General features: G+C 44.5%; 2 protein-coding genes across 5 annotated transcripts in view; both read left to right on the forward strand.

Moving 5' to 3' along the window:
* Window positions 1-5,402, forward strand: part of efna1b (ephrin-A1b) — a 15,465-nt gene extending 10,063 nt beyond the window's left edge. The window contains exons 2-4 of the mRNA XM_084336935.1: window positions 3,275-3,570; window positions 3,797-3,985; window positions 4,560-5,402. Of these exons, the coding sequence (XP_084193061.1) occupies window positions 3,275-3,570; window positions 3,797-3,985; window positions 4,560-4,681 (607 nt within the window). The 3' untranslated portion in view covers window positions 4,682-5,402. The remainder of the gene's footprint in view (window positions 1-3,274; window positions 3,571-3,796; window positions 3,986-4,559) is intronic.
* Window positions 5,403-24,700: 19,298 nt separating this feature from the next.
* Window positions 24,701-58,901, forward strand: slc50a1 (solute carrier family 50 member 1). 4 transcript variants are annotated; one of them, XM_084335983.1, is made up of 6 exons: window positions 24,701-24,916; window positions 26,079-26,156; window positions 26,527-26,650; window positions 32,320-32,481; window positions 45,126-45,245; window positions 56,469-58,901. In XM_084335983.1, the coding sequence occupies exons 1-6, from the start codon at window positions 24,849-24,851 to the stop codon at window positions 56,574-56,576; spliced, it is 660 nt and encodes a 219-aa protein (XP_084192109.1). In that variant the 5' UTR covers window positions 24,701-24,848; the 3' UTR covers window positions 56,577-58,901. The 4 variants fall into 4 exon arrangements, with proteins under 4 accessions (XP_084192109.1, XP_084192111.1, XP_084192110.1 ...); XM_084335985.1 differs by having other exon boundaries at window positions 24,708-24,778; XM_084335984.1 differs by having other exon boundaries at window positions 24,756-24,778; window positions 26,084-26,156.
* The last annotated feature ends 6,495 nt before the right edge of the window (window positions 58,902-65,396 follow it).

Consider the following 65,396-nt stretch of genomic DNA (forward strand, 5'->3'; position numbering starts at 1 on the left):
ACAGACAGACAGACAGACAGACAGACAGACAGACAGACAGACAGACAGACAGACAGACAGACAGACAGACAGACAGACAGACAGACAGACAGACAGACAGACAGACAGACAGACAGACAGACAGACAGACAGACAGACAGACAGACAGACAGACAGACAGACAGACAGACAGACAGACAGACAGACAGACAGACAGACAGACAGACAGACAGACAGACAGACAGACAGACAGACAGACAGACAGACAGACAGACAGACAGACAGACAGACAGACAGACAGACAGACAGACAGACAGACAGACAGACAGACAGACAGACAGACAGACAGACAGACAGACAGACAGACAGACAGACAGACAGACAGACAGACAGACAGACAGACACACACACACACACACACACACACACACACACACACGCACGCACGCCCATTCTCACTGACACTCGTTCTTACCCTGGAATACAGCGCAGTGCTTGTGGGGCTAAGCTGGGATGTTGTTTGTGAGGCCATTGATTGGTGAGGTGAGAGTCAAATATCCTAACCCAATCATTCCAACCCCCTCCAATGTACAGTCATTACCTAGTATGGTTTTGTCAATAGTTCAATGTACAATTGTGTTTGTTTGTACAGTGTCTCCTCCCCCCCCCCTCAATGTACAGTGTTACTTGTTTATACAGTATGCCCCCCGCCCCCCCCCCCCCCCCAACCACCTCCAATGTAAATTACCCAGTATGGTTGTCAATATCCCAATGTACCCAACCCCCCCCACCCAACCTCCAATGTACAGTTTCTACGTCAAATGTATATACTCCCTTTTCTTGACTCCTTCTGTATCACAAACAGTACTGTATTTGCAAATCTGGTATGTCATAAATGTATAGATGTAGCAGTACTGACTATCTGTATGTCATGTATGTCATATATGTCTATATGAATTGAAAATGGGGGACCCTGATGGAAACAAGACAAACGTCTTTCTCAGGTCTGCATCCCCTTAACAATTGTATGTATTGAGCCGTACTGTATTGTACCCATTCTGCAATCTGTTAAATAAAGTTTTTCATTCATTCATTCAGGTGGAGGATCATCTGGCTATTAGCTCTGGCCAACAAGTGCAGAGCTGCGCTCAGCTAACAATGCATGTTTTGACAGGCAGGCAGGTTAACGCTAACCAATACACACACACACACACACACACACACACACACACACACACACACACACACACACACACACACACACACAAAGGCAGGGAGGAGGGGCCAGAGGCCCACGTTTGGAGCCAGTGTGTCTGTGACTTAACTAGGGGGCTCTGACAGGAGTCACAACAACAGGCGGGGGGTGGGGGTGGGGGGGGGGGGGGGGTCACAGACGAGACGCCTTGTCCCACGCTTTGATGCTGGGGCACACTCTCACAACCCACATAAACAATAATAACACACATACTTAACACAACACAGTCTGTGTTTTTCTCACTTGCACTTTAAGCCCTCTTCTCTCTGTTACACACACACACACACACACACACACACACACACACACACACACACACACACACACACACACACACACACACACACACACGCGCACACGCTGTGGTTGAGTGCAGATAGAATTTATGGATAAGAGCCTATTATCCCTGAGGATGTAATCACAGTCATATGCAAATATCAGTCAGTCTCATCAATTCTAGGCCCTGGGCTCCACACATTGAGCAGCAGTAGTGAAACCCTGCCAGCCACGCACAGGCACACACACACACACACACACACACACACACACACACACACACACACACACGCACGCACACACACACACACACACACACACACACACACACACACACGCACGCACACGCACGCACACACACACGCACGCACACACGCACGCACGCACACGCACACACACGCACACACACGCACGCACACACACGCGCACACACGGCGCACACACACACACAGCACACAGACACACACACACACACAACCACACACCATTGGTCAGTGGCCTCAGTTACATTCTAATTACACCAAAAGACAGCGGCCTCAGAGAAAGGTGACTTGATTCACACAGAGACCTCTTTTGTAGTGTCTGTTTTGTGTCTGTGTCTCACTTGGATAACAAGATGCACACAAGAGAGCAAAGTAGGTGAGAGAGAGAGAAGGGAAGGAAAGACTTAAAAAGAACCATAAAACTAAATGGAGGGTGAAGATGAAGACAGAGTGAGAGAGAGAGAGACAGACAGTCTGACTGTCTCCACCTCCGTCTGTCTCTCACTTTGATGGAGCGAGGGTGAGAGAGAGAGAGAGAGAGAGAGAGAGAGAGAGAGTCACATGTAGCAGCAACGATACGATCCCTATTGGCGCACCAACAGACCGCTGCCGCCGACACACTGGGAAGAGACGTGAAAGAGAGGAAAAGCCAAATGACTTGTGCAGACGGGAGGAGGGAGAGAGAAACTGTGAAAGGCAGACTCGTGGAGAAAGAGAGAGGGGAGGAGGAGGAGGAGGAGGAGGAGGAGGAGGAGGAGGAGGGGAGTGAGCTGTCACTCAAGTCAGGATCTCATCTGCCAGTGGGCAGGTGGCCAGTGAAACTCAACTCTTAACACAACATGGCAGCACCGCGGCTGAGAGGGTAAACAAGAGGAGGCAGGGTTGGGGAGGGGGGGGGGGGGGGGGGGCTGTGAGGGAGGGAGATGGAACAGGAGAGATCATTGTAGGTGTGTGTTGTTAACCGGCCGTTCTTGTTTGTAGGTGTGTTGTTGTTAATCACCCGTTCTTGTCCAAATAAATATAGTGAACGAGTGTGGCCTGATTGGTCGGTTCTCTAATCCCTAGACAGGTCTGCGCGGGGCCCGACGTCACGGTGGAGGAGTACACAAACAAACACAAACACATTCACACACTATTGGACATGACTCACTGACGGCTTAAGCTGTTTGTGAAACGTGTGTGTGTGAGTGTTATCCGCGCGAGTCTGCTTGGCAGCTGCCCTGCGTGTGTATACATGTGTGTACACACGCAGGGGGCGACCAGCCCACGCTGACGCGCACGCGGGATCGCTGTAACCCCCAAACAGGTGTAGGGGCCACGCCCGCACATTATGCTTACGCCGTGGTCACATGTACACACAAGCTTAACGGTCATAATGATCACCGGTTGTTTATCAGGTCACCAAAGAAGAACAAAACAACGCAATCGACCTGTGGATTTAATGAAACGCCCCAAAGACCTCGCCGCCGCTGACCGCGCCTCTCTTTCTCTCCCCCTGTAGCTTCCTGTGGGACGAGCATGCGGTGGAGGTGCGCATCAACGACTACCTGGACATCATCTGCCCCCACTACGCCCGCGGCGAGCTGCCGTCGCAGGAGGCGGAGCGCTACGTCCTGTACATGGTGGAGAGGGAGGACTACGACGTGTGCAAGCCCCACTCCTTCGACCAGCTCCGCTGGGAGTGCTCCCGGCCCTTCGCCCTGCACGCCCCCGAGAGGTTCTCGGAGAAGTTCCAGCGCTTCACGCCTTTCACCCTGGGCAAGGAGTTCCGCCAGGGGGAGAGCTACTACTATATCTGTGAGTATTTAAACACGTTTTCTGATACTGCTGTGGTTTTTATGCTTTGATTTTGATATGATTTTCAGTTCCAGTATGTTGATTGTATTAAAACATCTCTCTCTCTCTCTCTCTCTCTCTCTCTCTCTCTCTCTCTCTCTCTCTCTCTCTCTCTCTCTCTCTCTCTCTCTCTCTCTCTCTCTCTCTCTCTCTCTCTCTCTCTCTCTCTCTCTCTCTCTCTCTCCAGCCAAACCACTCCATCATCACGGTCAAGAGTGCCTGAGGCTGAAGGTGGACGTTGTCGGCCATAAAAGCCCTGTAAAGACCAAGGCCGACAAAGTCAAGGACGAGGAGATAGAGAAGGAGATGGTCGGAGGGAAAGGAAAGTTAGTCCCCAATGGAGGAGCGCACAACCCCTCCAACCGGCTCCCAGCAGGTGAGCATCCTTCTCATCTCATGAAGAGACCACATGGCCATAGATGGAGAATAGAACACATGACTATAGATGGAGAATAGAACACATGACTATAGATGGAGAATAGAACACATGACTATAGATGGAGAATAGAACACATGACTATAGATGGAGAATAGAACACATGACTATAGATGGAGAATAGAACACATGACTATAGATGGAGAATAGAACACATGACTATAGATGGAGAATAGAACACATGACTATAGATGGAGAATAGAACACATGACTATAGATGGAGAATAGAACACATGACTATAGATGGAGAATAGAACACATGACTATAGATGGAGAATAGAACACATGACTATAGATGGAGAATAGAACACATGGCCATAGATGGAGAATAGAACACATGACTATAGATGGAGAATAGAACACATGGCCATAGATGGAGAATAGAACACATGACCATAGATGGAGAATAGAAACGACATCCCAAAGACTTCGGTTGTTATCTCTGTTTTATAAATGTAGAAGTGGCAAAGTGAAATACTGACACTCTTCCTCTTCCTCTCTCCTCGCCCCTCAGACGACCCTTCTGTAATGGAGCCCAATGTCCAGAGGAGTGTTGCCAGCTCAGGAGTCCAGCTGGTTTCTGTCTCTCTCTTCTTCACCATGATCCCAGTTTTATTAGCCCTGGCACTACACTGAGGCTGACACCAGGCCTACAGCCATAACAGAGACACTATGAAATCCAATGCTGGTCATTGGCACACTGAACACTTGAGCCTTTTTTTATAGATTTTTTTTTATACAGTATATATGAGCATGGACAGAGCTGCCAGTTTGTGTTTGTGTGTGTGGTTGACGTGTTTGCGTTTATGTGTGCGAGTGCGAACGCAATTGGAACGTAGAGCGTTCCAGAGAAGAAGACCTCAAAGATTTTTTCCATTTTTCTTTATTTAATGATGATGGCAATTTCCTAATTTTGACCTTCGGCTTTTTTTTTTTTTTTTTTTTTTCTTTTTTTTTTTTTCAACAAAACTGGAGCCGCAAATGATAATTAACACGGAAAATGAATGATTAATGCATTCGGAAGTAGTTTTTTGTGTTTTTTTTACTGACAAGAGGATAACAGCTATCCTGATGTTCCTCTCAACGTATCATAACATGGGTACTGTGACTAGTAGTCTTTGACATTAATATTCATCTCATATTGCTGATGTCATGCTTTCTCCTCTACATGTAGAGATTTATTCTGTTTATTGGAAATGTTATGTACTGTAACGATGTACACTTTTCTTACGGGGGGTGTTTGTCATGTTGTTGTGTAGCACTCAGTCCTGGGTTATTTCTCATTATGTCACTGGATATACAATTTAAAAAAAAAAACACTGGGCAAACCAATGCTCTCTTTCACTCACAGTGTGAAGACGCCTGGTCTACCACACAAAATCATCTTCAATACGTTACAATACGATATTTTGAGTGAACAAATTGTCCTCGTTTGCGTGTTTCCTTTGGTATTTTGTGTATAAAACTCATGTGTATGGTTTGCATTGAGCTGGGGAGAGTAATATGAAACAAGAGCAGGGTAGGACACATGATAATATAAGAAGAGAGTAAATAGACAGAGCTGTTGAGAGGTGTTCTGGACTGTTGCTTTCATGTGGCCATTCACTCATTTCCACTGTCATGGCTATATCATGGTACACTGTTTAATATGGTAATGTGTTTGCAGACAGGGATCTCAAACACACTTGCACATTATATTATATACTATATTATATTATAGGTGTCAGATGGAAAAGTCTCTCCCAGTATACTCCGATTACAGTCATACTGTATTAAAATTGTTTTGTTGTTCAAAACATCTCTCATTTTGTACATATTTGTATGTAAATTTGTATATAGAGAAAATTATATGAAAATGCATTTGTTATACATGTGAAAAATCTTAAGTGAAATAAAAAAAATATGGTGATATAATAAAATAAATGGTGTTTTCTTTCTTCATTAAAAAATAAATATGCAGTGAATAATCGTTACTTTGACCACCGACGACAATAACTTTTCTGGGGCTGCAAATTATAAATGTAGAAGTGGAGGAAATTCATCATGTCATCATGGGAAAGAGCTGATTTAGATATGGTTAAATGGGCACTTCACCAAAAAAACATTTATTTTCATTTATTACACAACACAAGGATTCAATCCCCCAATGACATCACCGGTGGCCATATTTAAACTCCATCCATCTGCCGCCCTACAAAATCTCACTTTCTCTCTAACCCCCCCCCCACCCCCCCCTCAGGGTCTTTCCCCTTTCCTCTGTTTTCTCAGCCCCTCATTCCTGCCCCCTCTGTCTTTCATCCTGGGCGACATGGTTTACCCTGGCCCAGACTTCACAGCCTAAAAGGCCAAATGCAAGGAGGAGCGATGGGGGGGGGGGGGGGGGGGGGTGTAGGAGGGAGAGAGAACCCTGCAAGCAAACTGACACATGGGTGTTAAGGTGTCACTTGCGCCTTTTCTCTCGCCCCTTACACGCACCCTGTGTTCTCTTTGCCCTTTTTTCTTACTACTCGGTACATCTTCTCTCCTAGCCCTCTCCCACCCACCCACCCCCACCTTGGCTTCTCTTGAGGAAAGCTGGGTATCCGTCCACACCATGGTGTTTTGGAATGAAGAGAGGCACATTGCCCATAAACCCCTATACTGTATACCTGACCCAGCTTGCAGACCACAGAGCTGACTGATTACTGTCAAAAGTCGCCACGCCGTGCTACTATGCATTCCAAACTGGAACATAAAACCGAGTTATCTGGATGAAGGAAACGCAGAGGTGTTATTATTAGGAGTGGGAGTCACCCGGGACCTCACGGTTCCATGACAAGCGCAAGGGCTACGGTTTGATTACTAAGAGATTCTCCTTCAATGATGTTTCCCCCCCCCCGCCACCAGATCACTGAATAATATCAGAGTCAGAGTCAGATATTTTATTTGCCATGTATGGACGAATCCACATTGGAATACAGGTACAGAGCAATACTGTGTGTCTACAACTAAACCAATACAGGAACAGAGCAGAAACAGTGTACAAGGACAAATGCTAAGGTTAAGATCAACATCCCCAGCATAGTAAAGTGCATAAGGCATAGAGGCACGATTTACAGTAAAAGTGCATATAATCAAAGTGTGTAATGCACAGACACACAAAACAGCACTTCCACAACGTAACACTAGTCAGGTAACACACGAAATTTGAGTAACACACCAAATAAAAAAATTAAATAACATACAAATCTAGCCTTGGTCTTTGAGTTATTCAGGCTGCGCACAGCACTGGGGAAGAAACTCTTAGTAAACCGAGAGGTAGAGCATGTGACAGAGCGGTAATATCCCTGAGGTCATAATTGTTCCACTAGATGATTAAAAACTCAATCGATGGAAACAATGCTAGTGCTTCCATCTGGTAACAACTCCTTTTTTTCTTTATTTCTTTCAATATGGCACTGCACTGCATTGCGCCGCCACCTAACTGGGTCTAAATTACCAGATGCCCGTGAAAATATTTGCCAGAAAACTGGAGTGAGGACATCAATGCAGAATTCTAGAAAACATATAATTGAATATAAATTATTTATCCCACCCCTAGTTATTATCCACTTGCCATTAATCACATCACAGCTTTCTGTGCAAGGTTGATGATCCCACAGTGTAAGTCTTGATGTTGACAGCCATATAGGCTTGTACTTTCTCTCTCGGAATTTCTGGGCCATGGAACAGGCCATAATACTGGAGCATTCGCTATGAATCTCTGTGCTCCAGATGACCTATATCAACAGCAGTCATGCCTGTAAGGTGAGAACATTGCAAAAGGATTTCCCACCACAGATTTCTCAAAGGTGCTCAGACTATGTCCTGAGGCAGGCATATTTTCAGATTGTTTGTCGGCTACCTTTATGTTACCACAAGTAGCCTAGACCTATTTAAGAGGATAAAGATATTCCTTCATTGATCCCCTTGGGGAAATGCAGGTGTCAGAGCAGCATGGGGCAGTGGAGGTACAGGTATAGACAGGAATGGAAGACAATAAATATAGGTAATACAAATGTAAATTACAGGAAAATATTAGTAAAAATAAAGAAAATGTTAATGAGAGAAGCATTCAAACAAACAATAAGGTCTATCACAATAATAAAAGTTTGCAGATGACACTACGGTGACGGGCGCCAAGGACACCTCAAGGACACCTCTCATCCTGGACTGCCGCCCTTCTCTCTTGGAGGCGATATAGGAATCTCTGTTCCAAGTCAAGCAGGCTCAGGAACAGCTTCTTCCTCTCAGCTGTCATCTCTCTGAACTCTGTACCACGATGACAGCCGCACCCCCACACCATATAAACTCTGAACTCTGTTGTCTATACTCAAGTTATACCTGCCTACCGTCTACAACTGCCTTACACTGTGTATCATCATAACTACCTACCTTATATTGTTTACACTGCCTATTTTTATTTGTACTTTTCTACTGTACTATAATTTTATGACCTGTATCATGTCTTCTACTATTACCATGTACCTGTACCTCACCTCCACCCTCCCCCATGTTGCTATGATGCCTGAATGTCCCCAAGGGGACCAATAAAGGAATATCTTATCTTATATAGTCTACCCAAGTTCAAGTTTTGTTTTATTTGTCGAACCGTCGAACCGTCCGACTACATGCCAGCTGGATCAGCTACCCTCCCCACTCCTCCAGACCATAGCACCAGACATCCTCCCATTCCTAACTGCAACCATCAACTCCTCCCTCAACTCGGGGGTGGTCCCCACCTCCCTAAAACAAGCCAGAGTCATACCGCTCATCAAAAAACCAACCCTGAACCCCACTGTCATAGGCAACTATCGTCCTGTCTCTCTTCTCTCCTTCCTTTCTAAAACACTTGAACGTGCTGTATCCAACTTACTGCTTATCTCTTACAGAATGACCTCCTAGACCCTAATCAGTCAGGCTTCCGGACTGGTCACTCCACAGACACGGCCCTCATTGCAGTCACTTCACTTAGCAAAAGCGAAAGGCCTCTCCTCTGTCCTGATTCTCCTAGATCTATGTGCAGCCTTCGACACAGTCAACCATCAGATCCTCCTTGCAGGTCCTTGCAGGAATGTGAGTGGCTGGCTCTGCGCTGACATGGCTGACATCATACCTCAATGACCGCTCGTCATCGTCATCAAAAAAGTGCCCTTTTTGAAAAAAAATATTATTTTTATTTTTTTACCGTTACGCATATAGACTGCCCTTCCAACTGAAAAATTTCAGGATAGAATCAAAATATTAGGTAAAGAGAGAGAGATGCCCCATATTCCATTGCAGTTTGGACGGCCTCCTCAGCGTGCCTCTCCGCGGACCTATATATTTTATGCATAGCGTGGGTGGTGATGATGATGATAGAAACCGCTGTTGAATGCTGGTATTACACTCATTGAGGGACACGAAGAAGTCAAGTCCGATGGGATTTGGGAATCTCAAATACAAATCGGGATTGGAATAAAAAATGCATTTATATTAAACAATACAGAATATACAGCACTTCTTGGGGTCTGTAGGGTAAGCACTTATTCCCTCCCCCCTGAACATTTATGGAGATGTATGGGCCTTTTAAGTCAGTGATAAAAGTGTCTTTCAAGTGAGCTCCTGCACTGATTATTATAGTTCAATATTCAATATTTGATCACCAAAACCCCCCAAAAAGCATAAAAAGGGGGCCCCCCGTCCGAAAAGGGCCCTTAAAAATCGCACTTGCGCGCTACGCACGCTCGGTTAATATATACACACAAGTGTAGTGCCCTTTTCAGCCTTTGAGCACCTGCCCCTCTAAAGTCCTGTGCACGTCCCTGCCAGTTAGACAGCCGAAACCCGTCCAATCTTTCGCCGTCGACTAAAGACGCACTTCTTCAACCATTATCTGAAATACATTTTAAATAATTAAAAAAAAAAAATCTAACCCCAACTAACCTTACTGTCATGCACTTGTCCTAATAAACTAACCAACACTGTAGCACTCAACACTTTGATGAACATTGTTACTCAGCTGATAGAGTTGTGCCCTTCCTGATGACTTGTCGTACAGAACTTTGGATAAAAGTGTTACAGGTACCAGGATATGGCACCTGATAGCAGATATATGTTTAACCTATGAAACAGGTTGTAGTTAATCATTTGACAAAGGAAGGTGCAGACACGATGTTATTGACTCTGTTTCCTCCCGGTTGTCTATTTCAACAACATTTATTCATTCAACAGAATAATCAATCAATCATCATCATCATTGTATCATCATTGTATCATCATTGTATAATCATCCAGTTCAATTAGTTACATTACTTTAATACATTCAATTATAATCCCATACTTGTTATTAATTCAAAAGCATATTCATCATTGCAACACACATTCTACCCTTTTAGGATACCCTGGTTCACTTCAATAGCATTTTCCTTTTAAATGTAGTTATCCAGTATTATATACTGTACATTGTGATTACTTATGTCTTTATACATATTTGGCGTCTTAAATATAAGCACGTGAGAAGAGAAACATTATCCGGTTAACCTCTGTCTAGACATGTCTAGGCATGTTGGAAGGGACCATCGTATGTCTTTTAACCAACACTGTCATTCTCATTGTCTGTCAAACAATTCCTTAAATCACCAATAAGTGTTACCTTTATCATCAGTCACTTATCATCAGTCATATCCACTATTCTCTAGTATACCGAAATACCTCCACACCTCAGTGTTATCCATAGTTGTGTTCCGGTCTCAAGTTCTATTGAAACTCAAATGTGCACTGAAAGTACATTTATATATATATATGTATCGGGCCGTTCTCAACCCTACTAGGAATTTGCTAAACCGTGACCATGGTATAACTCAAGGGAATAGATTTATATTTACATTTAACGGAGGGCGCAATAGAGAGAGAGAGAGAGAGAGAGAGAGAGAGAGAGAGAGAGAGAGAGAGAGAGAGGAGAGAGAGAGAGAGAGAGAGAGAGAGAGAGAGAGAGAGAGCATGTGGTACAGCTCCGGTGTTTAGCTACCTTCTAGGTAGGGTAAGCTAAAGTAATTTCCCTCTAACCATCTTGTACACAATATACACATTTACCACACAGCAATTCAACCCAACACAGTATGCATTTCAAAACATAAACCCCTATAATCCCCTTGGAGATACTTAACTTCGACACGTTAGTGCCCAAATGGACAATTGTGTTCCAACACCACTTAAATGTACCAACGAAACGTGGCGCCATCAATAGGCGGTCTGCTTCTCAACCACGTTACTTGTCGTCCTAAACTTCTTAAACCCGACTCAAACATCGACAATAGTTACCCAATTTGAACCCTCGACATTGCATGTATCCTTGTTAACCTTTATGTGTGTTTTGTAGTATATTACCCACCTATGAAACAGGTTGTAGTTAATCATTTGACAAAGGAAGGTGCAGACACGATGTTATTGACGCCTCGTGCGTTCCTAAGCACACAGTACGGTTCCCTGGAAGGCGAAGCCACTAAACACCAGTCCTATACCGCCACCTATTGACCAGATTATGTTAATGTCTCCCATTACATATAAATGACTGTTCTAACTTGTTTCTGATGGAGGTAATCCTGTACCAATATGTTCACACTGTTTTGACACATAATCTAAAGATATTAACATGATACCACTTCTAGTGGGCATCACACACTCCCTGACCTTAAAAAAATGGCTTGACATTTCCGAAAATCACTAAATACACCCATCCAATATCACCCTCAGGCGTGAACCCCTAACAAACTCCCCATGGGTGGACCGTGGGTGACGGCTGGACGGTAAGCATACTGGCCATGTTGTGGAAGGCTGTAAAAGATTTAATGCAACCATGGCATTACGAAGGGTATCAATTGATGTGGTAGTGGACCGTGGTGTGGTGCGGGCACCATCGGTGGCCACTGTACTACTGAATTCACGGTCACCTTGTTCTGCACTGACGGTTCACCTAGCATATCATACGTGAGACATTGTTTAGGCCTTCTGTCACGGGCAGACCTCCTAACCTCTGACTGGACTTGTTCTACCGGCGAGAGTGGAGGGGTTCGGAGATTGAGCTGGGCTACGGGGGAGTGAGCTTGGGGTTGGGGTTGGGCTATTGGAGAGTGAGCTTGGGAGTGGGGTTGGGGTATTGGAGAGTGAGCTCGGGGATGGGGTTGGGGTATTGGAGAGTGAGCTCGGGGGGGTCTCCCTTTCTTCTTCTTCCCCTGATTCACTAACATCTCCCTCCGGTCTGGCCAAGACAGGCAAATTTCCATCCGTGTTTCCTCCCCTGTCGTCTTCACTCTCAGGGCGCAGGCCTGGCATGACTTCAGGTCGTCGTTCACGGTGTCCAAGTGATCTTTCCTCTGTCCTTTCAACAGGTATCCTTAGCCAGTATCCTCTGTCACTGTCATCATCCGAATCACTGTCATTGCTGTCCCTTGTCTCTACTTGTCTTTGTGTGTCTGACATTCTTCCTTGTCTTGGTCTGTCATTCGTTTTCTTCGCAGGGACAGTTCTGGCTGGTGGTGGAGTCATTTCCACGGGCAAATCATTTACCAGCAGTAAGAGATTTCGGTGTAGTGTTCTGGTCTTTTTCTGGTCTCCATGTTCAGGGCAGACAATGTATACTGGACTCTCAGCGAGCTGGCTTTTGACCACGTAGATCGCCTTCTCCCAGTACGATCTCAACTTGCCTGGTCCTCCACGCTGATTGAGGTTTCTCACCAGAACTCTGTCTCCTGACTGCAGTACTACTCCTTTTGTTTTCTTGTCATAAGTTACTTTTCCTCTTGCACTGGACTTTTTGCTATGTTCACAAGCAATCCGATAGGCTTCAGACATTTTCTCAGCCCATTGCTCCGCGTATCCTCTGGGTGAGTACGGTTCCTCTTTCTTCGTTAACCCAAACAACAGGTCAACGGGGAGGTGTGGATGACGACCGTAGAGGAGGAAAAAGGGTGAGTAACCAGTTGATTCATGTTTGGTACAGTTGTACGCGTGTAACACATGCGGGAGGTGGTCCTTCCACCGCAATTTCTCATTTTCAGTCAATGTCCTCAACATCTGTAGTATGGTCCGATTGAGCCGCTCCGCTGGGTTGCTCTGTGGATGGTAGGGTGATGTTCTAGAGTGGCCGACCCCAGACAGCCGTTGCAGTGCTTGGAACAGTTTATTCTCAAATTCTCGACCCTGGTCGTGATGTAATTTCGAGGGATAACCGAATTTGGGTATAAAGTCATTAAAGATACGCTCTGCAGCTGTTTTCCCACTCTTGTTCTTGGTGGGGTATGCCTGGGCGAACCTAGTGAAATGGTCGATCACCACTAGGATATATTCATACCCTCCACGACTGGTTTCCAGATGTAGATAGTCGATACACACAAGTTCTAATGGGAAGTTGGAGGTAATGCTGCCCATGGGAGCTCGGACATGGGTGACCGTCTTCTTAGACTTGATACAAGGACATCTTCGGGTCACATATTCTTCAATCTCTCTGGACATGAAAGGCCAGTAGAATCTTTCTCTTGCGAGGTGGATCACTCTTTCTGTTCCAACATGACCCATCTCATTATGTAGATGTTTCAGGGCAAGTGTTCTATACTTTACAGGGAGGACCAACTGTTGGTATTGATTGGTCTTTCTGTAAAGGAGATCATTTTCAATATGTAATCTGCTCCATTCATGAAGTAGCTTTCGGGTTGCTGCGCTTACGGTTCTTCGTACGTCGTCTGACAATTTCGTGTTCGACTCTTTCAACTCCCTGATTGTGTTGATGGCTTGGTCCTCTTTTTGGGCCTTCACCAGTTCATCGTGACTGATTGTTTGTAGGTGTGGGTGAGACTGCTGGTTTGAGTCTGGGGACGCGATGTTGAGCGCCGCAACCCATGCCACGTCTTTCCTTTCAGCTGCTTGGCTTCCTTCCCACGTTGCTCGTACTGCTTCATTAGAGAGCTCTTCTGTGCAGGTCCTTTCATATCTCTCCATATCCAGGGGAAGGCGGGAAAGAGTGTCTGCATCTATGTTGGACTTTCCGGGTCTGTATTTGATGTCAAACCGGAAGTCTGCCAGTTCTCCAACCCACCGATGACCGACTGCATTGAGCTTGGCAGTACTCATTACATAGGTCAACGGGTTGTTGTCGGTGTAGATAGTAAAGTGTGGGGCATAATACAGGTAGTCACGGAATTTCACACACACAGCCCATTTCAATGCAAGGAACTCCAGTTTCCCACTGTGCATATAGTAATTTCGTTCGGCTGGTGACAATGTTCTTGACCCGTACCCGATGACTCTCAGTTTTCCATCTTGATGTTGATACAGAACAGCTCCCAGGCCTTGGTCGGAGGCATCCGTGTGCAACCTGAAGGGTAGGTTGAAATCAGGATATGCCAAGACAGGGGGGTTTGTGAGAAGGTCAATCAGTTGTTCAAGTGCTCTCTGCTGTTCCGTGGTCCACTCTATGGGCTCTCTGGAGGGCAACTGGGGGCGTTTGATGTTCTTACTCCGCGCTGGGGCTGGGGTCTTTCCTGGCTTGATTTGGAGTAGCTCGTAGATGGGTCTGGCAATTCGGGAAAAATCCTGAATGTATGAACGGAAATATCCCAGGAATCCTGTTATTTTCCTCACTTCGCCGACAGTTCTGGGTGTCTTACTTGACAGGGCTTTCACGGCTTCAATGTCTCGTGGGTCTATCTTGACCCCTTCTGCTGACACAAGGCGACCCACGTATCTGACTTCTTGCTTGAAGAGGTCACACTTCTCAGGTCTTAATTTCACTCCGTGACGTTGAAGGGCTTGGAGAACCTTGCGGAGGGTCTCTACATGTTCTTCAAATGTCTTTGCGTAACAGAGTACGTCGTCAAGATACGGGATACAGCATTCGTCCCTGAGGGGACCTAGCATCTCCTCCATGCTCCGTTGGAACGTTGCAGGGGCATTCGAGAGTCCAAATGGGATGCGCACCCACTCGTAAAGACCCCATGGAGTGATGAAGGCGGTGAAGGGTCGTGAACCCTCGGCGACGAAGCCCTGGTGGTAGGCTTTCCCTTGGTCTAGGATACTAAACCAGGTATAGCCTCCAAGCGTGTCAGTCAGGTCTTGTATTCTAGGTAGTGGATGACGATCGGGCACAGTCTTTTTGTTCAGGAGGCGGTAGTCGATGCATAGCCGTAGGCTGCCGTCCTTCTTTCTGACGCAGACTACTGGGGCAGAATATGGAGACTTTGACTTGACTATCCAACCTTTCATTAACAGTTCCTGTATGTACTCTTTTACTTCTTTAAACAGTGGCTTTGGTACTGATGAGTACGTCTTCTGGACCGGGACAGTATCATGGAGAGCGATTGTCATCTGCAGGCTCGGGATGCACCCAATGTCACCACTGTCTTGTGCAAAGGACCCAGCCTCTTCACAAAGCATCCGGTTGACTATTGTCTGTTGTTCGTCGTCGAGGTGACTGAGATCGACGGGGGGTTTGAACAGGATGGAGCTGGGCACAGCCGACGTTGTAGCAGCACGGTTGGGGGGTACCGTAGGCTGGGAGATTTCAGGTGAGTAGGTTGGGGTGGGGATTTGCCGTGGGGAGTCTGTCGTGATGACTTTCCCAACACAATGGATGCTGCCCAGAGCTGTCTTCCTGGAGAGAGTGACGTTATGCCTTGTGTTGTTTCCCACAGGCACGGTGACATACGGCTTCCTGGGGTTTTGCGCTTGCAGCAGGCCTTCTCCAACATCCAGTTCTGCCAGCGCTAAACTGCTGTCATCTGGTTCGAACAGGAAGGTGGGGTCAGACAGGTCCACGTGGGGGGGGATTTGGCACTTGACCCAGGCCACTTGACCGGCGGGGATGACAGTGGCTTGTTTACCTGTTCGTAGGCGACCAACCTGGACAGGGGGTCTGTCAGTCTGGATATAACTCACCAGGAGTTCTGCCTTCTCGGCTGGTATCACCATGGCGTTACAGAGCAGGCTGGTGAGAGTTGGGATCAGTCTTCCAGGTTGTTCCTGTATCATCACTTCCAGCACATTAAAACCCAGTAGGGGTCTCTCAAGGACAAGGCTGCTTACAAGGAAAGGCACAGTGATTGACAGGTTAGGATCTTCATTCCCCTTTAAGTTCACTGTAAGGGCCACCCAACCATCAAATGTTTACCGCGTAGACTTTCAACTCCTCTTCTTCTTCGATGATTTCGCTAAGGGGTCTGACTGGCATGTCAGGTAAGTATCTATTCTTCCAAGTTCTGTCAATCATGCTTACTTGGGCCCCTGTATCAAGCAGGGCTTGGACCGCTAAACCATTTGGGTTACAATGGGTGAGAGCTCTTCTCCCTACGAGCTTGGCGAGGCATTCACTCCTAGTGTTTGGTAAATTAGGGGGGTCTGTGTGCTTCTGTATCTGGTTTACCGTCTTGGTTCCTGTTCTAGGTGCAGTCTTCTCCTCTCTTACTCTTTCCTTCTCAGGCTCACTAGTACGACGGTTGTCAGTTTGGGACAGTAAAGGGGAACCGGTCAATGGTTGTCCTCTTGCAGTGACCGGCCTCAGTTTCCCTGACGTGGTGGTCTCTTTTGGCAGCCTAACGCTCTATGGCCTTCTTCGCCACAATGGAAACAGTGAGGGCAATTAGGTAAATTCTGTGCTACACATTTGCTACAGGCATATGGCCTGTCCCTCTGCCTATTTATCCTCCCTGTTCTGACCTGGGGCTGTTGTTGCAGGAGATCCACTAGATTGGTAAGTTTCTCTACTTTCTCTGTTAACTGCTGGATCGGGTCTAGTTTAAGTTTCTTTCCTGTATTTTCTTCCCTAGTGGGGGGGGGGACACTGTGCTCCCTTCACCTCAGCACCTGCATTATGTACATGGGGGGGGTCTATTGCGATTGGTAGGCCCTAACCGTCGCTGTCTTTCACTCTCATCGCTCATGACCTTTTTCATCTGTCTGAGAATGGCCTCATCAGGTACTCTGTCTTCAAGTAAGGGTTTGAGTTCCCTACGAATGTCATCATGTTTGTGTCCTAAACCTTGATATACAGTGTGGAGAAAGACATCCTGAACGGTTCATTCGTTGTACTTAACGTCAGTAGCAGCATATTTTGATGCTAGTAAAATCTTCTGCTTGAGTCCTATGACTCTATACAAAAACTGCTGTGGTGTTTCACTATCCTTTTGCTTTGTACACATGAGTTCTTGAAACAACTCTGTATTACTTTGTTCACCGAGGTGAGAATGGAGAAAACCCTTCAGCTCATCGATAGTCAAATCGTCTTTTACCATTAACATATCCTTAAAGCTGCCAGCTTTGATCACTCTCAAGACTGCTCTAACAACCTCTGCATCGCTGAATTGCTCCTTCAGACCTTCGTCGATCTGTTTGCAGACACTGTTGTAACTAATGTCTGACCCCTGGTCTCCTATCTGACCTCCCTGGAGCTTATACTCCCTGCGGTGAAGGTACGACAGTTCTCTTAAAGATATTAGTTTATCTGGCGACACACCAGGGGTTTCCTGTTTACTTTCGGTGTCTGGTACACTCTTATTCAATGGCACAGCCTGAGCTGTGGGTGGTAGTACACTGGGCAGGCACTGTAAAACCTGGTTGCTTACTTTTGGAGTGGGCACACCCTCAATGGTTTCACTTACATCATAAAAGACGCTAACGGGGTCGACAGGTACTGCATCACTTTGACTGGTGGACCGTAGGCCCTCGGTTTTACCCTCTTCTAGACCCACCACCTCACTCTGCATAAGTCCATCAGTCACATCTTTTATCTGTAATAAATAAGACAACCCTGTATCCTCTAACTCCAGTAAAACCTTACTGTACAGGTAGTCGTTGATAAAGTTGAAGCACCCCTCCACGTCGTCTACGGTAAGGTGGGTTCGGTCAGACGTCTCCAGTCCTGGTATCAGTTCCAATGCCTCGGCAATGCGAAACAGTTCATCCGCAGGTAGAGTGAGCAGGCTCTTCTTGATGTCCCACACCAAGCTTTTCCTCTCGCTGTCTCCCATGGCTGCTTCCCGATTCCTCGCACTTGGCTCTCAGTTCAGGATCACTGTGACGACTTTCCGTGGTGGGTGGATCTCCTCTACACGACACCGGTCTTCCTTCTCGTCAGGTAGAGTAGTGGACGCAGCTCTCGTTGTCGTCTGGCATCAGATGAGGCACTTCACTGCTGTCGATACTGCGCAGATCAATCCCTCATTCGACGACCTTTACACCGGGCGTTGCTTCCTGGTTCATCGGGTCGCGGTTGGTCCAGGTGTCAAGATCTCTGGATCAGCTCCCATCCAGCAGGTGGCGCTGATCCCGGACGAGCCCCCAATAAACTGTTACAGGTACCAGGATATGGCACCTGATAGCAGATATATGTTTAACCTATGAAACAGGTTGTAGTTAATCATTTGACAAAGGAAGGTGCAGACACGATGTTATTGACTCTGGTTCCTCCCGGTTGTCTATTTCAACAACATTTATTCATTCAACAGAATAATCAATCAATCATCATCATCATTGTATCATCATTGTATCAACATTGTATAATCATCCATTTCAATTAGTTACATTACTTTAATACATTCAATTATAATCCCATACTTGTTATTAATTCAAAAGCATATTCATCATTGCAACACACATTCTACCCTTTTAGGATACCCTGGTTCACTTCAATAGCATTTTCCTTTTAAATGTAGTTATCCAGTATTATATACTGTACATTGTGATTACTTATGTCTTTATACATATTTGGCGTCTTAAATATAAGCACGTGAGAAGAGAAACATTATCCGGTTAACCTCTGTCTAGACATGTCTAGGCATGTTGGAAGGGACCATCGTATGTCTTTTAACCAACACTGTCATTCTCATTGTCTGTCAAACAATTCCTTAAATCACCAATAAGTGTTACCTTTATCATCAGTCACTTATCATCAGTCATATCCACTATTCTCTAGTATACCGAAATACCTCCACACCTCAGTGTTATCCATAGTTGTGTTCCGGTCTCAAGTTCTATTGAAACTCAAATGTGCACTGAAAGTACATTTATATATATATTTGTATCGGGCCGTTCTCAACCCTACTAGGAATTTGCTAAACCGTGACCATGGTATAACTCAAGGGAATAGATTTATATTTACATTTAACGGAGGGCGCAATAGAGAGAGAGAGAGAGAGAGAGAGAGAGAGAGAGAGAGAGAGAGAGAGAGAGAGAGAGAGAGAGAGAGAGAGAGAGAGAGAGAGAGAGAGAGAGCATGTGGTACAGCTCCGGTGTTTAGCTACCTTCTAGGTAGGGTAAGCTAAAGTAATTTCCCTCTAACCATCTTGTACACAATATACACATTTACCACACAGCAATTCAACCCAACACAGTATGCATTTCAAAACATAAACCCCTATAATCCCCTTGGAGATACTTAACTTCGACACGTTAGTGCCCAAATGGACAATTGTGTTCCAACACCACTTAAATGTACCAACGAAACGTGGCGCCATCAATAGACGGTCTGCTTCTCAACCACGTTACTTGTCGTCCTAAACTTCTTAAACCCGACTCAAACATCGACAATAGTTACCCAATTTGAACCCTCGACATTGCATGTATCCTTGTTAACCTTTATGTCTGTTTTGTAGTATATTACCCACCTATGAAACAGGTTGTAGTTAATCATTTGACAAAGGAAGGTGCAGACACGATGTTATTGACTCTGGTTCCTCCCGGTTGTGAGGCTGAGATCGCCTCGTGCGTTCCTAAGCACACAGTACGGTTCCCTGGAAGGCGAAGCCACTAAACACCAGTCCTATACCGCCACCTATTGACCAGATTATGTTAATGTCTCCCATTACATATAAATGACTGTTCTAACTTGTTTCTGATGGAGGTAATCCTGTACCAATATGTTCACACTGTTTTGACACATAATCTAAAGATATTAACATGATACCACTTCTAGTGGGCATCACAAAAGCGTCAGCTAAATGACTAAATGTAAATCGCCATCTCTATTTGTCTATGGAGAAGTTCCCCTTCTTTGCAGGGCTATAACTTTTTAAATTGTATTGCTAAATTGACATTATTATGGCCCATTCAATGTCCTATATCTATTGTTCAGGGTGTAGCAACGTTATACTTTTTCATTCACATATTCATACTAAAATACGGTCTAAAGTATAAGTATGTTTTTATCGTTTTCTGCAGCTTTCTGCAGAACTTGATTTATAGCCCTAAATGCATTATATTGATGATCAAATACAGTTTGGTAGGAATCTGTGCGAGATAAAAAATTTCAACTGGATGTGCTTCTAGGAGTTACTACGTATGATCTGATGTTGACCGGATGGGCGGGGGGTCGTTTATAATTCCGTGGGCAACGTTATATCATTCATCTAGTGTGGGTGATATGATCATCAGAGCAGTTAGTAAAGAACACGTTGGAAAATAACGCTGGATCTTACCGTATCTTCCTCGCGCCGTTGAGCGATGAGCGTGGAGCAGAGATATTCCTATTATGGGATGTATAAATACCCGATCCATTTCCAGGTTGTATAATAGTATATACGTCCAAATCATGTTGTTTGTCGAGTTATTTGCACCGATCGGTGTTCACTGTGTCAAGATGGAGTCCTGCTAATGATAGCGAGTGCCCGGACGAAATATGGGTGAGCACCACTTCATCCACATGACTTCCTGTTGGGCGATCTGCCGATCGGCCACCAGATGGCGCTCTTGAACCGTTAGAGAGTTGAGTGGAGCTCAGCAGTATATCTCAGGTCCCCGGGGGAGAAATATGATTTCGATCACAGATTTTTGAAATATTGATATCAAAGACGTGTTACGGCGTCTTCGGCAGAATGAACATGGCGGGGAATGACGAGTTTCGGCGTTTCCGGCGATTAAAGTGTTAATAATAATAAGAACGTTTATTTCACCGTGGCCACAAATGAAAGGACAGTTTATAGTCAGAGACAATATGTTAACACATTAGCGTCTGGCCATAGACTGACCCAGAGCGCTGTTTCAGACATATGTTAAATACACAGTTGTCAGTCATAACATAATATCAGATATGATGATGAAGGTAAACAAAAATGGTTCTCAGTCACTGGGAACAACAACAAAGAAGTTATGGCTGGGGGGGATGTCGGAGTCTTCTTAAAGAGACATACACACATTAACCAGTCAAGCTGGTCACACTGAAAGTCACGCTGTATAACATGATGTCTCAACACAGATCTATAAGAACATGATAATATATTCCACGACAATACCTATTTATATACCAGGATATAACCCATATAACTATGTGATAGCATGTACAATAATGCAGTATATATCATATATATATATAGTTATTTATATGTACTGTATATATATATATATATACATCTGTCTGTAATATCTACATCTGTCTGTAATATCTGCATATAATAATTTTTACATACATAGATACTATATCTATATATACACATTCCTATTCCCTTACCTATACTCTTACTAGTTAAGATGCTGGCCAGTATGACTCACTACCATAGTCATCATAGTGTCTTTATACCTGTATCACTGTACACATTAATACTATAACACATACATCTGATTAGCATTATTACTCAGTAGTACTCATTTATATATACTCCAGTTGAATCACCTGTACATAGACATATTACTACTGCACTTTACTCTTACATTTACTGTTGCACTCTGGTTAGATTGGTCACGTGGTTGAACTAAAAATCCAAAGAAACAGACTAAGAAATGACGTAAACACCATGATCAGAACCGCAAAAAGAAATTTCATCAACGACAAAACTGAGGAAAACAAAAACAAACCCTGCGAACTTTGGAAATTACTCAATAATCAACTAGGCTGCAGTAAAAAACTTAAAACCAGATTCTCAAACATAAACATAAAGACGGACAACACGCTCATCACAGACAAGCTGGATGTAGCCAATTACTTAAACATCTTCTTCACAAACATAGCCACAACACTGGTAAACAAACTACCCTCCCACTCAGGGCATTATGGGGTAGAACACATAGTAGCATACTACAAAAACCTAGGGGTCCACAAAGACGACTTCAAACTTGAAATGGTAACAACCGATGAGGTACTAAAAAAATTGAGCGCCCTCCAACCTAACAAGGCCACTGGCCATGACAACATCCCCTCCAAATTCCTCAGAGACGCAGCAGCCGCCATCACCCCAGTCATCACACACATAATAAACCTCTCTATAAAACAGGGGCACGTCCCCAAGGACTTCAAAATTGCGAGAGTGACCCCTCTACACAAAAAGGGCAGCAAATTAGACCCAGGCAACTACCGCCCTGTTTCTATTCTTACCTCCATCTCGAAAGTCATGGAGAAAATAGTCTATGAACAGGTCGAAAAGTACTTGGCGGAAAAAAATCTAATCTACGAATTGCAATCTGGCTTCAGAACGTCCCACTCCACTGACACATGCCTCCTCTATTTGAACGACCACATCAAACAAGAGGTGGATGCGGGCAAATACTGCGGCATGGTCATGCTGGACCTACAAAAGGCCTTCGACACTGTCAATCACTCCATTCTAATGGACAAGCTAAAAGCAATTGGTTTTGATAGCTTATCAGTGAGCTGGATGCAATCCTACCTGGAGGGGAGAGAACAGATGGTAGAGGTAAACGGTACTCTATCCCCCCCCCCCTCACAGTGAGCTGTGGTGTTCCACAAGGAAGCATACTAGGACCGCTACTCTTCCTAATTTATGCAAATGACATGTCGTCAGCCTGTGACTGCAACTTGTTCCTGTTTGCGGACGACTCAGCCCTGCTGGTCTCTGACAAGAACAAATTGCAGGTTGAAAAAACCCTCAGCACGGAACTAGGCAAAATCTGCATATGGCTCGCTGATAACAAACTATCATTACACATGGGCAAAACAGAGTCCATTCTCTTCGGTTCAAATAACAAACTCAGCAAGACCGACGGATTCTCAGTTACAGTGGGTGACAATATTGTCACAAGGAAAGACGAAATTACCTACCTGGGTTCCATCCTAGAGGAAAATCTTTCCTGTGACAAAATGGCATCCAATGTAATAAAAAAAGTCAACCAACGAACTAGATTCTTGTACCGGATCTCCTCTCTGGTAAACAAGAATACCCTGAAGACTCTGGCAGGAGCACTCATTCAAGGGTACTATGACTATGCGTGCACCTCATGGTACCAAAGCACCTCAAAGGCGCTTAAAACAAAATTACAAACATCACAAAACAAACTGGTCAGACTACTACTTGACCTGAACCCCAGAACCCACCTCACCCCTGCCCACTTTGCCAACCTAGGATGGCTTAGAGTAGACGACAGAGTACAGCAACTTGCAATGGGCCTGGTCTACAAGATACACTATACGACCGGGGTGCCCATGTACATGTCAAAATACTTCCCAAAGGTCAGTGAATACCACAACCACTACACCAGAGGAAGCTCAACAAATCATGTTAAACCCAGATTCGGCTCAAACAAGGGACTAAACACGTTTCGCAATTATGCCACAACAATGTGGAACACCCTACCCAAAGCTGTAAAGGAATGTGAATCCCTGCCCACATTCAAAACCGCTCTTAAAGAGCACCTACGGGAGGCTGCAATTCGAAACTGGCCACCGTAAATGCCCAAAACCCCCACCACCTCCTAATAGACAGTCTCCTCACCACCGCGTATATATTCCCTCCCCGCCGTATGTATATTTCCCTCCCACCCACCCACCCCCTCCTAATGTACAGTCCCCTCCCCATCATATGTATATACTCTGTCAGGATCTAGGGGTAACAGTACTGTATATTTGAATACCGTTATGTCACAAATGTATCAGTACTAAATACCTATATGTCCCTATGCCATAAATGTCATGTATGTTGTGTATGTCATAAATGTCTATATGAATTGAAAATGGGGGACCCTGATGGAAACAAGACAAACGTCTTTCTCAGGTCTGCATCCCCTTAACAATTGTATGTATTGAGCCGTACTGTATTGTACCCATTCTGCAATCTGTTAAATAAAGTTTTCATTCATTCATTCATTCAGATGTCAAACCTCTCTTCGTTGTACTGTACTTAGTACTTGTTGTGCTGTATAATGACAACACATTTTAATCTAATCTAATCTGACTAACTCCCTAATGAATGAATTCATTCATTCATTCATTCATCCATTCACTCCAAATGTATCAAAAAGTGACAGAGTGAGTGCGTTTATTGGGTCTTCCAATATCCGCCAATCTAACTACGTGGTTCAAATCAACTTCCTGTCTTTTTAACTTTCTGTCGTGCTTCATGTCTATGGCTTGTGGGAAACATGCAATTAGAATCACCAGAAAGGCTTTCGAAATAGTGAAATGCCATGTTGGCCTCAATATTTTCAAAACAAATGATATGAAAAGGTTATAAAATGAACAAGAATGTGATCAAATCTGTAATAAAAATGGAGCTCAACGCATACATTTGATCGTATAAATCCGTTTGTTTCCCCAATACCAAGATGGCGGTGTTCTCGTGACGTCAGAGTGTCTTCGAGAATTGGTGCACATCTGAGCCCGCCCGTGCTTCTATTTGTCCAATTACATTGCAGGAATCTCGAGAATCCTGGTTACAAACACGGAAATGCTGGCTTTGGGACGTCAGCGTAGATAGTTCTCTGTTGTCAACTCAGGGTTTCATATTATGCTATACTTTGATATTTGTGAGTAAAAAAACACACATTAGCAGCAAATACCTAACCAGATAGTACCACATATTTCGGTTTCCGTTCTATGGAGTTTTTGCAGCTTCTGTCATGGGCGTGCATCGTATTTACAGTCGGGATGTTCTCGACTGGACTGTAAGTGATCTGCATAACTAACGTTATATGGAGGTATTATTATTATCATGTTCGACTCAATCATCAAATCCCCAGTAACTTAAACTCTGCTTCAATGATAGAAAAATAAAGAGAGCCGGACATATTCGATTCATTCCATTGATCTGTTTTTGGAGCCTATACAACGTTTTAGTTTGTTTTTGCTAATCTACTTCATTGTCCCTCTTGACAGGAGTCTTGTCAGCCAGATAATGATTGATTTGTGTGTACAGTTTATGTATGCCGACTACTATGCTACTACTACCGGTCTAGACAGACTGCTGTCTAGAGTCAAACTCTAGTTAATCTTCTGCATTAGGTTTGATTGATTGATTGATTGAAAAGTTTATTAACAGATTGCAGAATGGGTACAGTACAGTACAGCTCAATACATACAATTGTTAAGAGGATGCAGACCTGAGAAAGACTTTCGTCTTGTTTCCATCAGGGTCCCCCATTTTCAATTCATCATATGACACACATGACATACAGATAGACAGTACTGCTACATCTATACATTTATGACATACCAGATTTTCAAATACAGTACTGTTTGTGATACTAAAAAAATCCAGAAGAAGAGTATATACATTTGACATAGAAACTGTGCATTGGGGGAGGTTGGGTAGGTGGGGGGGGGGGGGGGGGGGGGGGGAGGGGGTTGGGGGGGGGACACTGGGGGGGACACACTGTACATTGGAATACTGACATACATTTGACATGGAAACTGTACACTGGAGGAGGTTGGGTGGGTTGGGTGGGGTTGGGTGGGGCTGTACATTGGAATACTGACAAAGCCATGCTTGGTCTTTATTGTACAACTGGGTTAGGACATTTGTAGGGGCCAGTTTTGAATTGCAGTCTCCCGTAGGTGTTCTTTGAGAGTGTTTTTGAAGGTGGGTAGTGATTTACATTCCTTTACAGCTTTGGGTAGGGCGTTCCACATTGTTGTGGCATAATTGCGAAACGTGTTTAGTCCCTTGTTTGAGCCGAATCTGGGTTTTACATGATTTGTGGAGCTCCCTCTGGTGTTGTGATCGTGGTATTCACTGTGGTGTGTAACATCTTCATTATTCCTGCCTGAGAACGTCTTGATCTAAAATAATTTCGATTCTCTCTCTCTATCTGTGTATTTGTTTATCAGGACAGACTTGAAGAAGATGCGAGCATCCAAGAGTGCTGCCAATGTCCAGTTCCTTCCTTTCCTCACCACCTGCCTCAAGTGCGTGTGTGTGTGTGTGTTTTTCAAGTTCAAGTTTCTTTATTAGTTGTTATACAAAAATAGTAGAATACTTTTATATGAAATGCTTTTTCCTGTTCTGCTCATGAGAGTGTGCTAGATACAAATAGATAAGTATAAAATAGAAAGTCAAAAGTAACTAAACAAGTGTAAACAAAAGTGTTCAATATATACAATATTGCAGAGTAGAAAAATGAGGTATGAGTTGTAGTGCAAATCTCTTTACCAATAAATATAAGTGTGTGTGTGTGTGTCGTGCACACTCAACAGTTGACCGCCAATTAACAATGTACATCTGCTCTACTTCTCTGGCCAACATTTAATTATAATGGCACTATTTCTGTCTCCATAGTAACCTGGGCTGGTGGTATTATGGGGTTCTGAAGAGGGATGGGACAATAATCCTGGTCAACACCATTGGAGCCATGTTGCAGATCCTGTACATTGGCTCCTACTGTCACTACACCAAAGACAAGGTCAGCACACATGCAAGCCTACAACTTTTACCTTACTGTGAAAAACAACACTAACATTTTAGCCTAATGTAAACTATGGATTAGTCGGTCGCAGTCAACCAGCACCTGCTAACGGGTCGGACCCTTTAGCTCAGCTGGTTAGTGCGGCTGCCTGTGGATCCTATGGTCACAGGTTCAAATCTCTCAGGTACATTGGTGTCAGCGGTGGGATCTCACTTCCCTGTGAACCAGGTTCACGTAGCAATGGGGGTGGGATCTCTGTGCCTTAACCCCTGGGATAGTGCGAGGATGCACTTTCTCGGGGGCGGGGGGGCATATGTAAACTATGGATTAGTCGTCGCAGTCAACCAGCACCTGCTAACGGGTCGGACCCTTTAGCTCAGCTGGTTAGTGCAGCTGTCACGGTCACAGGTTCAAATCTCTCGGTTACACTAACAACAGTTTACTTCTGGTTCAGTCGGGGCAGGAAATTAATGTTATTTTTTTCCACTGGCAATACTGACCGGTCAAATCAAACTGATATCTACATGATCTCACCTGCCATTGTAGCAGGTAGAGTAGGAGAGACGTACTGGCCACAGACTAAATGTACCAGCAGGTAGAGTAGGAGAGACGTACTGGCCACAGACTAAATGTACCAGCAGGTAGAGTAGGAGAGACGTACTGGCCACAGACTAAATGTACTGGCAGGTAGAGTAGGAGAGACGTACTGGCCACAGACTAAATGTACCGGCAGGTAGAGTAGGAGAGACGTGCTGGCCACAGACTAAATGTACCGGCAGGTAGAGTAGGAGAGGCGTACTGGCCACAGACTGAATGTACCAGCAGGTAGAGTAGGAGAGACGTACTGGCCACAGACTAAATGTACTGGCAGGTAGAGTAGGAGAGGCGTACTGGCCACAGACTAAATGTACCAGCAGGTAGAGTAGGAGAGACGTACTGGCCACAGACTAAATGTACTGGCAGGTAGAGTAGGAGAGACGTACTGGCCACAGACTAAATGTACCGGCAGGTAGAGTAGGAGAGACGTACTGGCCACAGACTAAATGTACTGGCAGGTAGAGTAGGAGAGGCGTACTGGCCACAGACTAAATGTACTGGCAGGTAGAGTAGGAGAGACGTACTGGCCACAGACTAAATGTACCAGCAGGTAGAGTAGGAGAGACGTACTGGCCACAGACTGAATGTACCAGCAGGTAGAGTAGGAGAGACGTACTGGCCACAGACTAAATGTACTGGCAGGTAGAGTAGGAGAGACGTACTGGCCACAGACTGAATGTACCAGCAGGTAGAGTAGGAGAGGCGTACTGGCCACAGACTAAATGTACTGGCAGGTAGAGTAGGAGAGGCGTACTGGCCACAGACTGAATGTACCGGCAGGTAGAGCAGGAGAGACGTACTGGCCACAGACTAAATGTACCAGCAGGTAGAGTAGGAGAGACGTACTGGCCACAGACTAAATGTACTGGCAGGTAGAGTAGGAGAGGCGTACTGGCCACAGACTAAATGTACTGGCAGGTAGAGTAGGAGAGGCGTACTGGCCACAGACTAAATGTACCGGCAGGTAGAGTAGGAGAGGCGTACTGGCCACAGACTAAATGTACCAGCAGGTAGAGTAGGAGAGACGTACTGGCCACAGACTAAATGTACTGGCAGGTAGAGTAGGAGAGGCGTACTGGCCACAGACTAAATGTACTGGCAGGTAGAGCAGGAGAGACGTACTGGCCACAGACTAAATGTACTGGCAGGTAGAGCAGGAGAGACGTGCTGGCCACAGACTAAATGTACCGGCAGGTAGAGTAGGAGAGACGTACTGGCCACAGACTAAATGTACTGGCAGGTAGAGTAGGAGAGACGTGCTGGCCACAGACTAAATGTACCAGCAGGTAGAGTAGGAGAGGCGTACTGGCCACAGACTAAATGTACTAGCAGGTAGAGTAGGAGAGGCGTACTGGCCACAGACTAAATGTACCAGCAGGTAGAGTAGGAGAGGCGTACTGGCCACAGACTAAATGTACTAGCAGGTAGAGTAGGAGAGGCGTACTGGCCACAGACTAAATGTACCAGCAGGTAGAGTAGGAGAGGCGTACTGGCCACAGACTAAATGTACTAGCAGGTAGAGTAGGAGAGGCGTACTGGCCACAGACTAAATGTATCAGCAGGTAGAGTAGGAGAGGCGTACTGGCCACAGACTAAATGTACCAGCAGGTAGAGCAGGAGAGGCGTACTGGCCACAGACTAAATGTAGCAGCAGGTAGAGTAGGAGAGACGTGCTGGCCACAGACTAAATGTACCAGCAGGTAGAGTAGGAGAGGCGTACTGGCCACAGACTAAATGTACTGGCAGGTAGAGTAGGAGAGGCGTACTGGCCACAGACTAAATGTACTGGCAGGTAGAGCAGGAGAGACGTACTGGCCACAGACTAAATGTACTAGCAGGTAGAGTAGGAGAGGCGTACTGGCCACAGACTAAATGTACCAGCAGGTAGAGTAGGAGAGGCGTACTGGCCACAGACTAAATGTACTGGCAGGTAGAGTAGGAGAGGCGTACTGGCCACAGACTAAATGTACTGGCAGGTAGAGTAGGAGAGACGTACTGGCCACAGACTAAATGTACCAGCAGGTAGAGTAGGAGAGGCGTACTGGCCACAGACTAAATGTACCAGCAGGTAGAGTAGGAGAGGCGTACTGGCCACAGACTAAATGTACCAGCAGGTAGAGTAGGAGAGACGTACTGGCCACAGACTAAATGTACCAGCAGGTAGAGTAGGAGAGGCGTACTGGCCACAGACTAAATGTACCGGCAGGTAGAGTAGGAGAGGCGTACTGGCCACAGACTAAATGTACCGGCAGGTAGAGTAGGAGAGACGTACTGGCCACAGACTAAATGTACTGGCAGGTAGAGTAGGAGAGGCGTACTGGCCACAGACTAAATGTACCAGCAGGTAGAGTAGGAGAGACGTACTGGCCACAGACTAAATGTACCAGCAGGTAGAGTAGGAGAGGCGTACTGGCCACAGACTAAATGTACCAGCAGGTAGAGTAGGAGAGACGTACTGGCCACAGACTAAATGTACTGGCAGGTAGAGTAGGAGAGACGTACTGGCCACAGACTAAATGTACCAGCAGGTAGAGTAGGAGAGGCGTACTGGCCACAGACTAAATGTACCAGCAGGTAGAGTAGGAGAGGCGTACTGGCCACAGACTAAATGTACCAGCAGGTAGAGTAGGAGAGGCGTACTGGCCACAGACTAAATGTACCAGCAGGTAGAGTAGGAGAGGCGTACTGGCCACAGACTAAATGTAGCAGCAGGTAGAGTAGGAGCGGCGTGCTGGCCACAGACAATGTACTGGCAGGTAGAGTAGGAGAGACGTGCTGGCCACAGACTAAATGTACCAGCAGGTAGAGTAGGAGAGGCGTACTGGCCACAGACTAAATGTACCAGCAGGTAGAGTAGGAGAGACGTACTGGCCACAGACTAAATGTACTGGCAGGTAGAGTAGGAGAGGCGTACTGGCCACAGACTAAATGTACCAGCAGGTAGAGTAGGAGAGGCGTGCTGGCCACAGACTAAATGTACCAGCAGGTAGAGTAGGAGAGGCGTACTGGCCACAGACTAAATGTACTGGCAGGTAGAGTAGGATAGACGTGCTGGCCACAGACTAAATGTACTGGCAGGTAGAGTAGGAGAGACGTGCTGGCCACAGACTAAATGTACCAGCAGGTAGAGTAGGAGAGGCGTACTGGCCACAGACTAAATGTACCAGCAGGTAGAGTAGGAGAGACGTGCTGGCCACAGACTAAATGTACTGGCAGGTAGAGTAGGATAGACGTACTGGCCACAGACTAAATGTACTGGCAGGTAGAGTAGGAGAGACGTGCTGGCCACAGACTAAATGTACTGGCAGGTAGAGTAGGAGAGACGTGCTGGCCACAGACTAAATGTACCAGCAGGTAGAGTAGGATAGACGTACTGGCCACAGACTAAATGTACTGGCAGGTAGAGTAGGAGAGACGTGCTGGCCACAGACTAAATGTACTGGCAGGTAGAGTAGGAGAGACGTACTGGCCACAGACTAAATGTACCAGCAGGTAGAGTAGGAGAGGCGTACTGGCCACAGACTAAATGTACTGGCAGGTAGAGTAGGAGAGGCGTGCTGGCCACAGACTAAATGTACCGGCAGGTAGAGTAGGAGAGGCGTACTGGCCACAGACTAAATGTACTGGCAGGTAGAGTAGGAGAGACGTACTGGCCACAGACTAAATGTACCAGCAGGTAGAGTAGGAGAGACGTACTGGCCACAGACTAAATGTACCAGCAGGTAGAGTAGGAGAGGCGTACTGGCCACAGACTAAATGTACCAGCAGGTAGAGTAGGAGAGGCGTACTGGCCACAGACTAAATGTACCAGCAGGTAGAGTAGGAGAGACGTACTGGCCACAGACTAAATGTACCAGCAGGTAGAGTAGGAGAGACGTGCTGGCCACAGACTAAATGTACTAGCAGGTAGAGTAGGAGAGACGTGCTGGCCACAGACTAAATGTACCGGCAGGTAGAGTAGGAGAGACGTACTGGCCACAGACTAAATGTAGCGGCAGGTAGAGTAGGAGAGGCGTACTGGCCACAGACTAAATGTACCAGCAGGTAGAGTAGGAGAGGCGTACTGGCCACAGACTAAATGTACCAGCAGGTAGAGTAGGAGAGGCGTACTGGCCACAGACTAAATGTACCAGCAGGTAGAGTAGGAGAGACGTACTGGCCACAGACTAAATGTACCAGCAGGTAGAGCAGGAGAGACGTACTGGCCACAGACTAAATGTACCAGCAGGTAGAGTAGGAGAGACGTACTGGCCACAGACTAAATGTAGCAGCAGGTAGAGTAGGAGAGGCGTACTGGCCACAGACTAAATGTACCAGCAGGTAGAGTAGGAGAGGCGTACTGGCCACAGACTAAATGTACCGGCAGGTAGAGTAGGAGAGACGTACTGGCCACAGACTAAATGTACCAGCAGGTAGAGTAGGAGAGGCATGCTGGCCACAGACTAAATGTACTAGTAGCAGGTAGAGTAGGAGAGACGTGCTGGCCATGCAGCAGCAGGTGGCAGGAGGCTGGTCTTAATTTCCCTTCCTGGCACAAAATCTTACTATGGTTCAGTTCTATTTGGTTCATTTCAATACTTTTTTTAAAAGTGTAAAAAGGGTCTTGACTGATCTAGTCAGCAATTTATTAAACCGGTATATGCCATTAAATCTTACACTTAAACATTATCTATAAATCAATTGTTTACATTATCATTATAATTATTTTAATATAAAGTTGATGCGCGATTTTACAGACCGATACAGTTGAAATTCCAAATTCCAACGTCGCTTCAGTTACCCCACCTCTGTGTGTGTGTGTGTGTGTGTGTGTGTGTGTGTGTGTGTGTGTGTGTGTGTGTGTGTGTGTGTGTGTGTGTGTGTGTGTGTGTGTGTGTGTGTGTGTGTGTGTGTGTGTGTGTGTGTGTGTGTGTGTGTGTGTGTGTGTGTGTGTGTGTGTGTGTGTGTGTGTGTGTGTGTGTGTGTGTGTGTGTGTGTGTGTGTGTGTGTGTGTGTGTGTGTGTGTGTGTGTGCGCACGCCAAAGGCAGCTCTTCAGTGTGTTGTCAACGTCTTCCTGTGTTTGTTTCAGAGGCGCGCCGTGTCCCAGACGCTAGCAGCGACAGCGGTGCTGGCCGGCGGCTGGTTGTACTTCACGGTCATACTGCCCCCGGGACTGTCTCAGCTGCACCAGCTGGGCCTCACCTGCAGCGTGGTCACCGTCAGCATGTACATGTCTCCCCTCACGGATCTGGTATAGAACATGCAGCCAACACTCGCACTCAAGTCTACTATTGCAGTGGTTTCCAAAACTTTATTTCCCCCCCACGGCACCCCAACTCTTCAAATAAATATATACATGTTTTGCAACGTGTCGGAACATCATACCATCATTTTGCTTGTAAAATTCTTAATGGTGCTGTAAGTGGTATTTATTTTTGTTAAAATAAGTGTTAAATAGCTCTGCATTCCTACAGCCATCACTGATGTATAGTGTCTGGTCAGTAACATGGGTCTTACCAGACCCTCAGCTCTGCACTAAACAGACTTTTCTTTATTTCTGGTATCCCATTCCACTTTATAATAAGTAAAACAAGATAGTTTTACTTATTTTAAGAAATCTTGCCAAGCTAAATTTGCTTACTGCACTGGCAGATTACTTTACCTGTTTAACGCACATATTTGCTTAAAACTAACTTTTATTAATTATTTTTGTCAGACAGTTTTTTTTCAGTGTGGAGTTCTCTCTCCTGATTGGATCAACTTAAAGTGTATTTTCTGTTTACTGCAGAGTGGAGGGACTAGGAGACCCATGTTACTGACAACACTCACACATACGTATTAGTGATGGCTGTCAGAATGTAGACCACTTATTTTAACAAATAAATACCACTTACAGCATATTTTAAAACTGATACATGAGTCACACTATTTTCACTCCTGGTCCTTATGAGCACAGAAGGATGAGCCCATAAAATCACAATTTCAATGAAAATAATTTGTAGATAAAATATTACAAATATTTAAAATTATATTATCATTCACCAGAGTTAAAAACACACAGGCAGAGGCTATGACAATATAAAAAAAGCGTGTTCTGAGAACAGAGAAACAAAGAAAGAGATTGTGAAACAGGACATGCTTTTCATCTCTCTCTCTCTCTCTCTCTCTCTCTCTCTCTCTCTCTCTCTCTCTCTCTCTCTCTCTCTCTCTCTCACTCTCTCCCCCCTCTCTCTCTCTCTCTCTCTCTCTCTCTCTCTCTCTCTCTCTCTCTCTCTCTCTCTCTCTCCCCCCCCCTCTCTCCTCTTGCTTTCTCTCAACATACACATGTTGACAGCACTCTTTGAGAGGGAGGAACATTCAGTTCCAGAAGGCAAAAGCTATTCAAACTATGTTTAGTGTGTGTGCCTTAGCACAGCGCTAAAAGGCAGTGTGGAGATGGGTCTGGCAATGTGAAACTAGCGTGCGTTTGGCCGTCCATTTGTAGATAATTCTGCTTGCTCCTCTTGGGCTTTAGCGGCCAAACTAGCAGCCAATGTTGTGGAGAGAGAGAGAGATCTGATTGGATCCCGGAGCTAGTCATAGACTTCATTCAATGGTGGAAAATATTTGAGAACAAATGAGACTCGAGTGGGGAAACACTAGTGCCCATTTGCGCTTGACGGACGTTAAGAAACCATATTTCCAAGGAACTACTCCGTAGCGAGTATAGCCTATTAAATTTGCTATGAACACTTTATATGTTTATTCAGTTTATAAACTAATGTGCCCATGTAATTCAATCTTTATTTTAAATTTTTTTATATGCTGTGTGATTAAATGTACAGTATATGTAGAATTAGAATGTGAGAGGGCGGTCAGGTGGCGTAACGGAGATTGTGTTTGTCACCAAACCCCGGAGCGGCTAGATTCGCCTGTTCGAATCCAGCTCACAGCTCCGGGGTTGTCACCAGCTTGGCTGGCCGTTCACACTAATACAATTGGCTGTATTAGAGGGTGGGCGAAGCTGGCGGGGTGGGTCCGGGTTGTTGTAAACAGCGACTCCTACAGTTCGGTCGGGGCGTCTGCTAAGCGCGGATAGGACTTGAGTGGGATAGTGTGATCCTTCCACACGCTACGCCCTCTCAATGAGAATCCGCGCTGCCAGGTGAAAAGAAGCGGTTGATTGGCTGGACGTGTGTCGGAGGAAGCACGTGGTAGCCTCCACTCTCCCAGACCGACTGTGGGGGGTAAGTGCGCAGCGACCAGGAAGGGGATTGGGAATTGGCATAACGACTAACATTGGGATGGGAGAAAAATCGGAGCAAAATGGAGGGGAAAAAAGATAAAAAAAAAAAAAAAATAGAATTAGAATGTGAATATGAGCAGATTGTGCACAGCACCACTGGACAGCTGTGGCACCCACTTTGGGAACCACTGTACTATTGTACCCGTATCCCTCACTGACCTGGTGTAGACTATACAGTTAACACTGGCACTCGGGCGGCCAGGTGGTGCAGTGGGCAAGGCACTCACCACCAATGCTGGATACGCTGGGTTCGCGTGTTCGATCCCAGCTCTCCACATTGTTTTCAGTTTGGCTGGTCGTCCGTACTAATACAATTGGCAGTATTAGAGGGTGGGAAAGGTGATGGGTGGGTCCTGGGCATTGTAAACAGAAAAATACTCCTACAGTTCGGTCGGGGCGCCTGCTCAGCGAAGGAAGGATCTGGAGGGAGGTAGTGTGACCTTCCACACGTTACACTCTCCCAGTGAGAATCTGAGCTGCCAGGCTGGCTGCCGGCTGGCTGTGCATGTGTCGGAGGATAGCATGTGATAGTCTCCGGCCTCCCGGACCAACAGTAGGGGGGGTGCGCAACAACCAGGAAGGGAGTTGGGAATTGGCATAACGACTAACAGTGGGATGGGAGAAAAATCGGAAAAAGAGGAGGGGGGGAAAAGATAGTAAAAAAAAAAAACACTGGCACTCACATGGACTGTCTACCTCACTGACCTGGTGTAGACTATACAGTTAACACTGGCACTCACATGGACTGTCTACCTCACTGACCTGGTGTAGACTATACAGTTAACACTGGCACTCACATGGACTGTCTACCTCACTGACCTGGTGTAGACTATACAGTTAACACTGGCACTCGCATGGACTGTCTACCTCACTGACCTGGTGTAGACTATACAGTTAACACTGGCACTCACATGGACTGTCTACCTCACTGACCTGGTGTAGACTATACAGTTAACACTGGCACTCGCATGGACTGTCTACCTCACTGACCTGGTGTAGACTATACAGTTAACACTGGCACTCGCATGGACTGTCTACCTCACTGACCTGGTGTAGACTATACAGTTAACACTGGCACTCGCATGGACTGTCTACCTCACTGACCTGGTGTAGACTATACAGTTAACACTGGCACTCGCATGGACTGTCTACCTCACTGACCTGGTGTAGACTATACAGTTAACACTGGCACTCATGGACTATCTCCCTGGCTGACTTTGCGTAAAACATACAGACCGTCGCATGTATTATTGTACCTGTCTTTCTGTCTCTCCCCGTCTCTCTCTCTCTTATCTGGTAGAGTACACACAGGGGGCTTTCTCACTAGCCATTCGGGGTCGAATCAGCTCCGCTCCGTACTCGCTCCGTCCTTGGGTGTGAACTTCCCCCCTCCCTCTCCCACCTCTAGTTTGTGTACACACTGCAGTCTTGGTGCGCGTTTACGGTTTGCGTTTTGAGCGTGTAAGCTGCCGTAGGCGATGATGTCACACTCTAACGTCAACACAGGAAGAGTTTAACACACGGTGGTGGAAACTGGATGCTGATATAAAGATACAAATAACCAATAAATATGAAGTTATATTTGAACCTCTGTTGTCAAGCCTCGTCAATATAACCCACCCCCTTTTCTCACGAATGGAACTGGTGTCGTGGAGTCCGCTTTTAGAGCGTTTTCCAGGGTTTATTACTAGTTAGCAGCTAACATTAGCCCATTGCTCGCGTCAATTATATTGCATGTCATTGATCTACCGGTCGATCATGGCCGACTGGTTGGGCACCACTGGTCTATAGAAATAAATGCATTCGAACAAGAAACCAATGTATAGTAGACATAGCAATGGCAAAAAAATTGCCAGGCCTAATGCGAGCCAGGGAAGTCTTGTGCTTGAGTTGTAACGTGGCTTCATCTCGAAGTTTTCATCCACTGAGCCGTGAGGCTCAACATGCTTGTTTGGTTGAGGTCTGAACTCGCCAAATTGTCCATAAATATCGTTTTGTGGGTATTGTCCAGTTGTTGCTGTATGTTTTTATCTGCCCAAAATTCAAGCAAGCATGAAAGCATTACAATAAGCTTGCACACCACGCCCCCTGCTCCGTTGTCGGGGACACTGGCGCGCACCCGAGACCACCTCTTCCAGCGGTCCAGGTTTGGAGCGTCCCCGGGGAAGGGCGGGAGCGCTCTCATCATGCAGCGCTCTGATTCCACCCCGATGGCTAGTGTGAAAGCCCCTGCTAAGACACTGTGCTATTATTGTATTGGCCCTGGTCACTGACCAGTTGTAGAACATACACGACAGTTAACTAGGGGGAATCGCCAGAGGCCTCACGATACGATACTATCGCGATACTTGCGTCACGATACGCTGAGTATTGCGATTTCTTAATTTTTTTGATCAAATTGAATTTATAAAAAATTTTCAACTGCAAAGTAAAACTTTGTCAACATGTTTTATCTAATAAAATAAAGTTCAGTCTTTTCATCTCACTTCAATCATTTTTATTGCAGAACATGGTATTTTCTCAAGCAGACGGATGTAAACACTGTAATCTGTGTTGCATGTACCTGACAAACTGAACTGTTTGTATTACAGTCATATTCCAACTTAACTGAATGCACATGTGTGTGTGTGGACTACTGTCCTATTACAGGTATTGAAATGAACAATGCAACTTTCTTATACATTTTTTTTGTTTTTTTGTTGAATAATTAAATATCGATACTTGGCGTCCCTGTATCGATACAGTATCGCCACACAATGTATCGCGATACTACTACGTATCGATTTCCCCCCCCACCCCTACAGTTAACATGTATTGTTTCTCAGCATTCTTCGGTGCTTCTCCGGTCTCATGTACCACAAGATGGTTATTCGTCTCTTGGGATCATTGAGCAAGGATATTGACACCTTCCGGGACTGCTAGCTATCAAAACGATACCGGTTTATGTTGAAAATACTACTAAAAGTAGCTAGGCTATATTTATATGAGCTAACCGGCAATGGACAGCTCTACTAAATGAGGACACAATGTGGGCCTTGACCCTGTGTTTGAGAGCTGCTGCTGTGCCTACCTCCACCCCCTCACCCGGTGCAGCACATACAGACGGCACTTCATCTGTGTACCCTGTGAAGTGAATGTACCGTTGTCCATTGAAATAGATACAGTATAAAGTTACACCTTTTGAACACAAGAAGGCAGGTTGCTGCTCAGAGCCGTTACTCCACAAATAACGGGGGAGGGGAGGTACAGGTATGGGCAGGGTAAGACATAAATACACGCAATCAAATTCTAGTACAGTAGAAAAGGAAAAAAAGGCAGTGTAAACAATATAATTAACTCTGAATATACACACATGAGCAAGTAAGCAGTGTAATCAAAGGTGCATGCCTGATCAGTTATATTATACGTTACAATAAATATGCTCAATAACACTAGGATCTAAATATATACTATGAGTAAGTATCAGCCACTGAGCAAGGGTTCGGATATTTCACGCTCTGGCTGAAAGAGAGACCGGATCCCAGCGAATCTCTTGGTTACATCACTATTGGAACAATATTGGTTTCATGTTCATAGGTTAAGTATTTAATTTAAATGTCATCTTGTTGCACGTTATTAAAGGTAGAAAAATCGAGTGATCTATGAACCAAATCCATTAATTATTTTCAGCAAATCTAGCTACAAGATTGTGTTTGCTAGGTTGGGCAATATTGTGTTTTAAAGGTGAAATATTTAGAATGTTCATTATTTGACCAAACAAAATGCCTGTTATGCCCGTAGGCAGAATAACACACATTAGGGGCAGAAGGCACAGTCTCTGGAGGAGAGCATCCAAACCAGGAGATTTCTTTTCTTTTTATTCAACTTTCTTGACAAATACTTGTGCTGATTCAAGAGACCGTTCACGACTGTAGAAGTCGAATTGGAATGCGCTGCCTCATTAAGTGCACCGCTGTTGTTCATAATGTCCCAGTGGTTCAGTGAGTGAGTGAGTGAGACAGCAGTTGCAAGTTGAGGTAAATTCGAGCGAGCTGTCTTGCTCCATGGCAGGAAGGAAATATAGCCCTATCCTAATAACACGTTTTCATAGCTGATGATGTTAATGAGTAGAGCTTCAGTGAGTGTAGACATCTCTCCCGAGTGCCCTTCTAGTTAGACTATAAAACCAACATTTTGACAGGCAAGGCCGTCTCCTGATGGAGACTGCTTTGCCTGTCGAAACGCCGGGTTTCATAGCCTAATAAATCTATTTTGCTTTTGAGTTTGCACCGTATACGGCCACCTTCTTCACGGTTTTGATTCACTAGCTGTGGCAAGCACCTCATCAGTCTCGATGAGTGTGTTCTCTCCACTGCTGCTTATTGTCAGCAGCAACACTTAACATTCTGACGATGAGCATCATCATTAGGGGTGTAACAATTTAAATGTTTAATTGAAAATGATGAGTGTTCAATTTCAGTCATCTAAACTAGACACGGGGTGTCAAGTCAAGAGTTTTATTTGTCACGGCATACAAGTATACAATGAAATGCGGGTGGTCTTGCCCGCAACGATGTGCAATACAGTAGTAACAACATATAATAGAATCCAATAAAACAACATTGTGCAATAAACCGGTAACATAGTAGGGCATACGTCGCGTTATGTTTGGCCAACTAGTTTTAGTGTGGGCACTAAATGTAAACAATAAACAGAAACTGACACTACATAACGTTAGCTAATAGCTCAGTAAAATAAATTACACAAATACTGCTTGAAGATCCTCTTGTCAAGTCGGTGGTATGGAAGGACTTTGGTTTCCTCATGACCTATGAGAACATGTCTAACAATGTTTGCATTGCTTATAATAGACCAACGGCCAGATGTGAAAATGTGTCTACCATATCCCCCAGCACGGTTAAGTAAGGGATAATGTATAGCTACGAGGTCATTGTCGCAAAATAATTGACAGACACGGAGTTTAGAACACAGAGGCGCAGCCGAGGTGTTTTAAACGTCAGTGAAGGTCAATTATTTTGCGACAATGACCGAGTATAGGCTATACATTATCCCGCTTATTACATGGCTAACTTACTAACAATATACCTAATTCATCGACAAGACGAGATCAAATGCAGACGCAGTTGTTCTGTGGCTCTGTCAGCCCAAATAAAGTGATTATTATTATCGGCAGCCGGCAGGTCTGTGGTCTGATTGCATGACTGAGTGCAGCTGTGCATATGCTGAGCAGCACTGATACAGTGTTGTAGTGGGCTTGATTGGTCCAGCTGCGCACAGCGGTCATTATTGTTCGGCAGAGGTCCGTTATCGAGTAATATCGGACCTCTGACGAGCGCTATTGACCAATCACAAGCAAGCATTTCGGCAAATGTGAAAACGCCATGTAATAACACTAGTTAGTAACCTGACCACATTTCAACATTAATGTAACATTATTGAGAGCCTGAGCAATGCAGAATTAAAGGGAAATAACACCCATTTAAATAATTTACATAATGTTCTTCCTGTGTCCCAGGGCAGTTGAGTCAATATTTGTGAACACACACCACTCCCCTAAAACTAGAAATCCGAGAGAACCCTCCAATCAGTGATGTCACTGGGATGTAAAGTCTGGGACTGCTCCATAGACAATGAATGGGGCTCTGAATTTATGAGGCCATAAAATCTTTTTTTGTGAGCTCTTGCACCCAAATTAGGTTTTAATTCTGGTTCAGACCTTCTAGCAATGCTAGAATATAAACCTCACACATTCATATTATGGCCTCATAAATTCAGAGCCCCATCCATTGTCTATAGAGCTGCCCCATGTTTTAGATCCCAGTTACACATCACCGATTGGAAGGGTTCTCTTGGATTTATAGCTTTGGGAGAGAGTGGTGTCTGGTGTGTGTTCACAAATATTGACTCGACTGCCCTGGGGCACAGGATGAACATAATTATGTAAATCCTTAAAATGGATGGCATTCCCCTTTAATTCAGCATTGCTCAGGCTCTCAATAATATTAGCCTTTACATTGTACAGCAGGGGCAACGGCTTTAACAGCAGGGGCAACTAGTGTTAACCGTGCTGGGGGATATGGTAGACACATTTTCATATCTGGCCGTTTGTCTTTTATAAACGATACAAACGTTCTGATTTCTAGCTTCTGGAGCGGTGTGCGGTGTTCACAAATACTGACTGAACCGGCCCGGGGCACAGCAAGAACATACTGTATGTGAATTTGTCACATGGGTGGCATTCCTCTTTAATTGCCCCTGACGAGGACGGGTGGACTTACAGCATTGAAAAGTTTTGGGGAAAAAAATACAAAAGCTTAGATACTTAATACTGGTCCCCACTTACTAACCCAGAGTAGAACACACAGACGACACTGAGACACTCACTAACCCAGAGTAGAACACACAGACAACACTGAGACACTCACTAACCCAGAGTAGAACACACAGACGACACTGAGACACTCACTAACCCAGAGTAGAACACACAGACAACACTGAGACACTCACTAACTCAGAGTAGAACATACAGACAACACAGAGACACTCACTAACCCAGAGTAGAACACAGACAACACTGAGACACTCACTAACTCAAAGTAGAACACACAGACAACACTGAGACACTCACTAACCCAGAGTAGAACACACAGACAACACAGAGACACTCACTAACCCAGAGTAGAACACACAGACAACACTGAGACACTCACTAACCCAGAGTAGAACACACAGACAACACTGAGACACTCACTAACCCAGAGTAGAACACACAGACAACACTGAGACACTCACTAACCCAGAGTAGAACACACAGACGACACTGAGACACTCACTAACCCAGAGTAGAACACACAGACAACACTGAGACACTCACTAACTCGGAGTAGAACACACAGACAACACAGAGACACTCACTAACTCAGAGTAGAACACAGACAACACTGAGACACTCACTAACCCAGAGTAGAACACACAGACAACACTGAGACACTCACTAACCCAGAGTAGAACACACAGACAACACTGAGACACTCACTAACCCAGAGTAGAACACACAGACAACACAGAGACACTCACTAACCCAGAGTAGAACATACAGACAACACAGAGACACTCACTAACCCAGAGTAGAACACAGACAACACTGAGACACTCACTAACCCAGAGTAGAACACACAGACAACACTGAGACACTCACTAACCCAGAGTAGAACACACAGACAACACTGAGACACTCACTAACCCAGAGTAGAACATACAGACAACACAGAGACACTCACTAACCCAGAGTAGAACACACAGACAACACTGAGACACTCACTAACCCAGAGTAGAACACACAGACAACACTGAGACACTCACTAACCCAGAGTAGAACACACAGACAACACTGAGACACTCACTAACCCAGAGTAGAACACACAGACGACACTGAGACACTCACTAACCCAGAGTAGAACACACAGACAACACTGAGACACTCACTAACTCGGAGTAGAACACACAGACAACACTGAGACACTCACTAACCCAGAGTAGAACACACAGACGACACTGAGACACTCACTAACCCAGAGTAGAACATACAGACAACACTGAGACACTCACTAACCCAGAGTAGAACACACAGACAACACTGAGACACTCACTAACCCAGAGTAGAACACACAGACAACACAGAGACACTCACTAACCCAGAGTAGAACATACAGACAACACTGAGACACTCACTAACCCAGAGTAGAACACACAGACAACACTGAGACACTCACTAACCCAGAGTAGAACACACAGACGACACTGAGACACTCACTAACTCAAAGTAGAACACACAGACAACACTGAGACACTCACTAACCCAGAGTAGAACACAGACAACACTGAGACACTCACTAACCCAGAGTAGAACACACAGACAACACTGAGACACTCACTAACTCGGAGTAGAACACACAGACAACACTGAGACACTCACTAACCCAGAGTAGAACACACAGACGACACTGAGACACTCACTAACCCAGAGTAGAACACACAGACAACACTGAGACACTCACTAACCCAGAGTAGAACACAGACAACACAGAGACACTCACTAACCCAGAGTAGAACACAGAGACGACACTGAGACACTCACTAACCCAGAGTAGAACACACAGACAACACTGAGACACTCACTAACCCAGAGTAGAACACACAGACGACACTGAGACACTCACTAACCCAGAGTAGAACATACAGACAACACTGAGACACTCACTAACCCAGAGTAGAACACACAGACGACACTGAGACACTCACTAACTCAGAGTAGAACACACAGACAACACTGAGACACTCGCATGTACTACTCAAAGGATAATGGCAGACTAAAACGTATAATGGAAATATCCCCACAAAACATGGCATGCTATTCATCTCCCCCTTGCATGCCTAACATCTATACAGGAAGTATGCCAACACGAGGAACACTAGCCTAACACTAACCTACAGTACAGTATGTTACTGTCTACCAAATCTGCACGTGCAGCGTTTGACCTCTTGATCTTGTCCTGTCTCTTACTGTCATCCTGTGCAACCCCCCCACATACACCTTCCTGTTTATCTCTGTCTCCCCCTCCGTCTTTTCATCCGTCTCACTGCTCATAATGACCCTAAGTCACTTTCCTGCCTTTCATTCCCCTCATCTCTGTCTTCCTGTTATTCTCCGTCTCTGTGTGTGCTTCTGTCTCATCCCCCGGGTTACCCTCTGTTTTTCATGCATTACATTTACAACGTCCTGCTGCACAGTATAATGTATGTATTACCCCTTAACACTTTGAGTGCCACGGGTCCGGTGCCCCGGAACCCCGTTGCGTGCCACCACCCACTTCAATGATGGAGCTCTCATATTTGCGAACGCATAAACTATATCTTAAATTATGGCTATGTGTATAATATGGCCGTCGCTTATCAATGACTTGTTTGCAGTCAACATTGTCGAAACGGATTGTTTTTTAATCGGTTCATTTCCGTTTTATACCATTTTGAAAAACGCTAGTTACTTGAAAGTTCCAGAACATTTCAGAAGATTCTGTGATAATCGCCCTTTACTGGAATACACTGGAATACACAAAACACATTGTAATTTTTCGGCCTATTTATGAATAGTTTTCAAATAAACACTAGATTATCGATAGTATATGTGTACTTATGCACGCTATAGAAGCGGGCTGAATAATCTATTATCTATTTCCTGATCAGCACACACACACACACACACACACACACACACACACACATACACATATAAGGGGACACGTTGAGATATGTGAAAAAAAACTCTGATTACCCCAAGACTGGTAAAATAGATTCCTTACCTCAGATCAGATGTTCTCCAAAAAGATTATTCCAATTCCTGATCGCCATTCCAAATATCGATCGCGTTTATTGATCAAAAGCTGGGTACTGGAAACACAAATTTTCCGCTGTTCTGATGGTGGGCGATGACTCCAGTAGGCTCGGATTACATGTCTGACAAGTAAAATGTGGAAGCAGGACTTTTTTTTCTCCATGCATTTCATTCAATCCAATCCAAAGGGGTGCAGTACCATCCGGAGAGACGATAGGGGGCGGTATTTTCCCTGTTAGAGTTCAGACAGATCCCCACTGGTAACGTGAGGCTAGATTGATGAAAAATGTATGGAAAAAAAAACACGATATCTCTCGTCGTTGGCACTGAACGGTTAGCATGAACTAACGAGAAATCTCGTTGTTGGCACTCAAAGTGTTAAAGGTAGAATCTGTAATGCCGTCAAAAGGCAACCTCTAAGCAAAAGAGCCCCGCTTGATATTGTGCTTTGTTTACTGCCTTTTGTTTTGGTCTGACTTGTGGGTTGGAGTCATTTATTATACTATGAATTTCTCCAGACCTCTCTTGGTAGAGCCTGAGGTGTGGCCAGCAGTAGCAACACCTCCTCTATACCCACTGAAATCCAATCCAACCATCAGACAAAAACTAAAACTTGTAAACAAAGCGCAGTACCAAGTTGTCATCTTTTGCCTAGAGCAGGGGTGCCCAACCTTTTTTGAACCAAGATCTACTTTTTTATTTACCACCTAGCCCGAGAGCTACCAGCCAAAATTGTATATTGTAAGCCGTCATTTGAGGCTTTATAAAAGCAGCATAATGAGCACAAATCTGTCAGTGCCGAGTCTGACCTCATCTTAAATAACAAACAGCATTGCTTGTTGTAGTTAACAAGGAGAGGAAGAGTTGATTTAGCAAAAATATATATATATATATATTTTTTTTTAATAATCGAATTTTATTAATCAAGATCTACTTGAAATCAGCCCGCGATACCTGTCGATCGCGATCGACTGGTTGGGCACCACTGGCCTAGAGGTTGCTGTTTGACGACATTACATTCTACCTGTAAGGGTATTTACAATAACACAACACTATGCCGAAATGATGCTAGGCAAGCATACCCATATACTCTGACCTTTTATATAGTGACTAACTTTCCATATATGTTAATCGTTTCATTCAACATTATTCCAGTGTCTGGTCGAGTGTCCTGTTGATTGATGGTTCCCCTTGTCCCGCCTCTCCTCTGTGTATCCAGGTGGGGATAGTGCGTAGCGGTAACTTGGAGTGCCTGTCCTTCCCTCTGACTGTAGCCACCTTCCTCACCTCCACGTCCTGGGTGCTGTACGGGCACCAGCTGAAGGACTACTACATCATGGTGAGATTGAGCCACAGAGTGGACGAGCGCTGTGATGTAAACTCATGACGACACCGGTGACACCGAACATTTGACAAAATTATGCTCAATATCTGTAGAGTGCTTACTTTGATCTTGAGCGTTATGCGGCTACATTGATCCGCTGTGTCTGTCCGTCTATGTCTGTTTTTAATTCGTTTTCATGACTGGTATCCATTTGTTGGACAGAGTTGACGTTGTGTTGTAATTTAAAAATAAACCAACGGACAGTAATACCTTCTGTAAATGGTCTATCCACTCATTGACGGATCAATGATCAATGATTGCTCAAACATACTGTTGCTGGTCCGTACTGGTCCTCAGCTCCTCTCCAGTCGAGCTGCTGCAGGGTTTAAATCTGAAATATTTCCAAATCATCCACCATCTTTGAGTAACGTGTCGTGTCGTCTCTAGAGCCTCCTTTCTCTCCTTCACGCAAAGTGAAATCTCTTAAGTGAAAGTGAAACTTAAGCTACTCTGTATAAAATAGACCTGCTGTCTGCACTGACACTTTCACTTTATAATGTTGTCTGATCAAGTACGCGCTTAGTATTTTACTAATTATAGTGTGTTTTTATTTTTTATTTTTTTATGAATGTGGGCACTGATTAAATTAACTAAACAGAAAATTTACTAAATGGGTTTTATTTATATATATAAACATTTAAAAAAATATATAAAAAAAACATACTCCAGTGGGGAGGTGGGAAAGTGGCTGCCTGAACACCGGTATCACTGACTACCGCAGCAAGCCTAGTGTGCATGTGCCGTCAGTGCGTACTGTACACTTAGGGCCGTCACGATTAAAGATACATGGTGGAAACGGCATTTAAGGCACAGCAAGCTTCTGCAATATGACGTATTTATCACCAACCTTTTGGGGTGGGAGCAGGTCGACATTTGATTGACCTCCTAAAATACCTGCACATTGGAGGGCGGGCTTCAAAACTGAATTGGACTTAAAAAAAAAATGTAAGTGCTAAAAACATTGGCCCTCTTGTTGATGAATGTAAACATGACATAACTCACTGGTCCTCCTCTGGTGTTCACCTTACAAATATGGTGATTCTCCTCAAACTCTTATACCTGTTTCAACAACATTCCGATTTTTACGAGAAAGTATTTTTGTTTGCCATCAGCTAGATAAGACGGTGTCATTATTTCGAATGGGCTTAATGAACCTCCACGCATTAGGGAAGCTATTATTCTACAACTCCCTAAAGAGTCAGGCGGTCTGGCATTACCCATCTTTATTCATTATCACTTGGCGTGCAACACTGACACATTATGTTATTGGATCGATGCCCAAATGGAATTACTCTCATCAAACCTCTCCCTCCGATCTCTATTTCCCAAAACCCAGTTGTTACCAATTCAGTCAGGATCTGGATACAACCCTCTAACCCCTGGTTTTTAAGAATTATTTTTCCCCAACCTCTTCCTCCAACCCCACCTGTACTATCTATCTGGCATGACAAGGGTTTACTTAATATCAAAGATTCCTACAAGGAAGGAGTATTTTTGCTTTTTCGGTTTGATCAGCCAAAATCCCACTTTTTTGTTTCTTTCAAATTAGACATTTAATTAAATCTAAATATCCCCTTTTCCTCAATCACCCTCCTGGGTCCCAGATAGATTTTCTTCTGGCTTTGGATCCTGTCCTGAAACGCTCCATCGCCATCATTTATAACTCCATTGACTCCCTTAACTCTGATCGGATAACTCATTCGAAGCAGATTTGAGAGCAGGATGTTGCGAGTGCCAATACCTGACGACCGGTGGCACCATATTCTTGATCTAGTCCACTTCTCTTCTCTGTGTGCTAGTCATGGTGTATTGCAGTATAAAGTTATTTTCAGACTACATTATACAAATGCTCGATTAGCAAAAATGTATCCAGAGATACCAGTGATACTTGCAATAGGTGCAACAGTCTGCCGCTAACTATACGCATAATGTTCTGGTCCCGTCAAAACTGATTTCTGGCGTCAAATATTTAACACACTTGGGACAGTTTTTGGTATGAACCTTAAAGGAGTACTTTGACATTTTGTATTTCAGTTGGTTATTTTTCTTCACTTGACACTTGTCTCACTGGAGGAAACAGTTGACAGAATAATGTCCTACAGTTTCCTCATTGAAACCAAGGGGCAATACTAGCATACCGCTTGCAGCTAGCCGTTTCGACAATGAATGCTAAAAAAAGCTAACATGTCAAAGTACTCCTTTAACCATCTGTAGTGTGGTAGTGAAAGGGTTAACCGTCTGTAGTGTGGGAGTGGAAGGGTTAACCGTCTGTAGTGTGGGGGTGAAAGGGTTAACATTCTGTAGTGTGGTAGTGAAAGGGTTAACCGTCTGTAGTGTGGGAGTGAAAGTCTTAACCGCCTGTAGTGTGGTAGTGAAAGGCTTAACCGTCTTTAGTGTGGTAGTGAAAGTGTTAACCATCTGTAGTGTGGTAGTGAAATGGTTAACCATCTGTAGTGTGGTAGTGAAAGGGTTAACCCTCGAGTGTGGTAGTGAAATGGTTAACCGTCTGTAGTGTGGTAGTGAAAGGGTTAACCGTCTGTAGTGTGGGAGTGAAAGTCTTAACCGCCTGTAGTGTGGTAGTGAAAGGGTTAACGATAGGTTATAACTATAACCAAGTTCTGTGAGTAATGGTGACGCTCAGCGTCACGACTGCACTATACTTCACTCGTGCACGCGCACTGAATAAAAAATTCCACAATGTGCCTTTACATCCCAACATTCGTCTGGCCACACCCCTATCAGCTTACCTTCATAAGCAGGTGTGTGGTCACCTACTCGCCTCCTTCCCAAGCTTTCACCACAAGGTGAGATCAAGGGCCGCAGCGGCGCCTGACGCTGAGCGTCACCATTACTCACAGAACTTGGTTATAGTTATAACCTATCGTTCTGTTTCGTAATGGATCTCGCTCAGCGTCACGACTGCACAAGGGAGGCTGAGCGAGAGCCATAGCCCGACAAATGTACCCCGCTGAGGCCCCCCACAACCATCAGATCGGGCAGGACCGAGCCCCCCCGACCCTCCCTAATGGAGGATACCCTCCCTATTGGAGGTTTACGGGAGGGAAACGGATCCGACCGTGCCAAGAGGCACTCAAGCAACTCAACGCACAGGGTGAGCAGACCGTGGCTTGACCCCACGACTACACACACGCACAACCCACATGCCACCCGGGAACGAACGGAAGGAACAACCTCGTTACTGCCCCCAGAATCACGGGGTCAAGAACAAACCCAACCCCGTGGCAAGGCCGTAGCAGCGGAGCGCGAAGGAAGACCCAGACCCACTGAAGGACTGGATCCCCTGGAAAACGGGGCCCCGGAGAGGTCAATGACGCCAGGCATCAAGACCCCACCAGGTGGTCACTTAGTGACACCGCCCCCCACATCGCCAGCATATTCGGATAAGGCCCCTCCAAGAGCGGGCCCTTTCCCCCCAATAGCACACCGCCTGGCACACCTGCAGAACAGGCAGTCAACATGGCCGTAAGCACACTAAAAAGGTTAACCAACGGAAGCAGGCAGTGCACCGGGGAAAACCAGGCAACAGGCTGTAACCTGAGCCTGGAGCACTGCGGACGAGACAGGCGCCAAAGGAGTCAGCTGAAAACAGCCGCCCCGGCGGAAGGGGCGTATGCTGGCGTTGTTGATCACCATGACAAAGCCTCCATTAAAAAAAACCCACCCAGAGGGGTTGAGGCAGAGAAGGCTGACATGATTGGCAGACGTCATGAACGTGCAGGGGCACACTCAACCGGGTAACCCGGGAGTTGACTCTGCTCCAACACACCAGGGAACCAACCACCATGTCGTTACCATATGCGGTGGTTGTTCCTATAACCCCTCAAGAGAAAACTCAAACACACCTGCGGGCATACACTGGCTATACCGCAGTACAAGTGTTTCAGTTTTCAAAAAAGGGTTATCCCAGGCCTACGGTATCAACGAAACTTTACTTCGGACCGGGCCCGGCGGCACGGGAAGCACAGGGTTACCAGAGGAGGTCCAAGACCACCCCAACAGCCCCCTCTTCGCCACGCGTGAGAGAGGAGCGAAAAGAATGGAGAACCAGCCCTAAGCACACCGCACTTGGTATTCCCAGGCGGTCTCCCAACCAAGTACTAACCAGGACCGAACCTGCGTAGCGTCCGAGATCGAACGAGATCGGGCGTGTACAGGTTGGCATGGCCGTAAGCCATTACGATAGTGCAGAGTACAACATGTACCCAACAAAGGGTCTCCATAACGCCTAACCCTGTGACACCCGGACCGACCCGGCATTTTTCCCCCCGAAAAAAGCACAAGTCCCTCAGGGTACCAGAACAGCAGATCTGCATCCCCGGCGGACAACGGGTTAACTGACCTGGACCAGCGTGACCAGACCAGTCCCGTGTCCTAACCATGCCGACATGCCCACTCCAGGAGAGGGGGTAGGTATGCGTGTCGATCTAAAACATGAAAAGAGGGCGCCACCCAGACGGTCCCCATTTAGACCGTGCTCAGTGGCCCACCCCAAGGGCGTGAGACCCCTCTACCTATGTTCAGATCTATTCCGTTAACATCCCCCAGATATGAACGAGAATTCATCGAGACAACCTAGTAAACTGGCCTATAAAAACGCTGTTTTAACAAGCAACCAAGGCGCACTTAGCCCCTGTGTGATTCTGTCACAGAAACACACCTGAGCCAGCACTATGTATGCGTCGAGACCCAAACACATCAATGGATAGTCTAGCAAGACACCAAACATTGTTCCTCCAAGTCGCCTGGGAGAACGACACGGAGCCGTCGTGCTTCATGTACCTTCCTCTTTTTATTCAAAAAAGAAAGAACACAGACTGACATGAATCCCTCGTGACGATGCTGAGGGTAAATTTTTTTTACATTTTTACATCCCACCACCCTCCCATAGGGAGGAGACGGAAATCCCCAGAGAGACTTCCCACGCGAGCTGTATAGATTGAAAAGAATATATTGCAACATTGAGCCATGTAATATTTTGGCTTAGGGCTCTCCGAGGAGAGGAGGCACTGAACCAATACACACTCAATAATCGAATTGAATCGAATACACACACAATAGAGCAGGACTACTTTTTGAAGTTCTACTCACCTTGACAATCTGAGGAGGAGGCTCTGAACTCTGAGGAGGCTCCCTCACAGGGAAGGAGAGTCCTAACTCACAGAAGGCCCGAGTAGGAGCTTCGTGAGGAGGAGCCCTGACCACTCCCTGAAACAGATCCATCATATGGACCTGAACAGCTCACGGAAGTCTTACCAACAGAGACGCGCACAGTGACATACTCTATGGCGGGGGAATTTCTGCGGTGCACACGCCCAACCTTCCAGGGCGTGGGACCAGGAAACTCCCCCCCCCCCCCCCCCCCCTCTTACCCTGTAACGTGCCGAACAGCAACGTGACAGGAACCTTGAAGGACAGGAGGTTGTAACCCCTGCCCATCAAAAAGGGGAGGAAAGGATTACCAGTTCACCCCTTTACGACCCCACACCCATGATACGATGTAATGACAAAAAAGAGCATGACACAGTCACAGTCAGCTACATGAAGTGTCTAACAGCTTCACACAGCTCATGTGCTAACCTGCTATCTGATTTTTACTAAGGAAAAAACACAGAATAGAGAGGGCCCCCTTAAGAGCCCCGGTACCAGACTTACACATGTGCTTCTGTGGCCAACCTAACCCAGTTGTAGATCACAAGACACACACAACCCTTTATCACCACAAAAAATGGCAAATACACTCTACAGAGGAACGCCGTTTTTCATAATGAGAGAATACACAATTCTCGATTAGTATCGGCCACAGGCCTTGCTAAGCACACACGAAAAGTGACCAAACAATCTTTTCTTTAGGAAAATATAGTTTCTCAAGCGGTTTTAGCACAACCCCAGCAACTAAGCTAAGGGTTACATCGTATCCCACAACACAGTGACACAATATATTGTAAACAACATGTCTGAGAGGAGGGTGGGGAAGTCCCCAGGGAACCGGGGGGAACACCCCTCCTACCTTACCCTTGATACGGCCAGTTGAACAGGTAAACCTGTTAATATGTGAACACACTGTTCATTGTCATTACAGGCTGAGAAAAGAATTCATTCTTCACTCATATGTTACTAAGCATAGCTTTATAGGTTAAATAACCCCCTTAGTTGTGAGTACACGGTACATGAACACACATGATGTTTCTCAACACAACAAACCAGATCATTTTTACATATGTAACAAAAAACCCGATTTGCATGGAGAAGCTAATACCAGTGACAAGACGATTCACACACAACTCGCGTCGTATTCCTAAATGTATTGCAGCAACACCCGTTTTGGAAAACATCGTTATTACAAAACATTAGAAGGGAAGGAAGAAGACTCGTTTTAAGGTCTGGTCGGGACCTTTCCTACCGTGAGCGCAGACCATGAGACCAAGCGAACTGCAGTCTGGCTAACAGGGCACCGATAGTAAACACAGCATTCCTGTGTTGACGACGCGGGCAGCGTCGCTGCTCCACCCCGCCGCTACGGTTCTCCTTGTTGACGCAGTCCTCGCCGGCCGGGCTCCCGGTAGGTTCGACTAACATCCTCTGTCAAAGATGACGTCGTAGTCAGGGTGTTTAAAGCATGTTATAGTCTCAGAACGTTCAACAGTGTAGCATTAAGCTAACAGCCGATCGGCTGATAGCAACAAGCTAACGTATACCAGCCTGGTAAACACAGCGAGCTAACGCCGCAGCTAACAGCTGCGCGGCTAACAGCTGACTGGCAGTAGCCCATAACTAGCACGCAAGCTAACAGCTATCACCTGAACTGCATACAATGACATAACAAGCTACACTTCAGACAGGCCGCTGTCCCAATCCCTTCCCTAACAGGGAAAAGAAAAAGAGATGTCAGAACACAGTTACAACGGTGATCCAGACACACACAGGGCCCTTTGAGCATGGAACTTCCGATAAAGATCTTATGCCCACATTTCCTCGTTAGGGTAAACTTTCATTTGTATATGAAAGATGGGGCCTACACGGGACAGAGAAGCATCCGCTCTAGAATCCTGGGATCACCAGAACCTAGCGCGGGCCACTAGATTAGTCATCATGGGCATCAGGCCAAGATCCTCCGACCACCGTTTTAAGCCGAGAAGAGGACCTTAGCCTGGGGTCGACGTTTCGTAAATTGTTAGCTAACCCCCATAGCATCAACAACAACCAGAGCTCGCAATCAAAACAGTACATACCCAACCTGGAACCCACCGCTTCTCACAACAGTCGGTGCGTCCTACAGTCCAGCTGTGTTGCTGGAGGGTCTTACCCCATCCAGCCGCAGCAAGCAGGATTGTAGTTGGGAAGCATGTCAGCGGCGTGAGCTCCTAATACTAAAAAAACGGTGGAGGTGTAGAATGATCATCATCTTCCAGACACTCCAGTAACGAAGACAATATCGCCGTATTTTCTCGAAAATAGTGAGAGAGAAAATAAAGATATGTCAACGTATCTCTTGTTTTCCAACTTTCTTCTACTAACAACCTCGTCAAGTGGGGATCTACCGAAGGCACTTCCTTGTGGTGAAAGCGAAGAAGGAGGCGAGTAGGTGACCACACACCTGCTTATGAAGGTAAGCTGATAGGGGTGTGGCCAGACGAATGTTGGGATGTAAAGGTACATTGTGGAATTTTTTATTCAGTGCGCGTGCACGAGTGAAGTATAGTGCAGTCGAACGGTGGGAATCTTTACAACTCTATTAGCTAGACGCCTCGTTTTATTTAAGTGGAAGCACACTCTTCCCCCCCCCCTCACACAATAGTTGGCACAATGTGATTCTAAATCACATCAAACTTTGAGGACATTTTTTTTTCACTTAAAGACTCCAGTAAAGCAGACCTGGAAGCCCTTTATTGAGTATCTGAATAAAGCCACCATCCATCTAGACAACAACTTGATGCCCCCTCTCCTTTTTTCTCCACCCGTGTCGGAAAGTACTCCTCTCACTTAATATTAGTGTTTTACATAGTGGGCGGGGCTTGGGTTGGAAGGTTTCATGGGTATGTGAGGGTTGATGGAAATAAGGGTTGGGTTCATGTTTTTGTTATTGTTTATAATGTCTCATTTGTCAAATCGTAGACCAGTTCACTCAGATGTCCATCACTGTTTATTGTCCATAATACTGGTGTCTATGATATCTATTGTAGGGTTGCACGGTATACCGGTATTAGTATAGTACCGCGGTACTAGAGTGTTCGAAATTATACTATACTGCGTTTGGAAAAAAATAATATTTTCTTTCCTTTAATTTATTCATTTATGCATGCGAATGCCTTCCTATTGGAGCACAGCGCTGCTGTCAGTGATGACGTTGCGCTAGTTTACCTGGAGAGAGATTGAGATTTCTATTCTTGCGAATAGCATTGTGGACATTTTCTAATGCTCGTATAAGGAACTGTAGTCACGAGAGCTAGCATTAACGTAACGTTAGTTATCATAACCATCGGCAATCGCAGTGAGGATCTTTATTGATTAGCGTTAGCTAGCTAGCTTTAACTAGAATTATAGTTTGCTAGCTATATAAGCTAACGTTAGCCGAGTTTATTCTATGCAAAATGTGCTAGCTAACGTTAATAAAGATCCTCACTGCAATTGCTGATGGTATGGTATGATAACTAATGTTACGTTAATGCTACAGTAGCTCCTATCAGTACTGTAGTCATGCCATTGATGCCAACATTCGTTGGATGAGCTATGCTAGCTCTCGTGACTACAGTTCCTTATACGAGCATTAGAAAGTGTCCACAATGCTATTCGCAAGAATAGAAAATAAATTGAAAAGCCTAATAATAAGCTATACATAGCCTAAACTGCCGTGCTGAAAGCTAGTAAACACAGCATCCCCTGTTGCCTACCCACAACAGAAATTAATTGATGCACATGTGGACATAAAGACAACGGAAATCTATTTTATTTTTGTTAAACAGCCTACAATATGACAACCTAGTTCTAGATTATGATAGGCTATATATAATCAGTCTCACTCATCAAAATGTTTTCTAGGTTATGGTATCTCAAACTAATTAGGCCCTCTGCTATGACAAATGTATAATAATAGTAAAACCATACTTTTTCTACCCCTTGAATTTTTTTTAACTACAGAACTCTGCTGCATTTGGCTCACAGAGTGACTCCCCCCACTCAGAAGCAACCTAACCTCCCAGCTTTTTTTGAGCAGCATATTAAGTACACAAATTAGTCCAAAGATTATAAAAGGCTCAACAGGGCAGTCTCAGAGTTCATCTGTATGGACCAAGTTCCAATATATATACAGTTGAGAAAGCTGGGTTCAGAAACCTTGTACAGCAACTGTTTTGAGTGCAAAAAAAGTTCTCCAGCATTTTGAATGCCATTGCTTTTAATTAGGGATGTCCGATATTATCGTCCTACCGATATTATCGGCCGATATCAGAAAATATCGGTATCGGTTTTTAAAAAAAAATTATTTATCCAGGCAAGCAAGTAAGAACAAATTCTGGTTTTATTTATTGTCAAAAAGTATGCATAATGTTGTGTTAATTCCACAACAAGAGATATGTAATGTTAATTACCTGAAATTATTCCGTTTTGGGGGGGGGCCCTGCATATATCGGTATCGGGTGATATCGGTATCGGAAATTAAGAGTTGGACAATATCGGTATATCGGTATCGGTAAAAAAGCCAATATCGAGCATACCTACTTTTAGTTAAATTTATTTATTCTTGTCATTGTTCATTGTTGTGTTTTAAAATAAAGAACAATAATGACATCTGAGAGTGTTTCCCTGATTTTGAGGAAAAGTATCAAAGTATCGAAATTCATATTGGTATAGTATGTATCGAAACAAAAATGTTGGTATCGTGACAACCCTATATCTATTGTCCATAATACTGGTGTTTATGGTATCTATTGTCCATAATACTGGTGTCTATGGTATCTATTGTCCATAAGTCTATGGTATCTATTATTCTGGTGTAAAATCAATGAAAAGATTTGAAGAGAGAGTGACGGGTTTGTTTAGATGAAAATAAAAAGAAGGGGAGCTCCAGTAGCTCACCGCGTATCTCGGCGCTATTTCGGCGTCGGGGACAACCGTGCGCGTCACGGATCTGGGGTACACGAGTTTGACTCCCGGACTCGCCGTATTTTCTCAGTGTCTTTCCCCCGATCTATATCCTATTCAACCTGTTTCTGTCGGTCATGCTTGACCAGAAAAAGCGATAAACGCTAAAAAGAACCAGCTGACTGGTCAAAGTTTTAAAAAAATAAAATAAAAAGAAATATACTTACTTTTTTGCTCATAGTGATAAATGGATGAGAACTAGGTCCACCACCAAAGGGGGTGAAATGGAGGGGGGAAAACATACATTTGCATTTCACGGGATGTTAATAATTCATTCAAAATGACTGTGTCGATGCTTCTAAACATTTCATCGATAGCAGTTCAAATTTCCAAAGCATCTAGTCCGACGGATATACAAAAAACGTATGATAATCATTGTATTGGGAAACACTAGGATTGTTAAAAATGCTCTAAATAACCCTATTAAAAAGCATGCTTTAACTAAATTTCAGTGTTTATTCATTGGAAAAATTTTAAGCAAGTAAACTTCAAATGTTCAATTGTTTTATTTTTTTTATCGTATAGATAAAATCATATAGATGCACTGATTGATCGATAAAGTAATAATCGGATTAATCTATTGCTTAAATAATCGCTAGAAACAGCTCTAGGTCGCAAGCATTTGTGGACAAGCAGAATGTAGAGTTTATTTTGGAACATTGTGTTTCCTAATTTGACAGATTATATATTTTTCTTATTTGATTCATTATTTAATATTACATCTTTTGCATGATGATAATTATGTATTTTTCATGCATTTAAAAAGATTAATAATAATGGTTCCGTTTTAATTTGTCTGCTATTGAAATGGTACTTGTCAAAATGAGATGATTAATGAGAGTACTGTTTGTTTTATATTATTTGTATAGGTTTTGATTTGTGCGTATGTACTTTTTTCCATAGTTGTGTTTGAGATTATTCATTCTGTGTGTATGTGTGCGCACATGTCTTGTCTTTGAATGTGTTTGTGTGTGTGTGTGTGTTTGTGTTTGTGTGTGTGTGCACGCACTTTCATTCCAGGTTCCAAATACACCTGGAATCCTCACCAGCCTCATCCGATTATTCCTTTTCTGGAGGTTTGCATCTGTCAATCAAGGCTTGCCGTCCTATACGCTAATCCAACTCTGAGTGGGTGGAGACCCTCACCAGAGATAAAGTGAGAGCGAGGGAATGATGGGTCTGTTTACTCGATGATGGGCAGGATTAATGTTCTCCCATCATTGATGTGTTTTTCATCCAATGAGACAAAGTTATGTGGGAGAATCACAAGCTCCCATTGGATGAAGCCTACAGAAGGCATGGATAGTATCATGTGTCATTATTCTATAGTGATGTAATGATAATGGTATTGGATATCGGTCAGATACCAGACTACAACAGGTTATCCATATTGGAGAATTTCCCCTATACTAAAGTCCGGTACCATATCCATCAGAAATCGAAGCAAAAAAAAATAAAAAATTTGTTGCATTTTTGACACATGTTAGATAAATGGATTAGATGTCAATTGCTTTTGTCCCAATGACTCCAAACTAATAGTCTTAAAGGGGACATATTATGGAAAATGTCTTTAAATAAAAATTACACACATTTCTTCAAGGAAGTCATTACAAAACTTTCAAATAATACATAATTATATTCCCTTTAGTCTTTATTGATCAGCAATCGTGGTACTCCGTATCAACTAATACTCTGAATCAGCATTTGCAGTGAAAAAGTGTATCGATGCATCCCTGTCATTGTAGATCAGTGATCAGTGTCCTGTGGTCTCCTTCCTACTGTGTGCCCTTTTAGTGCCTTCTGTCCTCTTGGACATCGTTACTACCACCCAAGATCAGGACACGTTCAGTACTGTATAGCTAGCTACCCTCAGATTGGATAGTTGCTGACAGTGTATTATAGATGGGTTTCTCTACAACGTCATGGCAGAGATGTGCACCCTGCCAGGGAGCAAGAAAGGCTGAGGTGGACAAACGGGTAAAAAAACATTTTTGGTGCAATAAATCACAAGATAAGATGCATCTTTATTAATCCCCTTGGTGAGATTGGGGGTTCATAGCAGCACAGGGCAGGGGGGATGAGAGGTACAGGCAGGGTAATAGATGAGATGTACCTTTTATTTAACCCCCTGGGTCATAATCAACATATTCTATCCTAAGTCAACAGGAACAGGATGTACAAATATTTATAGCTGACCTAAGTCTACTCTGTAAAAAGTGCAATACTCCTTGCTGAGTCTTGGTCTACCCTGGTAAAAAAAATAAAAATCTAAACTGATTATCAATCAATATAAATGTGCATGTACAAATAAGATCTAGGGTGCTAATGAATTAATGAGTGACGTGTGAGTCCTTGTGCGAGGTGCTCCAGGGTCCGTGCAGGGTCCAGTAGTTAAAGAGTCAAACCGTTCTAGCGCTTCTCAAGTTCTCCAGCCGTTAGCCAAGTCGCATGTATCCCTTTGAGATCCGGAGCGAAGCAGAGGTCTGGTCTAGTGGCTCATCGTTGCTGAGAAGTAATTATCAGTTGACGTAGTCCGAGCCAATAACCTTCAGTGCCGGTTAGCCTAGGCATTGTCCAACTAACACCTCTCCCGAAGGCTAACCGGCACTGTCCGCTTCCATTCATTGTGCTAAGCTAGGCTAACGTGCAGCCAGATAGCTTTCTACTGAACACACAGAGAGGAAACTGGTATCTATCTTCTTGTCTCTCTCTGGAGAAGATGATGATCTAATTTCCCAAAATGTTGGCGTGTTCCTTTAAGCTACCAATAGAAAAGAAGTGGGCGTCTATCGCAATGCATGTTATGTACCAGATCTTTTAAGATTTACAAACAAAATATTGCTCCGACTAATCCCACTCCTGCATTAGCTATGACTTAGCAACACTGTTGGTTGCCTCCCGGATGTGTGTGCATTTAGCCATGTTTGTAAAGAGGAAACCCGTCTATGTTTAATTGAATTGTCATTCCACCCATCTCGGCAAAATATTAGGTGGTGGTTTACCTAGCTAGCTGCTGTTACTATATCGCCAATGGTTCTCCAGTTCCCTGGGATCTCCACAAAGTGCCTATGGACCACTATAGACAGGTTCTGAGTGTCCTATCATTCCCACTAACATTGGCCTAGCTGGGCTGTAAATATCTAATTTTGCTATAGAGTCGGTACTTGTGCTCTGAAGACATCTAGTCCTGCCATTATGACCAATAGAATATTCTGTTCTCATAGTGGCCGTTTATTTATGTACTCTTGAAAACGAATTTTCTGTCTATCATATGGTGTTCCTTTCTGTTTCATTTTGGTATTCTATGTCCATTCTAAATGTATCGTTGTTGTACATTGTTTTTATATGCAATTGTATATGAGATTGTATACATACTATGGGATATTTTTAAGGAGAATGGATGGGGCTTTGCTGCTGACTGGCTGTCATGGGTAATAAATGTTTTATACTGTTGTATGGTCGTGGTTATCCCTTGATTGTCCATCAGGGTCGGGCTCAATTCACTTTGAATTCAACCAATTCAGGAAGTGAGTTCAAATATTGAAGTACTTGTAGCCTGAGAATGTTGTCCTGTCCAACCTATTGACAAATTAATGAGAATGGGTGTTTATTGTTTACATTTACATTTAGTCATTTAGCTGACTCTTTTATCCAAAGCGACTTACAAGTTGACTTCTCAGGAGGAAGGGTACAGCTGAGTAACAATGTTCATCAAAGTGTTCAGACTTGAGTGCTACAGTGTTGAGTGTATGTTAGTATAATTAGGAAGAGTGCATGACAGTAAGAAGGTTATTATAAAAAAAAAAATCTGATATTGATTGAAGAAGTGTGTCTTTAGTCGACAGCGAAAGATTGGTCGGGTTTTGGCAATGGGGGTGTTCCATTGTGAGTAAATAAATAGCAATATTTATTTGAATTGATTGAATTGAAAGTACAGTATATTGAGCCCAACCCCATTTGTCCACAGTGGCAACATGTGTTCATTTATGCTAATCAAGCAGATGATTATTATAAAAAAATAAATTTAACCAGGCAAGTCAATTAAGAACACATTCTTATTTACGATGACAGCCTGGCAAGGTCAAAAGGGCCTCTCGAATGATAATAATAATAATAATACAAAATAAACAATCCACATAAGACTATTTGACACAGATGATACATAATCACAGAGGTAGGGGAAATAATTAAAACACACCACATCAAACAAACAAACCAAATCAATCATTAGCATGTAAAGACGTGAGATTTACATGACAATTGCACCCAGCGTAAAAGTAGCGAGGGGGATCAATTTGTCTTCTGTATTTCGTTCCAACTGCTGGGTGCAGCAAATTGGAAGAGGATCGGTAGGGAGTGTTATAGCTGCTGAATAAATCCATGCTATCAGAGGTAAGGTCTTCCAATGCTGATTGCTTGTTTGATTTAGTACAGGGTGAGGGAATAACACAAGTAATCTCTTCCAAGTTCAACCGAGAGAAAACTGCACTGGAGCCTGAATTAGCCAGACTGTCGTACAGTACTTTGAAGATGTTGTTTTCTGTGCTAATGAGTTTACACGTGGATGTGTGGAGAGAAGTGTGTTGTTGTGGCAGAGGGACACGGCTGCGTGACGGAGCAGCGGGGAGAACCAGCTTGTTTGTGTGTCTGCGTGAGTGAGTACATGTGAGTAGAGCCGACAGTGGTGGGAAAGGCCATGACTGGGGTTCTCATCGCGATTGTGTGTGTGACTGTGTACACACCAGCCTCGCTTCCTGAGCTCAAAGGGACAGCCCCCTGACTGAGAACACAGACGCAACACGGAGAGCTTTGGAGTGAGAAAAAAAGGAGAAGAGGGATGGGTGGAAGAGGCAGGAGAGAAAAAGCAAAAGGTGAGGAAAAGGTGGGCGAGTGGCAGAAGAGAGAAAACAAAGAAGGATGTAGAGATGAGAAGGAAGTAGAGATGAGAAGGATGTAGAGATGATAATAGTTTAGAGATCAGAAGGTTGTAGAGATGAGAAGGATGTAGAGATGATAATAGTTTAGAGATCAGAAGGTTGTAGAGATGAGAAGGATGTAGAGATGATAATAGTTTAGAGATCAGAAGGTTGTAGAGATGAGAAGGATGTAGAGATGATAATAGTTTAGAGATCAGAAGGTTGTAGAGATGAGAAGGATGTAGAGATGATAATAGTTTAGAGATCAGAAGGTTGTAGAGATGAGAAGGATGTAGAGATGATAATAGTTTAGAGATCAGAAGGATTAGAGATGAGAAGGATAGAGATCAGAAGGATGTATAGATGAGAAGGATGTAGAGATCAGAAGGATGTAGAGATGAGAGAAGTGTAGAGATCAGAAGGATGTATAGATGAGAAGGATGTATAGATGAGAAGGATGTGGAGATCAGAAGGATGTAGACGGGGCCGGATTAACGTCCGGGCCGCGGACGTTTTTCTTTTTTTGGAGGCCCCTCGTCCCTATGCCATAAATGTCATGTATGTTGTGTATGTCATACATGTCACTATGAATTGAAAATGGGGGACCCTGATGTAAACAAGACAAACGTCTTTCTCTGGTCTGCATCCCCTTAACAATTGTGTGTATTGAGCCGTACTGTATTATTTGTACCCATTCTGCAATCTGTTAAATAAAATGTTCATTAATTCATTCATTCACAGACAGTAACACAGGACAAAAACACATTTCAACCCCCTCCCTTCCCTAATTATAATTTAAATTGACATTCACGTAAAAGTAAGCTTACTATTATATTCTTGTCTCCAAAGTTTGTGCATGTTTTTCCTGAGGATGGCGCCATCCCCCCATTTAAACATGATGCGTTTCTTTTCTCTTCTTGATTGATTGATTGAAAACTTTATTAACAGATTGCAGGATGGGTACAGTACAGTACAGCTCAATAATTAAGGGGATGCAGACCAGAGAAAGACTTTCGTCTTGTTTACATCAGGGTCCCCCATTTTCAATTAATCATAACGTATATGACATACATGACATACAGATAGACAGTACTGCTACATCTATACATTTATGACATACCAGATTTGCAAATACAGTACTGTTTGTGATACGAAAAGAGTCCAGAAAAGAGAGTATATACATTTGACGTAGAAACTGTACATTGGAGGTGGTTGGGTGGGGGGGGGTTGGGTAGGAGGGGTGGGTGGGTGGGGGACACTGTACAACTGTACAAGCAAAACTGTACATTGGAATATTGACAATCATACTTGGTCATTTAGTGTACATTGGAGGGGGTTGTGTTAGGACATTTACAGGGGCCAGTTTTGAATTGCAGTCTCCCGTAGGTGTACTTTGAGAGTGTTTTTGAAAGTGGGTAGTGATTCACATTCCTTTACAGCTTTGGGTAGGGCGTTCCACATTGATGTGGCATAATTGCGAAACGTGTTTAGTCCCTTGTTTGAGCCGAATCTGGGTTTAACATGATTTGTGGAGCTCCCTCTGGTGTTGTGATCGTGGTATTCACTGACCTTTGGGAAGTATTTTGACATGTACATGGGTACCTTGGTCGTGTATCTTGTAGACCAGGCCCATTGCAAGTTGCTGTACTCTGTCGTCTACTCTAAGCCATCCTAGGTTGTCAAAGTGGGCAGGGGTGATCGAAGTCCTTTTAGCTTGGCCCTCAGAGCCCACCACTTCTAAATATTCTATATATTTTTTAAAGTGACATATAAAAACGCCACTGTGCGTGCGTGCACGTGTATGTGTGTGTGGGCGGGGGCCTCCACAAGAATCTGGCCCAGGGGCCTCTGAAGTCTTAATCTGGCCTTGGATGTAGAGATGAGAGAAGTGTAGAGATGAGAAGGATGTAGAGATGAGAAGGATGTAGAGATCAGATGGATGTAGAGATGATAGTAGTGTAGAGATCAGAAGGATGTAGAGATCAGAAGGATGTAGAGATCAGAAGGATGTAGAGATGATAGTAGTGTAGAGATCAGAAGGATGTAGAGATCAGAAGGATGTAGAGATCAGAAGGATGTAGAGATCAGAAGGATGTAGAGATGAGAGAAGTGTAGAGACGAAGCAGCATGGCACTAACGACTCCACAGGGACAGAGTGCTGCAGGTGTGTGTCAAGTCTGGTCTGGTCCGGTGCCCCGGAACCCCGTTGCGTGCCACCACCCACTTCAATGATAGAGCTCTCATATTTGCGAACGCATAAACTATATCTTAAATTATGGCTATGTGTCTAATATGGCCGTCGCTTATCAATGACTTGTTTGCAGTCAACATGGTCGAAACGGATTGTTTTTTAATCGGTTCATTTCCGTTTTATACCATTTTGAAAAACGCTAGTTTCTTGAAAGTTTCAGAAAATGTCTGAAGATTCTGTCATAATCGCCCTTTACTGGAATACACTGGAATACACAAAACACGTTGTAATTTTTCTGCCTATTTATGAATCGTTTTCAAATAAACGCTAGATTATCGATAGTATTATGTGTACTTATGCACGCTATAGAAGCGGGCTGAAAATCTATTATCTTATTTCCTGATCGCACACATATGGCACACGCTGATATATAGGTGAAAATAGCTCTGATTATCCCAAGACTGGTCAAATAGATTCCTTACCTCAGATCAGATGTTCTCCAAAAAGATTATTCCAATTCCTGATCGCCATTCCAAATATCGATCGCGTTTATTGATCCAACGCTGGGTACTGGAAATACACATTTTCTGCTGTTCTGATGGTGGGCGATGACTCCAGTAGGCTCAGACAAGTAAAATGTGGAAGCAGGACTTTTTTTTCTCCACACGTTTCATTCAATCCAATCCAAAGGGGTGCAGTACCATCCGGAGAGATGATAGGGGGCGGTATTTTCCCTGTTTGAGTTCAGACAGATCCCCACTGGTAACGTGAGGCTAGAATGGATTGATGAAAAATGAATGGAAATCGATAATAAAAAAAAGAACGATCAAAAACGAGATCTCTCGTCTCTCTGGCACTCAACGGTTGGCATGAACTAACGAGAAATCTCGTCGTTGGCACTCAAAAGTGTTAAAGGTAGAATCTGTACTCAAACTGCCATCAAACAGCGACCTCTAAAGAGCCCCACTTGGTATTGCACTTTGTTTATGTATTTTTTGGTCAGTATAATTCATCACTGGAATGAATGTGATTTATCTGGAATGACTGTATGAAGTGACAGCAATCGCCTCTGAAGCAGTAGTTCCGGTTCAGGCAGACTCAATGTGATCACTGTCATTTCGTACAGTAATTCCAGGAAAAGCTATATGCAGAAATGCATTGTTTGTTTTGGTCTTTTCATAGGCTATGTTGACCATAAGAATTATACGAATATATGAAATGACATCCTGTAACATATCATCATCACACTGGTGCTGTGCTGTCTCTGACTGTCAGTTTCAAATGTACTCACAGAGTCAATAGTTCATTGATCTTTGTAGTGTTACTCAGACAATGCTCACCATCAGAGAATGTTTGGTCGTACATTTACATTTAGTCATTTAACTGACCAAAGTTCTGTACAACAAGTCAACAGGAAGGGTACAACCCTGGCAGCTAAGGGTAAGTAACAGTGTTCATCAAACAGTGTCGAACTCGAGTGCTACAGACTTGATTGCATTATTAGCATAGTAGGTAATAATATAGGCACGGTAGATTCCTCAGTAGGAGAGTGCATCCTAGTGAAAGACGGCAGTCGTAGCAGAGTATTATTAGTAAATGGAAATTTGCTTTAAATAAATGGAAAGATGAGCGATGAGACTTGGGGCAGATGAGTGAATTGGGGGCGTTATCCATACTTCTACTGAAGAGAAACTTGAGTATAAGAATAGGAGGACAATGACTCAGTCTCATGTCTGCAGTCGGATAGATTAGACTAGATGTACTACAATACACCCTTCATCAGACTGTACAGTATGTGTGCGTGTGAGTGTGTGTGTGTTGGGTGGGGGATGATCAAAGTACCCTCCGTTCCAGTCGTGTGTGTGTGTGCGTGTCTTTGGAAGAGAGTCAAATTGTTTGATTTTTTTTCTTTCTTTCTGTGGCATTTGTGCAGACATACGAGGCTGGTGTTTTATATACCAGTGTGTGTGATGAGGGGGGAGGGGTGGGGGGGGGGTAATCAGCAGAACAATGGAGGTCTGCCTGCAAACAGGATCCCTCTGTTTCCTGGACTTGAGACTGTCCTACACACATACACACACACACGCACGCACACACACACACACACACACAGGCCCGTGAACTTACACCACACAGTAATACACATTCTTCAAAACATACTCGTAGAGACAGTGTCCACCCCCCCCCCCCCCCCTTCTACACACAAACACACACACACACACAGGCCCGTGAACTTACACCACACAGTAATACACATCCTTCAAAACATACTTGCAGACACAGTGCCCCCCCCCCCCCCCCCCCCCTCCTACACACACACACACACACATTATGCATGTCTTTGGATAACTTTACTTATAGTATCGCCAAATTATGATTTACGAGTTATGTTTCGCAGTAATTACAAATAATCAAATTTCTACTAACAGGCCGTGTGTGGTGAAGTATGGTGCATAATCAGCATAAACACGCACACACACACACACGCATGCATGCACACACATATATATACACACACATGCACACACACGTACACACACACACACACACACACTCAAGGGGAGGGAGTCAGCAGCATGTGCACTTTCTACCATCAGTAAAAGCCCACCTGCCCCAGCTGTTGTTTTGAAGAGAGCGAGAGAAGGCGAAAAGGAGGAGAAGGAATGTGCTTCTCTCAGTCCTTCCTGTCAGGCCCCCAGCAGCCTCTTCTCTCTCTCTCTCTCTCTCTCTCTCTCTCTCTCTCTCTCTCTCTCTCTCTCTCTCTCTCTCTCTGTCAGGCCCCCAGCAGCCTCTTCTCTCCTCTCTCTCTCTCTCTCTCTCTCTCTCTTCTCCCTCTCTCTC

Source organism: Notolepis coatsorum (assembly GCF_963971535.1).
Source record: "Notolepis coatsorum genome assembly, chromosome: 19".
Taxonomy (NCBI): domain Eukaryota; kingdom Metazoa; phylum Chordata; class Actinopteri; order Aulopiformes; family Paralepididae; genus Notolepis; species Notolepis coatsorum.

What these genes read in the sequence shown, in the direction of transcription:
- slc50a1 (XM_084335983.1), top strand. Translation starts at nt 24,849, where the DNA reads ATGGAGTTTTTGCAGCTTCTGTCATGGGCGTGCATCGTATTTACAGTC. An exon ending in TTCCTCACCACCTGCCTCAA is followed by an intron (nt 26,157 to 26,526) that starts GTGCGTGTGTGT and finishes CTGTCTCCATAG; the next exon opens with TAACCTGGGCTGGTGGTATT. An exon ending in TGAAGGACTACTACATCATG is followed by an intron (nt 45,246 to 56,468) that starts GTGAGATTGAGC and finishes CTTTCATTCCAG; the next exon opens with GTTCCAAATACACCTGGAAT.